The sequence below is a fragment of the Suncus etruscus genome, chromosome 11 (assembly GCF_024139225.1).
Source record: "Suncus etruscus isolate mSunEtr1 chromosome 11, mSunEtr1.pri.cur, whole genome shotgun sequence".
NCBI lineage: Eukaryota > Metazoa > Chordata > Mammalia > Eulipotyphla > Soricidae > Suncus > Suncus etruscus.
In genome coordinates, this window is record NC_064858.1 from 61,278,899 (window position 1) to 61,350,422 (window position 71,524).

General features: G+C 43.8%; 1 protein-coding gene and 1 non-coding gene across 2 annotated transcripts; one reads left to right on the forward strand and one right to left on the reverse strand.

Moving 5' to 3' along the window:
• Nucleotides 1–6,134: 6,134 nt before the first annotated feature.
• Nucleotides 6,135–42,489, forward strand: TXNRD1 (thioredoxin reductase 1). Its single transcript, XM_049783189.1, has 13 exons — nucleotides 6,135–6,251; nucleotides 9,283–9,355; nucleotides 10,861–10,980; nucleotides 12,975–13,117; nucleotides 14,316–14,431; nucleotides 18,482–18,707; nucleotides 22,184–22,276; nucleotides 23,367–23,443; nucleotides 25,834–25,990; nucleotides 31,448–31,555; nucleotides 34,705–34,800; nucleotides 36,171–36,305; nucleotides 41,543–42,489. Exons 1-13 carry the CDS (start codon nucleotides 6,165–6,167, stop codon nucleotides 41,603–41,605), a joined length of 1,494 nt encoding a protein of 497 aa, XP_049639146.1. The 5' UTR covers nucleotides 6,135–6,164; the 3' UTR covers nucleotides 41,606–42,489.
• On the reverse strand, nucleotides 6,556–6,660 carry LOC126023660 (U6 spliceosomal RNA). Its single transcript, XR_007500762.1, has one exon. It is a non-coding gene; the product is annotated as a U6 spliceosomal RNA (small nuclear RNA).
• Nucleotides 42,490–71,524: the final 29,035 nt, after the last annotated feature.

The following is a 71,524-nucleotide window of genomic DNA, read 5'->3' on the forward strand; positions in this document are numbered from 1 at the left end:
GGTTTTTTTGTGGTTTTGTTTTTGTTTTTGTTTTTTCAGGCCACATCCCGTTTGCTCAGGGGTTACTCCTGGCTAAGCTCTCAGAAATTGCCCCTGGCTTAGGGGGACCATATGGGACCCCGGGGGATCGAACCACAGTCCTTCCTTGGCTAGCGCTTGCAGGGCAGACACCTTACCTCTAGCGCCACCTCTCCGGCCCCTATTGAATCGTTTTGATTCAAAAATTACTATAGTCTGTTGAAACAAATGATCCATGAGGATTTTCTAATTATTTTCATGTGTCATGAGGTGTGAGGTACCTTATTCTTAAATCTTGCACTAAAAATGTAAAGTAACAGGCTACTGAGTCCGTGTGTGTTTCCCCTCTCCCATCTTTCATAGACTTGTGTTTATGCAAACGTGTAGGGGCTTACTCCTGGCTCTGCTCAGGGGTCACTTCTAGTGGGGCTTGGGAGACTAGATACTGGGGACCAGCTGTGGGTTGGCTGTGTGCAAGGCACACACTTACTATACTATCTACAGGCCTTGTGAAGATGTTCTTGCTGACATTTATGATGCAGAGATGAAAAGTTTTCTTTGCAGAGGTGTGGGATTGTAAAAAAAAAAAAAAAAGCTTCTGGCTTAAGGCAAGGGCCTGGGATGAATCACCAGTCTCAGTTCCTTGGACAGCTTTCTCTCGCTGTGGAGGATGTGGGAACTTGAGACTTTGGGGTATTAGTTAAAAACAAAAACAAAGAACGCCACTAAGCCATATTACTTTAGTTTGTATACTAAAGCACTAGAAGAGGATTGGCTGGCAAGAGAGCATTTCAGGTAAGGGTGGTGCCATGGTAGCAGAGCCATCAAACATTTTAACTGGGGGAGGTGGTAATGTAGGTCTGAATTTTACAAAATGAAAAATTATAAAGGATTAGGTAGGTGATCATTTTAAGTGACCAGCAGAGTCACTAGTATTTTATTGAACATGATGCAGTTTGTATGAGTTAGAGCTACAGCCACCAAATTCAGGCCCGTGTGCCCACTAATTCTTTAAGAATAATAGTAAGAATGGGCCGGGTAGGTGGCGCTGGAGGTAAGGTGTCTGCCTTGCAAGCGCTAGCCAAGGAAGGACCGCGGTTCGATCCCCCGGCGTCCCATATGGTCCCCCCAAGCCAGGGGCGATTTCTGAGCACATAGCCAGGAGTAACCCCTGAGCATCAAACGGGTGTGGCCCAAAAAAAAAAAAAAAAGAATAATAGTAAGAAAAAACCCTTAAGCTTCTGCCTTAAGGCTAGGAATAATATTAGTGGGTAGGAAATAGCTATCTTTATTGTTTATTCTACTTTTGTTTTTGGGCTTGAAGGCCACTCAGCAATTTGCTTAAGGGCTTATTCTTGACTATTCAGGGATTACTCCTGATGGCTTGGGGGGCCATATGGCAACCTGGGGTGAACCTGTCAGCTCTTTGCAAGGCAAGTGCCCACCTGCTGTATTATATCTCCAGCCACTATTCTTACTTTAATACTCTTGTTTATTTTTGAGTTCTACCCAGTAGTACTGAGCACTGGCTGTGTGCTCAGAGGACTGTTACCCAGTAGTACTGAGCACTGGCTGTGTGCTCAGAGGACTGTTCTGTGCCAGAAATCAAACTGAGGTAGCCAGTGTAAGACAAGCACCATAATCTCTCATTCTATTGGCCCCCAGTTATTCTAACTTTATTTACTTTTATTTTGTTTTTATTGGGGTCACACCCAGCAGTGCTGGGGGTTACTCATGGCTCTGTGCTCAGCAATCACCCCAGCTATGCTGGATTCGAACTGCTGTCAGTCCTGTGTTGGTTGCATGCAAGGCAAATACCTTACCACTGTGTTATCACAATGGCCCCTTTATTTACTTTTTTTCCCCTTTATTTACTTTTAATTTGGGGGCCACATGTGGCTGCTTAGGGTTTAACTCCTGGTTCTGTGCTCAGGGATCACTGGGATCTCAGGACTATATAGGTGCTAGAAAACAAACCTGGTTGGCCATTTGCAAGGCAGTGGGGGAGAGTACACACACATCGCATATGTTACCTAATTTCCATACAAGAAAGGTGAGCGAGCTATCTTTTTTTAGACAGACTGAAGAGAATTACAGTGTAGACAGTGCCCATCCCCATACTAAAATACTTTTAACAATATTTAGAAGCTATTCTCAAATTACAAATCACTAAAAATTAAAAAGTATTTGGACGGAAAAGAAACGAGTTTTTCATTTTAAATTCTTTTTTTCTGGGCCCGGAGAGATAGCACAGCGGCGTTTGCCTTGCAAGCAGCCGATCCAGGACCAAAGGTGGTTGGTTCAAATCCTGGTGTCCCATATGGTCCCCCGTGCCTGCCAGGAGCTATTTCTGAGCAGACAGCCAGGAGTAACCCCTGAACACCGACCGCTGGGTGTGGCCCAAAAACCAACCCCCCCCCCCCCAAATTCTTTTTTTCTTTGGCTTGCTCTTCAAGCCTGTGTGCTTTCGTGAACAGTTAACTTACTTGTTTCTGTTTCTTGGCTTGCCTTTTCCCCTCTGGAAGAAGCCTGTGTTCTCTCTTGAACACACTCCTCTCCCATCTTCTCTTCAATTTTTCTAAGGAATTCAATAAAAACTATCTTGTTTCAAAAATAGAAATTGTGCTTTCTAATATGCTAAATATAAGTAAGCCACACATAAACAGAAACTTAAGATTGTAAAGAAGTTTTGAGGGCCATTTTTCAGGAGATGGAGTATAGAAATTTTCATTAAGCATGTTTCTGGGGCCAGAGAGATAGCACAGCAGTAAGGTATTTGCCTTGCAAGGACCCAGGTTCGAATCCCGACCCTGCCAGGAGCGACTTCTGAGTGCAGAGCCAGGAGTCACCCCTGTGCGCTGCTGGGTGTGACCCAAAACAAAAATAAAAAAAAGAATATGTTTCTGGGGCCTGAGTGATAGCACAGCGATAGGGTATTAGCCTTTCATGCAGCAGATCCAGGACAAACCTGGTTCGATTCCCTATGTCCCATATGGTCCCCCTAGCCAGGAGGTATTTCTAAACGCATAGCCAGAATAACCCCTGAGCATCACCGAGTGTGGGCTCCCCCCCCAAAATATTTCTTAATCCATTGGTCTTTATTGTACACAGTTCACAATGTTCCAGTTTATTCAGAGCTTTTTTTGTTTGTTTTGGGTCACACCCGGCAGCGTTCAGGGGTTACTCCTGGCTCTACGCTCAGAAATCGCTCCTGGCAGGCTCAGGGGACCATATGGGGTGCTGGGATTCAAACCACCATCCTTCTGCATGAAAGGCAAAAATGCCTTACCTCCGTGCTATCTCTCCGACCCCCAGAGCTTTCTTTTTAAGTTCCTGTCAGGTCAATCTGTTTTCAGTTCAGACTTGAACCATGAAAATCCAGTTGGGTAGAGTAGGTTTTTAACATGGGGGTAGGGAATAAGCCACTTTGTAGAACACTTTTCTGTTCTAACTGGGGGATGTGTTTCCAAGAACTGGCAGTTTTCATTTAGACAAAGGATACTTATCTGGCACTTCAAGGCCATGTAAATAAACTTAGGCTGAGAATAGTAATGCTTAGGTTATTTTTTTGCGAAGGCCATGCCATCTAGTTTTTTTGTTTGTTTGTTTTTTTGGGTCACACCCGTTTGATGCTCAGGGGTTACTCCTGGCTCTATGAGCTCAGAAATCGCTTCTGGCTTGGGGGATCATATGGGACGCTGGGGGATCCAACCGTGGTCTGTCCTAGGCTAGCGCTTGCTTAACTCTAGCGCCACCTTCCTGGCCCCCATCTAGCTGTTTTTATTAACTCTTTCCAACCAGCAAGTTGGCTTTTCAGCTCTCTGAGGCCAACTGAGGCTTCGTACTTATTACCTGAAACCGTGTTGGTGCTTTGAATGTAATGGACTTGTTGCCTGTTATTTCCCCACAGTGCCTGACACTAGAGGAGGAGCTTCTGCCATCATGCCAGTTGATGAATTCTGGCTGTGCTTACCAGCCTCTCATGTCAGACCTTTTATGCAGATGGTCAGGGTGACGTGTTCTTACCCGCATTGTTTCTGCTTCCCAATGGTTCTCCCTTCTATCTCTAATCCATCCTGTGTACCCGCCATTTCAACATGGGACAGCCCCATCGCCCCACTTTCTCTTCCGTCTTCCTTCACTGCATCCCCCTTCGCATCACAAACATCCTCTTCCGCTGACCCTCCACTTCCACCCCCAGCATGTGATTGTAGGCAAGAAAAAATAGTACAGCCTGGGATGGTAAGTGTGGGTCTGTTTGATTAAGATGTGGCTGTTTGCAAACATTTTATTGTGTGTTACATTTCCACTCATTTCATGCCAGCACAAATTTTATTTAAATAAATATTATTAATGATTATATAATTCTATATTACATTATAATATAATATATATTATATAAATAATATATATTATTATACATATTACATTATAAAATAGGTCACATAGGCCAGTGCTTAGTGTAACAGAATTTTTGGAAAAGCAACTGGAATAAAATGCTTTTTGCTGTTTTACATTGAACATCCAACACTTTCATTATCAATAAATGCCAAGGATGCAGGAGACTAAAGAAATTATTAACTTAATAGTTATCCTTACTTAAATGTCTTGTCATTGCAGTACTTTCTACATTTTGTTTTCAAACAACTGTAGATGTCAATAATTTTGAATTACTAATTTGATTGAATTTGTTGCCTTAGCGGAACAATGTCTGAAAAATTCTAAATACTCAGTTACTGTTTTTAATTGCTGTATTCCTGTCTACTGTTACCCTGAGCCTTCAACCAACTGATTTTTTTTGTTTGTTTGTTTGTTTTTCCGGCCACACCCATAGGGTTTACTCCTGTCTAAGCTCTCAGAAATTGCCCCTGGCTTGGGGGAACCATATAGGACGCTGGTTTGTTTTCCTTGGCTAGCGCTTGCAAGGCAGAGACCTTACCTCTAGCGCCACCTTGCCGGCCCCCAATTGATTATTTTCTGTTTCGATGAGTGAACAGAGTGCTGATTGGATTGGAAAGGAGAGATGACAACTGGTGGAGTGTACACATGAATTACTTCCTCTGCCTGAGGACCTGGGTAGTTGGGATCTCCTTGGCACACATGCAACTCCTGAGGTTAATAAACTCGGCCTCATGCTTGCCCTGGGTTCTTCCTGAACTGCTCAGCCATCTTCTGAGCCCTATCTTGTTGGCGATCTCAAATAGCAGAACTATTAGGATCTCCTTAATCTGTGTGGGTAGCACTAGGATAACTTGTGGCCTTGTGCATGAACCATCTGAGCTCTTCATTTTTACCTCAGGATCACAAGACTGTTCTGATCACTTCTGCAGGCATAGTGGCACTGGATTAGATATCATTATCTTGTGCCTACCAGGCAGGTGCTTTTTAAATCTTTGAGCCATCATAAGGGCTCCCATTAGACTTTTTAAAATCCTAATTTAAAGCCTGATTAGAAAATTATGAGGAGGAAAGCATTGGTAATCAGACTTAATTTAGGCCTAAATTGATTGTGTAGAGGGCATCAGGTCCTACTTCTATAGGTTGAAAGTAGCTAGTTGTACAGTTCTACATTTGAAGGAAGGACAATCATTTGTGTATTAGCAACAAAAACACAACTCTTCCTTTGATGAGTTCTTTTGTTTTAAAAAAAGATTTGTTGGGGCTGGGCGCTAGAGGTAAGGTGCCTGCCTTGCCTGCGCTAGCCTTGGATGGACTGCGCAGTTCGATCCCCCGGCGTCCCATATGGTCCCCCAAGCCAGCCAGGAGTAACCCCTGAGCGTCACCGGGTGTGGCCCAAAAACAAAACAAAAAAAAAGAGAGAGAGAGAAAATATTTGTTGGGCTGGAGCAATAGTACAGCAAGTTAGGGTGTTTGCCTTGCATACAGCTAATCCAGGTTCTGTCCCCAGCACCTCATATTGTCCCATGAACCCCTCTGCCCTCACCCCAGGAGTGATTCTTGGGTGTAGAACAAGGAATAATGAGTATGTCAGAGCCATCGTTGTCAGACATATTCTCTTTATTATAGTGTATTTTTCAGAAAAGATTTCCCAGAACTTTCTAGACATTGCTGCTTTTCGAATTAAATTTTGTTTCCTTTTATTGATTCTTCAGGTTTATCAAGACGGCGTGCCTCAAAAGCTAACAATGAACGGCTCGGAGAATCTCCCCAATTCCTATGACTACGACCTCATCATCATCGGTGGGGGCTCGGGTGGACTGGCAGCAGCCAAGGCAAGGTCCCTTCGTGATCTGGGTTCTGCTTATGGGTCACCCTTTCTTAGGTCCTCCTGGGTCCTCTGGAATTTGGATGAGCCTCATTGATTTTTGGCACATTGAGCTGGGCGTGTTAGGTTCAGGGACTACTTTATAATCATGATAGTGGGTACAGGACCTAGTGTTTTAGGACACAGTTCATTGATTAGTCCTAAAGTTTGGCTGACTCTTCAAAAATAATAAGGGTATTAAATAGGAATAGTATGAATTTAAGTATATTACTTATTAATATTTTTTTCATTTTGTTAATTTATTACTTTTTTAAAATATGGAATGCTTTATGAATTTGCGTGTCATCCTTGCCCAAGGGCCATGCTAATCTTTGGTATCGTTTCAATTTTAGTATATGTGCTGCTGAAGCAAGCACAGTTTTTTTATTTTTATCTCTTCCTCCCAGTTGAAAGACAGAGAACAGATGGATTTTGGGGATTGGCATATCTAGCAATACCTCAGATTTTACTCCTGGCACTGGCACTGTACTCAGGATCCCTACTGATGGGAACAGAGTCCAGGAATTGTACCCAGATAAGGCACATAGCAAGGGAAATTTTTGCCCACTGTGCTCTATCTAGCCCCACAGTTGGAATTCTTAATAAAAAATTCATGGGTCTAAGAGAATGACTATAAAGGGCCGGAGTACATTCTTTATATGTGTATGTGGAAGCTCTGAGTTTGGCATGACCAAACTATAAGCCTAGTCCCGCATGGTCCCACAAAGAGTCCTAGAAAATTTCTGGTAGGCAGTGCATCTCTGTGTCCCTGAACCTGAGCATGGAACCCTCAGACCTGCTCTGTTCCAAGTCTGCTGGAGTGGCCCCAGGCCGATACTTGAGCGACTCCCAAACAAAAAGACTCCCAAACAAAAAAAGGCGCTATCATTTTCCCCCAGGGATTTTGAGCCATAGCTGGCAATGCTCAAGGGTTACTCCTGGCTCTGCACTCAAGAATTACTTCTGGTGGGGTTGGAGGACTATATGGGATGCTGGGGATTGAACCCAGGTCAGCCACATACAAGGCAAGTGCTCTACTATGCCTCCAGCCCCAACACTGTGTATTTTTTTTACTTTAATTTAGGAGAGTAACAATTAACTTTGAATTGGGTGTGATAGAATGAGGATGTATAAATAAGGAAGACTAGAAATGACTCTGAATTAAGCTCCATTTCCCATGTGTGAAGGGATACTTTGGTCTGTAATTTCCCAAGCATGTTCTTTTAAGAGAGAAATGGTTGGGCCTGGAGAGATAGCACAGCGGCATTTGCCTTTCAAGCAGCCGATTCAGGACCAAAGGTGGTTGGTTCGAATCCCGGTGTCCCATATGGTCCCCCGTGCCTGCCAGGAGCTATTTCTGAGCAGACAGCCAGGAGTAACCTCTGAGCAAAGCCGGGTGTGACCCAAAAACAAACAAAAAAAAAAAAACAGAGAGAGAGAGAGGGAGGGAGGGAGGGAGGGAGAGAGAGAGAGAGAGAGAGAGAGAGAGAGAGAGAGAGAGAGAGAGAGAGAGAGAGAGAGAGAGAGAGAGAGAGAGAGAGAGAAAGAAAGAAAGAGAAAGAAAGAAAGAAAGAAAGAGAAAGAAAGAAAGAAAGAAGGAAGGAAGGAAGGAAGGAAGGAAGGAAGGAAGGAAGGAAGGAAGGAAGGAAGGAAGGAAGAAATGGTTTTCTTTCCTGAAGATGTGACTTAAGGTGAGTCAGTAAAAGCTGATTCTAACGAAACACTCAAATGAGGACTAGACCAGCAGCTTAACTTGAGTTAAGTTACTCCAGTCTCTGAATGGTCACAGGAGTAACGTTGCATTTATTTTACTTGATATGTGTGAAAGACAGGCTCAGTTCTCTGAAATGCTTTTTTGAAACCTGATTATTAATACAAGTCTTTTTTTTTTTTTCTAAGAAAGATAAAAGAAATACTCTGCAATGTAAACTTGTGATTTGTTGTCACTTTCTAAAAATAAATTCAGGAATCTTGTTGACAGTCTTCAGCTTTTTAATGCCTCTTCACATAATATTTTAGGAAATTTGACAATGTCAGGAGAAATAAATTTTTTTTGAGAAATAAAATTTAATATTGTGCTTTGCATGCAAGAGGCCCAGGGTCAGTCCCTGGCACTTAAATTGAAATCACCAGGAGGAATGATTCTTGAATACCCATCAGCACGGCCCAAAACAGTCCCCATCCTCAGATATATACCATATGGAATATAAATTAAGAGTATATCAGTAAATTAATATTTCTTTTATATTTTTGGGCCACATGTGGCTCATGGTTGCTCCTGGTGCTCAGGAAACCACATGGATCATAAAGGGGATTGAACTGGGTTAACTGCGTTAGTTTGGTTGCATCATTGGTTACGATTTGGAAATATGCAGAAGGTTTAGGGTTACCAGCTGACTCCTGACAATATTAAAATTATTTGCTTTTCTATCAGGCTCCTATTATGATAGGAGTTTTATTTGGGGGGAGGGGGTTACACTCACTGAAGCTCAGAGCTTATTTCTGTCTCTACCCTGGGATCACTCTGGGATCCATATGGATGTTGGAGATTAAACTTCGTCTTACAGGGCAATGATTGCCGGTTGTACTTTCTTTTTAATTTTTTTGATTTTTGGGTCACACCCGGCTGCACTCAGAGATTACTCCTGGCTCTATGCTCAGAAATCGCTCCTGGCAGGCTTGGGGGACCATAAGGACCACCATTCTTCTGAGTCTAAGGCAAACGCCTTACTACTTTGCTATCTCTCCGGCCCCCATGCCTGTTCTACTTTCTATCCAGTCCTGTCACTTAAATTTTGTTTTGTTTTGGGGTCACCAAGTGGTGCTCAGGGGTTACTTCTGGCTGGCTCAGAGTACCCTATGAGGTGCCTCAGATTAAACTCTGATCTGCCATGTGTTATTGCCCTGGTCTATAGCTTTAAAAAGAATGGGAACTTAACAACCCTTTCTGGTCTTGTCAAATTAATATTTATAACTCATTTTGTTTTTTTATTTTTCAGGAGGCAGCCAAATATGACAAGAAAGTAATGGTTTTGGATTTTGTCACCCCAACTCCTCTTGGAACTAGATGGGGTAAGTTTTTAAAACATTTACAAGTGAAAATTATTGTTTTTGTCATTGTTGTGGGGGCTAGTCTCAGTGGGGCTCTGAATTCAGGGCCTTGCATGTGTATTCATGTTTCCTGAGCCACCTCCTTGGCCCCAGAAGACCTCCAAAGACCTAAAGCAGGTCAACATCCTCTGGCCATGGTATGGATGATGGCAGCTGCATGGAGCTGTATGAGGTTAGGGTGATAAGAAATAAAGGTGTCAGATAATACTGCCTTTTTTTTTTTTTTTTGACTAAGAGGAGAAACTTGGATCCAATCAAAAGATTGTGGGAAGGGTGTCTGCCTTGTGTGTGCTAGCCTAGGACGTACCATGGTTTGATCCCCCAGCATCCCATATGGTCCCCCAAGCCCAGAGTGATTTCTGAGCGCATAGCCAGGAGAAACCCCTGAGCGTCACCGAGTGTGCCCCCCTCCCTCCCAAAAATAAAGATTGTGGGAAACCTTGGAGGAAAGGAAGGATGGGGCACATAAGCATCAACATGAGTTTGCTTCTGGAATTAAAAGCTATAAGAACAAGGACAGCTGGCTAAGAAAAGCATTTGTTTTTACGCAGCCCATCCACTCAACCAAGATATATTAGTGTCAATTCTGTGTCATTCTTTGCTTACGTGTTGGCCTGTCATCTACTTGTGGAGTAGCACTTCTGTGTTCTCAGAGGTTGTGTTTCCACTGAGTTCACTGCTCTGCACTCTCATTCCTACTCCCTGCCCATCTAGGTTTCATTGTAAGGGAGATAAGCTTTCATTGTAGCTTTTTTTCCCCTAATAATATCTTTATTTAAGCACAATGGTTACAAACATGTTTGTAGTTGGGTTCAGTCATTAAAAAGTACATCCCTCAGGGCCAGAGAGAGAACACAGCAGCGTTTGCCTTGCAAGCAGCCAACCTAGGACCTAAGGTGGTTGGTTCGAATCCTGGCATCCCATATGGTTCCCCCGTGCCTGCCAGGAGCTATTTCTGAGCAGATAGCCAGGAGTAACCCCTGAGCACCACCGGGTGTGGCCCAAAAAAACAAAAACAAAAAACAAAATACAAAAACATCCCTCTTCACCAGTGCAACCTTCTTGCTACCAGTGCCCTCTATCACTTAGTTTTTAAGTTTAAAGCAAAAATATTAGACCTTTTCCATTTCCTGACATGATCCCTCTCTGCAAATCGTAGAAAACTGTAGAGCATCTTAAAGGGGCTGGGGATCTAGCTCATCAGGCCAAGCATATAATTGCATACAAGAGAACCAGTTCCAATCCCTGGCATTGCATGGTCCCCTGATTATGCTGGGATGAGCCCCCAGCACAAGATATGGCCCTGAACAAACAAAATAATAAAGCATGTGTGCTGAAAGGTGTATGAACACTACTGCCCACATGAAGCAAATTTCAGTGTCTGATTCAGTAATAGCTATTGACCCCCCCCCCCTTTTTTTTTTATAAGATGGGCCATTGACTGAATTTCTTAAATGTTACTGCAGGTCTCGGCGGTACATGTGTGAATGTGGGCTGCATCCCTAAAAAGCTGATGCACCAAGCTGCTTTGCTGGGACAAGCCCTTCAAGACTCTCGAAACTATGGCTGGAATATCCATGATGCAGGTATAAGAGAGCCTTTTGGGATTGGAGCTGCAGATAAAAAGCCAGCAGATAACCTAGGAAGTTGTTTTCAGTGGTTTTGTTTGTTTATGGATAAAATCTCTATTGTTGTTCTGAGTGAGATAGGTAGTTTATATGATGCTGCACTTGGGAAAATCTTTCCTGAACAGAAAAAAATACTTTCCAGTTCTCACATGCTGTTTCTTTATAAACTGTGCTAGAGATTTCTCTCCCAAGAAGTCTGTTTTACGATCTGATAATTTGGGAGTGGGAGGATTGTTGTGCAAGGGAGGGAGTAGTTAATCTTGATGGATTAAAAAATATTTAGCTGGGGCCGGATAGATAGCATGGAGGGTAAGGAGTTTGCCTTTCATGCAGAAGGTCATCGGTTGGAATCCCAGCGTCCCATATGGTCCCCCGAGCCTGCCAGGAGCGATTTCTGAGCACAGAGCGAGGAGTAACCCCTGAGCGGTGCCGGGTGTGACCCAAAAACCAAAAAAAAAAAAAAAGATTTAGCTTTCCCCTAACACTTGAAGAGGGACTTGTTGACTTTAAAGTCATAAATGCAGGCTTTGCAGTATTTTACTTCCATTCAGATTAGTCCAGCTTTCTTGTTGCTTTTACTTCCCAATTCTAATGAACTTCTTGGGGCTGGAATAAGCAGGGATGGCACTTGCCTTGCACGTGGTCCACCCAGGTTTGATTCCTGGTACTCCATATAGTCCCTGGAGCCCCACAGAATACTTTCTAGGTGCAGGGCCAGGAGTAATCCCTGAGTGCGTCATCAGGTGTGGCCACAAAACAAAACAAACAAAAAAAATAAAATCAACTTCTCCCTGAGTCTAGAGGCCTTAAATATCCCTTGCTTTGTTTGGGGGTATTGGGAATCTAAGCCTTGCCCACGCTAGCCTAGGACAGACCTCAGTTCGATTGCCCATCGTCCCATATGGTCCCCCAAGCCAGAAGTAACACCTGAGTGTCACCGGATGTGACAAAAAAAAGCGATCTTTAATTGTACTTGGGGCTCCTACTGCACCCCTTGATTGCTCACCACCTGTTGGGGTGATTTCACTTACTTGGGTGAAACTAATCTGGGAAAGAGGCCAGCAAACTTCCTCTGGATCCAAGAATGACTATTTTTGATTTTATGAATCATACAGCTACTCTGCACTAAAGCAGACCTAAATAAGTAATTGTGGCTATATATCAATCCTACTTTTTAATTAAATATTTTATTTTTATTAAATTAATTAATTTTTATTTTTATCAAAAATATTGTAATGGGCTGAGTTTGCCAGTGGGATCTTATGTGTCAGTCTTTGATATAGCAGTTTAAACTTCAAACCCAGGTACATCAGAACTCCTGGGACAGACTTAGAAACAGTCTCCTTGCCCTGATAGAAACCCCATTAATTTCTCCAGCAATTAGTATTATCTTTTATTAATAATTTTTATTGTGACCAAAAATGAATAACAAATCTTTCACAGTAATATTTAAAGCAATTGGTATTTTTAGTCCAAAGTGAAGCTTCTGCTCTCTAGATGAGACATAAAGCTTGTATATGATGATTTTAGTCTTAAGACATGCTAGGAGACCTGGCATTACATAAGCGCAGAGTAATTTTCTGATGGGATGAATATTTGAAGATGAAAAGGTTCTTTCGGGGCCGGGCGGTGGCGCTGGAGGTAAGGTGCCTGCCTTACTTGCGCTAGCCTAGGGCGGACCGCGGTTCGATCCCCCGGCGTCCCATATGGTCTCCCAAGAAGCCAGGAGCAACTTCTGAGCGCATAGCCAGGAGTAACCCCTGAGCGTCACAGGGTGTGGCCCAAAAACCAAAAAAAAAAAAAAAGAAAAAAAAGAAAAGGTTCTTTCAATAAAGGACTTGCCCTTTTAGATTAAAAGCTCTACCCTTTGACATCATGGAAATAGATTCTGAGAAGTGGTTTTGCCAGGCAGTTGAAGTGCTAAATGTCTTTTGTCTTGTTTTCTCATGCAGTCAAACATGATTGGGAAAAAATGACAGAAGCGGTGCAGAATCACATTGGCTCGCTCAACTGGGGCTACCGAGTAGCTCTTCGGGAGCGGAAGGTCACCTATGAGAACGCTTATGGGCAGTTTGTTGGTCCTCACACCATTAAGGTAATTAAGGCAGCCTAAACAGATTGGTTTGGTTTTGCAGTAAAATCTGATTCTGTGAGTCTATTGAGAAAGGATCCATAACACCTCCTGGTCTCCTAGTACAGCCTGGGGCACTGCTGGGTGTCTTCCACCTTCCCCTTGATAAGAAAACAAGAATGGCCCTTAGCTGAGAAAAGATAATCATTCACTGTGTGTCAGAAAGTCATCAAGTTCAACCTATGAAAAGCAATATGGAGATAACATCCAAAAAATCTGATTAGAACTTCCATATGACCCAGCAGTACTATTTCTTGTCATCTATTCTCAAATACAAAATATTACTTTAAAGGGAGGCACACTTGTGTTTATCATACTTAGTATAATAGCCAAAAAAGGAAAACAACTCTAATGTCCATCTATGGATGAATAAGACTGGAAGTTGTGGGGCTGGAGAGTTAACATGGAAGTAAGGCATTTGCCTTGCATGCAGAAGGATGGTGGTTCGAATCCCGGCATCCCATGTGGTCCCCTGAGCCCAGGAGTAACCCCTGAGCACTGTCGGGTGTGATCCAAAACCAAAAAAAAAAAAAAGACTGGAAGTTGTGGCATATACAGAATGCTGAATGAAGTTGAAAGAAAAGGAATAAATACAGAATAAGCTCTCATTTTTGGACTTTTAACAAAGTAGCAGTGGTAAAGGTCTGAAGGCACCACAATGGGAAAAATGATCCATACAACTTGAGTTTGGTCTGGGAGGAGGTAAAAGGGAGGGACATTGCCAGCGCGGTGACACTAATGGTAAGGTGTCTGCATTGCCAGCGCTAGCTTAGGACAGACTGCGGTTCAATCCCCGGTATCTTAATTCTGCAATCTTAATTGCAGAATCTCAATTTTAAAAAGTCTTTTAAAAATTTTAGTTGGGTTGTGAAGAAAATAATAACTTCTGTGATTGACCTCCACTGCTTTTTTGGGGGGTGATGGTGGGAAGGGGTTGCAGCTCATTCTTTAGGAGCTCTCTTCCATGCCAAGTGTCAGTACTGGATTTGAGACTTGAAGTCCTATTACATACTGACATGAACTCTGAGCAAGTCCTTTGCCTCAGAGTCTTCTATTACAGCATTGCTACACTTAATTGTAGTTGGACAGTATAGTTAACTAAATAACCTTAATTCTAAAGAATAATAGTTTGTTAAAAATTGATTTATTGGTTCCTTTGTAGGCAAGAAATAACAAAGGTCAAGAGAAAACTTATACAGCAGAGAGATTTCTCATTGCCACTGGTGAAAGGCCAAGATATTTGGGTATCCCAGGTGACAGAGAATACTGCATTAGCAGGTAAGAAAATGGGACAGCAAAAAAGAAGAAAATGGATAGCAAAAAGAAACCTTCATGGTGGTTTTGTGCTTCTCTTCTTCAAACCTATTTATTCTCTTCTCTGAAATTTTAGAGATATTTTTTCCTGACTATGAAGAGAATAGATTGAGAAGAAGAGAAAGAAAAACTGTTACTTGAGACTGAAAGGGGCTGGAAAGATAGCATAGTGGTAGGGCATTTGCCTTGCATGCAGCCAATCCAAGATGGACCGTGGTTCAAATCTTGGCATCCCATATGGTCCCTTGATCCTGCCAGGAGCAACTTCTGAGTACAGAGCCAGGACTAACCTGGGGGGGGGGGGAGGGGGAGAGAGAGAGAGAGAGAGAGGGAGAGGGAGAGGGAGAGGGAGAGGGAGAGGGAGAGGGGGGGAGGGAGGGAGGGAGGGAGGGAGGGGGAGGGGGAGAGGAGAGGAGAGGAGAGGAGAGGAGAGGACTGTGCCAGCCAGCAGCTTCAGTTTATTCATGGTCGTGGAAAGGGTCTGTACCTGAAAAGGAAATGGGTGGGAAAAAAGGGACCACCAAGGATTCTGATTATGGCATCAATTTATTTTTGAAATGCTGTGACTTACATAGTTTTTATACAAAGGGAGGAGGGGACAATGCAAACATTTGTCAAGCATGCATTTGTCATCATGCAGTTCAAAAGGTTTGGCATGTGCCTGTTAATTTAATACAAGTTTCCTGAGGAACATCCTATTATTACACCAAATGCTCTATAAGTCTGAGTTTCCTGAGCCAGAAGAGTGTGACCTTATGGTTCTTTTGATCTGCGTCAACTCATAGCCAGTTGGCACGTACACAATTCAACTAAAGGATAGGCCTGTTAGAAAATGGCAGTTTGCGGGCCCGGAGAGATAGCACAGCGGTGTTTGCCTTGCAAGCAGCCGATCCAGGACCAAAGGTGGTTGGTTCGAATCCTGTTGTCCCAATGGTCCCCCGTGCCTGCCAGGAGCTATTTCTGAGCAGACAGCCAGGAGTCACCCCTGAGCATCGCTGGGTGTGGCCCAAAAACCAAAAAAAAAAAAGTTTCTTTAAATATAGACAGCATGAGGAGATAGAATGGAAGTAGGTGTGGCCCCAAAACAAACAAACAAACAAAAAAAGAAAATGGCAGTTTGCTACAAGATGGCTGTGCTTATGCCAAGACTGTGAGGGAGAATCTGGCTCCCTACAAGAGACAGACTGTTTAAAAAAACTTATTTTTATTTATTTATTTATTTATTTATTTATTTATTTTTTGTTTTGAGTCACATCTGGCAGCACTCAGGGGTTACTCCTGGCTCTACACTCAGAAATCACTCTTGGCAGGCTCGGGAACCATATGGGATGCCAGGATTCGAACTACTGTCCTGCATGCAAGGCAAACTCCCTACTTCCATTCTATCTCCTCATGCTATCTATATTTAAAGAAACTTTTTTTTTTTTGGTTTTTGGGTCACACCCGGCGATGCTCAGCGGTTACTCCTGGCTGTCTGCTCAGAAATAGCTCCTGGCAGGCACGGGGGACCATATGGGACACCGGGATTCGAGCCAACCACCTTTGGTCCTGGATCAGCTGCTTGCAAGGCAAACACCACTGTGCTATCTCTCTGGGCCCTATTTAAAAAAACTTTTAAAAAGATTTTGGACCACAGACCTGGCAGGGGTTTGGGAGCCATAGTGGGTGCTTTGGATTGAACTTGGGTCAGCTCTATTGCAAGATAAGCTCTTTACTCTCTGTTGTATCTCTCAGTCCCTTAAAATGTTTTATTTATTTTGAAAATAATTATTATTTTGGTTTTTGGCCTACTTGCACACAGTGGAGCTCACGGCTTACTCCTGGCTTTGTGCTCAGAGATCACTCCTGACAGGCTCAGGGGATTGAACATAGGTCTGCCTCACACAAAGCAAATGCCCTACTATCACTCTAGTCCTCATTTAAAATTTATGAACTGTAAATTTTGTTTATTATCTAGAGTTGATATCACATCTGCTTTTAGGTTCATGCCTATATTACTAGTATTTGAAATAATATTTACATTTGTCTATGTTATGAATATAATCTCAGTTGAGGTCACTGCTTGCAAACAGTTTAATTTATTTTTAAAATAATATCTTTAAACACCATGATTACAAGCATGTTTATAGTTGGAATTGAGTTATAATATTTATTTTTAGTAATATATTTAAGCACCATGATTTAAGGCTGTTGGCAGTTTTATAGTAAGTGATACACATGTATCTGTGTCCTCTCTCCCCCAGCAAAAAGTATCTGTCAAGTTTTAATATTTGTAATATGGATACCAGATAGCTTATGCTTCCAAATGGTGGACATTTAAGCTTAACTGTCCTTGCTGTTGAGATGGCTACAGTGTCAGCGAGTAGGGACATTCTGAAACATTGTCAGGCAGGAAATTTTGCCCCATGACTGCCCATCAGATGATAATAATGGTGCTTACAGTTCAGAGGTTTCCAGATTATTGAAGGCATTCCAACTTTTTGTTTTTTGTTTTGTTTTTTGGGTCACTCCTGCTGACGCTCAGGGATTATTCCTGGCTATGCCCTCAGAAATCCCCCTGGTTTGGGTGACTATATGGGATGCCGGGGGATCATTCCTAGGTTAGCGCATGCAAGGCAAACGCCCTACCTCTTGCACCACCGCTCTGACCCCAGGGCATCCCAACTTTATAATAGATTATTTATAAACGTGTGCCTGGGTTTAAGCTTATGTTTGGTTATATTTCTTCTTTTCTGTCCCCTCTGGGGGCAGCTCTTCTAGCAGTTGTTGTCCTTGTGGTCCAGGACCATCTCCCTCCTCGTATATTAAAAACTCAGTCCCCATCAAGACTTTGCACTTCACAGGATCGTAAATATGGGACCTTAATTATACCAACAATAAAAAGATACTTCTAAAAAGCTCAGAAAACATGGGGCTGGAGAGATAGCACAGCAGTAGAGTGTTTGCCTTTCATGCAGCTGACCCAGGATGGACTGTGGTTCGGATCCCGGCATCCCATATGGTCCCCCGAGCCTGCTAGGAGTGATTTCTAAGCTCAGAGCCAGGAGAGCACTGCTGGGTGTGACCCAAAAACCAAAAAAAAAAAAAAAAAAAAGCTCAGAAAACAAATCCCATTCTTTTTATGACTTCCTGTGTCTTCTGTATTTATTTTTAGGATTAGAACAGCTTCTCAGGTTCTGCCCTTTTTTTTTTGTTTGTTTGTTTTTGTTTTGGGGCCACACCTGGTGATGATCAGGGATTACTCCTGGCTATGTGCTCAGAAATCGCTCCTGGCTTGGGGACCATATGGGATGCCAGGGTATTGAATCACAGTCCATCCTAGGCTGATGCCTTGCCACTTGCACCACTGCTCTGGCTCCAGTTCTGCTTTTTATAGTTGGCTTTTGTACATTAAAGATCGTTTTCTACTTTTTTCCCCATTTGATAATGGATGTGCAGATAAGGAGACATGATCGGTTTTTGATTTGTGAAAACAGCTGAGCCATGGAATAAGAGTGGGATTGGGCTGTCTGGTTTGCAGGTGTGGGAGCTTAAGCACACAGAGAATTATTGATAGCACACAGTTATAAATACATAGTATACAAGTGTTTTGTTTGATAGTTGGACCAATGTCAGAAGTTAAGCAGGGGGCTGGAGAGATAGCATGGAGGTAAGGTATTTGCCTTGCATGCAGAAGGATGGTGGTTCGAATCCAGGCATCCCATATGGTCCCCTGAGCCTGCCAGGAGCGATTTCTGAGCATAGAGCCAGGAGTAACTCCTGAGCACTGCCGTGGTGACCCAAAAATTCCAAAAAAGAAAAAAAAGTTAACCAGGATCACTTTGTCACTTTACTCAGCCATGCTGTCATGAGCTGTGTGGAAGGGCAAGTGTCCCAGCTTATAAAGACTTATGTAATAATGTGTGCCAGAATGCTTTTAATCTTGCCATATCTTGTGTTTTCGAGGTATAAATAATTGCTTAGCTTTTGTTGTTTACAGAACATTTAAATCTTACCCCCCTTTTTTCTTTTCAGTGATGATCTTTTCTCCTTACCTTACTGCCCTGGTAAGACTCTGGTGATCGGTGCGTCCTATGTTGCTTTGGAATGTGCTGGATTTCTTGCTGGCATTGGCTTAGATGTCACTGTTATGGTGCGGTCTATCCTTCTAAGAGGATTTGACCAGGACATGGCCAACAAAATCGGTGAACATATGGAAGAGCACGGTGTCAAGTTTATCAGAAAGTTTGTGCCAATACAGGTAAGTGGGGCTTGCCTGTCACTCTGTTGGTTTTTGTAAGGCGTGAGAGCTGAGCCAGGTGGTGGGCAAATAGTCTCTCAGCTTATTATACCTGACTGGACTTCAGCCTTGTTCCAGCACCACCCACCACCCTGTTATTATAAATTACTGTGACACACTATAAGGCAGGGGTCTCAAACTCAATTTACCTGGGGGCCGCAGGAGGCAAAGTCGGGGTGTTCCTTAGTGCAAAGTCAGTAGTAAGCCTTGAACATTGGGAGGTGTGACCCAAACAACTAAAACAAAACAAAAAAAAAAAGATTCCTCTAGGGCAGGGCCACAAAATGTTGTACGGAGGGCCACAAACGGCCTGTGGGCCGTGAGTTTGAGACCCCTGCTAAGGGATGCTCTTAATTCCTCAGTCATGCTATTGAAATGTGGACCTGTCTGCTGCCTAAATAGCTTGGAATTTAAGTGCTAGTCACTTTATTTCTTTTTCTTCTGAACTTTCTTTTTTCTTTCTTTCTTTCTTTTTTTTTTTTTTTTTTTGTTTTTTTTTTTTTTTGGGGGGCCACACCTGTTTGATGCTCAGGGGTTACTCCTGGCTAAGCGCTCAGAAATTGCCCCTGGCTTGGGAGGACCATATGGGACGCCGGGGGATTGAACCGCGGTCCTGATCCTTGGCTAGCTCTTGCAAGGCTGACACCTTACCTCTAGTGCCACCTCGCCGGCCCTGAACTTTCTTTTCTTGAGTTCTCTCTTAACAGTGATTTAAGTAAGAGTTTAAGGTAAAGTGAATTCTTTTTTTCCTACTAGAGCATTTCTCATTGGTGTACTTAGATAAGTTGGTCACCAGATGTTTCTCACTTCCCTGGAAACAGTAGTCTAAGTTTGTGATGTGAAATGGACCCGGCAGCACTCAGGGGTCTGGCTCTATGCTCAGAAATCGCTCCTGGCAGGCTCGGGACCATATGGGATGCTGGGATTCGAACCACCACCCTTCTGCATGAAAGACAAACGCCTTACCTCCATGCTATCTCTCCGCCCCCCCTTTTATTTATTTTTTAAATATCACTTAACTTTTCTTTCTACTCATTAAAATATTTTGAGAAGTACAGAAAATATGCTGTTTTATTAGGACTTGTTAGCTAGGTCACAAACAAGAGCCACAAAAACCAATCAGTGCATATTTCAAACAAAAAGCTCTCTAAAGGGGCTGGAGCAATAGATAGCACGGTAGTTGGGAGTTTGCCTAGCACTCGGCGGACCAAGGACAGACCCAGGTTCAGTTCTCGACATCTCATGTGTTCTCCTGAGCCTGCTGGGAGTGATTTTGAGTGCAGAGCCAGGAGTAACCCCGGAGCACTGCCAGGTGTGATCTAAAAACAAAACAAAACAAAAAGCTCTCTAAGACATTCAAGGTTGTGTAGGCCTATTATGTTCACTAACTTTTTTTTTTTTTTTTTGGATCTCATCAGTGGCTCAAGTAGCTAAAGTTCTTTGTGGGCTACTAATCTCAGTGCTACTAATGAATGGCCCGGGTTAAAGTTTTGTCCTGCCAGTTTCTTTTAGAAGATTTTGTATGAATTATTTAACTTTTCTGAAACAACTTTTTGTTTTGGGTTTTTTTGTTTGTTTTTTTGGGGACTCACCTGGAGGTGGGTGTTCAGGTATTAGGGTTTACTATATATATTTTAAGGTCTACTATATTATTATTACTTTAGCCCTTGACTATTTTATAAAATGAAGATGATTATAGCATCTATCTCGGAGATTTCTCTGAAGATTTCATTAACATCTACTTAGAAGGAATGGAGTAAACCTAAACTGAGTATTTTATTATACTATTCTCAGAAATAGGTAGGAGTTTCCCTCTAAATTATTGGGACTTGACTGTTCACTGTTTTTTTCTCGAGACAGCATATGTGCTATTTGTGTGTGAAAACTATGATTAGCAAACTATAGCTCTATGTGTGTGCTAAACTGGAGGATAACTAGTGAAAGAAACTCATTTCTGTTGCAGAAATTTGCTGTGCTTCCTGCATATTGGTTATTCTTATGACAAGTAGAGTTACCTGCTATACATGGACGAGATAGGAAAAGCCTCTGCAGAGAATGTAGCAGAGGGAGGAGAGCACTTACTGTTCTCCCTTCCCTGGCGGATGGTGGCTGTGGTCATACCAGAATCACAGTGTTTGTCAGAAGCTATACCCTTGGTTGCAGCATCTACTTAGACTGGGCCCAGTACTGAGCTGATGTGTTCCCCTGATTCTGGAATCAACTATCTAGGGGTCATTCTGGGACTGAAGCCACCTGTCTGCCAGGTGAGGCCCCAGGACCCACCTAGCCCCAGACACAGACTACCCAAAGGTATTTGGGCAAAGAATTTAGTCTGTGAAGTGCTGTCGGGTGTAAAGTTACTTTAGATGTATAGAAATAGTTTCATATCAATGCAAAGGAGGAAAGGCATTGGCATGTTTGGAGGCCGTATTTTTTTTTAACATGACCAAATTGAACTCTTCAGATCAGAGCCCTTTAATATAGATTGAATTGGAGAGATGTTTTCTGATATGGGGGCCCGGAAGAGCTCTTTATTGATGTTGGAAATGAAAGTTTCTTGAACAGATTTTTAAAGGTAGAATGGAGATTGCTGGTGGGTTTCTGGGGTCTCTAGGAAAACAGTGGCAGGAACTCATGTTGGACTCTTCCAGGTATGATCGAGTGCTCACACCGCTACAGTCTGGTTAACAGCGTTGTGAGTGTCAGAGATGAACGAGTTCAGTCTCACTTCCCACAGCACACAGTCTATGGCTTACCTATTTCGGTGTCCCTAATAGCTAAGGACACCCTAGTTAGGATAAACTCCCACATCTTGCATGCTGTGACTTTTAGGATCTTTATGTCCTGTGTTATTAGCAGCCTACTTCCAGCTCTGATCTTTGTTGACAGTATTGCAAATCGTACTGCAGATCTTGAGAAGAAGATTGCTCAATTCTTGGTACCGGAAGAAGCCCAGGGCCGCCTTCACATGTTTCCCTGCTGTGCCAACTGCCTGGTTCTGAGAGTGACTAACTAGCAGTGACTGCTGGGGGCATTAGTGGTTCTGGTCATTCTACCAGGTGCCTGGGAAGGGCACTATGTAATTTCTCTCACTTTAGGATTTACTGTTGTCTTTTGACCAGCTCTCTTTCCTACTATTTTCTCTGAATTTTATTCTCTCTGAGAACTATCTTCTGTAGTAGACATGAAGCAGGAAGGAAGGAAGGAAGGAAGGAAGGAAGGAAGGAAGGAAGGAAGGAAGGAAGGAAGGAAGGAAGGAAGGAAATAAATCACAAATCATTTTAACATTAATGTTTCAGTGAGGGAGATGGGACAGGTGTAAAAGACTTTTTGTCAGATTTGGGGTTCTCTTTGGGCTAACTGAGATTGAGGAAAAGAGTTACCCACCTTTGAGGCATGGTTTCATCGTGGAACAAAACTTGGTGTTACTTTTACAGATTGAACAGATTGAAGCTGGAACACCAGGCCGACTCAAGGTGGTGGCAAAGTCCACGGAGAGTGCCGAGACCATTGAGGGAGAGTATAACACGGTAAGGGCAGGCAAATGCTGTGCTGGACAGGTAGATGCTATGTGCTAGAATAGCAGTTAGTTATTTTCAAAGCCCTGTTCTCTTTCTATTTATAGACTTCCTAGTTGTGAAGTTGTTATTTGTTTGGGTATAGGGATAGATGGCTTCACATTATTCTTATCAACTTCTTATCAACTTAAAAACTACCAATTGGCTGTTACCTGAAAAGTGTTTATTTGGGGCCACACATAAGGGATGCCCTTGGCTCAGTGCTTAGTGGTTGCTCCAGGCAGAGCTTGGAATCATATGTCTGTACCCTGAATTGATTTTGAGTAGAAAGCTTACTCTCCATCTTATGAGCTGCACTTTTGGCCCAGAATTTTTTAATGAGGGATCATCTGTCCCTTTTTCTTTGTTTTGAGCTTCCCCCTTTTACATTTTCAAAACTCAGTTTTAGGCTAGGCTACTAACTTCTCTAAATTTGACTAGGTTTATTAGACAGCTGTTAGTTCCTGCCCTTTCCCCTCCATTTTTGTTTAGGAGGTGGTTTTGTATTGTGCCTGGTAATTTTCAAGTCTTCTTCCTGGCTCTGGACACTCAGGTCACTCCCTTGCTCAAGGGCCTGTCGTTGGGTTGAGGATGGTTCCTTGGAAGCAAGCACTGTAAACCCTGTGATTTCTCTCCAGTCCCTTCTCTCTTTCCTTTGTATATATTTTGGGAGGTTTTCTAAGCAGTGCTCCAATATCTCACTGGTACACCAAGGGTGTTTCAGTGCAAAGACCCAAGATGTGGAACTGTTCGGGACCTTGTAGTGCTGGGGATACCCAAGTCACCTCTATGGTGCTCGTGGCCTCTAGGACTCACCTGGTGGTGCTGGAAGTTTAACTCCTTTATTTTTTTATGAACAATAACAATTGATTATAAATCTGTATTATGTTTAAGGGATTTTAAAAAATATATTGTTGAAATCTAGCATTGTATTCTCCATTGAATATTTCCTGTGCTGGTAAAGAAAATTGGGTTGGTTTAATAAGCAGAGAAAAAATATTAAAAATGTGTGTAAAAACTTCTTTTAAGGTTAGTAGTCACTAATACATTAATACTTTTTTAGGTCTTGCTGGCAATAGGAAGAGATGCGTGCACAAGAAATATTGGCTTAGAAAATGTGGGTGTAAAGATAAATGAAAAGTAAGAAAACTACTTAATGTCTTACTAAAGATGATCTATTGTATGCAGTAGGCTGATCAATAGTAGGTTTTAGATTCCTATTTCTCCTTTACTGTAGTTAAAGCCTCCCCCCCCCTTAAGACTTTTCAGTGATACTCATTAATATTTCCTTTTTATTTCCCCTCCTCTTTAAATTTCAAGATCTATGCTGGCTGGCATTTTGTTTCTTTAATGTGTACATGTATACAGATAAAGAGTCTAACCTCTCTGCAAATTGCAAATGGATGCTCTGAGCTTCATTGAGCTTCATTTTAAACATAGATTAGAGCCGTGTGTGTATAAAATGGTACAGTATGTTTTTGCCCTTTTTTGGGCAACAGGCACTTCTCTCAGTGCTAGGGCCCAGAGCCACACCTGAGGTTCTGTGGCCTCCTGTGGCCTCCCCCACACACAACCTGTCCTCATCTGAGCCACAGTCTTGGCCCCCAGAGTTGCCAACTTTCAGGAGCTGCTAGTAAGAAAGCTGACTTAGTGAAAGATTCTTAAAGTGAGGCTGGCCTGGGTCAGTGAGGATTGGGACCTGCAGTGTGGGAACTGTCTGGCATTGCCTGTCCTACCTTCCTCACAGCCAGAGAGAAGCCCTGGGGTTGGTTGTCCCTTGCCGCCCCCCCCCCCCCCCCCAGACAGTGATCTTGGAGAAGAGTGTCCTAATTTTGGGGGGAGTTTGGTACTTGCTGTGAACCACAGACTTTGTGCTACACAGTTTCTGTACATTTTCATTCAGTATTCACAACTTCATTGACGTAGATAATCTTATTCTTACTGTTGCTCCTACTCTGATCATTCTCATTTCCTGATGGGTAAATGAGGTTTAGAGATACTAAGTAGCACTGCCAAGATACAGAACTAACTGACCTATTTGTTTTTATTTATTTCTCATTTTTGACCACTCTGTTCTAGATTTTTCACTACAGGGTTTTGTAGGTTTTCTTGTTCTACTGCCTCCTTTCTTTCTTTCTTTCTTTCTTTCTTTCTTTCTTTCTTTCTTTCTTTCTTTCTTTCTTTCTTTCTTTCTTTCTTTCTTTCTTTCTTTCTTTCTTTCTTTCTTTCTTTCTTTCTTTCTTTCTTTCTTCCTTCCTTCCTTCCTTCCTTCCTTCCTTCCTTCCTTCCTTCCTTCCTTCCTTCCTTCCTTCCTTCCTTCCTTCCTTCCTTCCTTCCTTCCTTCCTTCCTTCCTTCCTTCCTTTCCTTCTTTCCTTCTTTCCTTCTTTCCTTCTTTCCTTCTTTCCTTCTTTCCTTCTTTCCTTCTTTCCTTCTTTCCTTCTTTCCTTCTTTCCTTCTTTCCTTCTTTCCTTCTTTCCTTCTTTCTTTCTTTCTTTCCTTTCTTTCCTTTCTTTCCTTTCTTTCCTTTCTTTCCTTTCTTTCCTTCCTTCTTTCCTTCCTTCTTTCCTTCCTTCTTTCCTTCCTTCTTTCCTTCTTTCTTTCTTTCTTTCTTTCTTTCTTTCTTTCTTTCTTTCTTTCTTTCTTTCTTTCTTTCTTTCTTTCTTTCTTTCTTTCTTTCTTTCTTTCTTTCTTTCTTTCTTTCTTTCTTTCTTTCTTTCTTTCTTTCTTTCTCTCTCTCTCTCTCCCCCTCCCTCCCTCCCTCCCTCCCTCTCTCTCCCTCCCTCCCTCTCTCTCTTTCTCTCTTTCTCTTTCTCTCTTTCTTTCTCTCTCTCTCTCTCTCTCTCTCTTTCTTTCTTTCTTTCTTTCTTTCTTTCTTTCTTTCTTTCTTTCTTTCTTTCTTTCTTTCTTTCTTTCTTTCTTTCTTTCTTTCTTTCTTTCTTTCTTTCTTTCTTTCTTTCTTTCTTTCTTTCTCTTTCTCTCTCTCTGTTTATTTTTGTCAGAATAACAGCCACTGTTCCTAACACTGACCTTTTTTTTTTTTTTTTTTTTTTTTTTTGGTTTTTTGGTTTTTTGGTTTTTGGATCACACCCGGCAGTGCTACTCCTGACTCTACGCTCAGAAATCGCTCCTGGCAGGCTTGGGGACCATTTGGGATGCCGGGATTCAAACTACCGTCTTTCTGCATGCAAGGCAAATGCCTTAACTCCATGCTATCTCTCCAGCTCCTGAACTTTTAGGGAGTGGGATCACACCCAGCAGAGCTCAGAGGTTACTCCTGGCTCTATGCTCAGAAATCACTCCTGCCAGGCTCGGAGGACCATATAGGATGCCAGGATTCGAACCACCGTCCCTTCTGCATGCAAGGCAAATCCTATACCTCCATACCTCCATGCTATCTCTTCGGCCCCTGATCTTTTTTTTTTAAGTGCATTTAGAACACTTGGTTTTCAACTGTGGTCACAATTTGTATTTCTTTTGAGAGAATGGAGGTTTTGTTTGTACTTGATGGTGTTTGGTGGTGAATTTGCAGGACTGGAAAAATACCTGTCACAGATGAAGAACAGACCAATGTGCCTTACATCTATGCCATTGGCGACATCCTGGAAGGGAAGCTGGAGCTCACCCCTGTAGCCATCCAAGCAGGAAGACTGCTGGCCCAGAGGCTTTATGCTGGCTCCCCAGTGAAGGTGAGAGCTTCAGGAGACACTTTGGATCCACTGTTTATAATAAAATCACAGTTTTCTTCCTATGGCATGGTGGGTCTCGGTTTTGAATATTTGAGTTGATGAAAGCATCAACATTAAACATAGAGTTTTCATCAAGAATGGGTGTTGAACCTAATCAAATGCTTTTTCTGCGTCTATTGAAATGACCATGTGATTTTTATTTTTCTTGTTTATGTTGTGTATTATGTTGATAATTTACGGATGTTAAACCATCCTTGCATTCCTGGGATGTGTATTATGTTGATAATTTACGGATGTTAAACCATCCTTGCATTCCTGGGATGAAACCTACTTAATCAAAGTGAATGATCTTCTTTTTTTTGGTTTTTGGGTCACACCCGGCGGTGCTCAGGGGTTACTCCTGGCTGTCTGCTCAGAAATAGCTCCTGGCAGGCACGGGGGACCGATCATATGGGACACCGGGATTCGAACCAACCACCTTTGGTCCTGAATCGGCTGCTTGCAAGGCAAATGCCGCTGTGCTATCTCTCTGGGCCAGAATGATCTTCTTGATGAGGCACTAGATCCTGTTAGCCAGGATTTTGTTGAGGATCTTTGCATCTGTGTTCATCAGGGATATTGGTCTGTAATTTCCTTTTTTGGCAGCATCTCTATCTGGTTTTGGCAGTAACGTGATATTAGCTTCATAAAAGCTATTTGGAAGTGTTCCTGTTTTTTCGATTTCATAAAAGAGCCTGGGCAGGATTGGAAGTAGTTCCTCTCTAAAGGTTTGAAAGAATTCATTCGTGAATCCATCAGAGCCTGGGCTTTTGTTTTTGGGCAACTTTTTGATTACGGTTTTAATTTCCTCAATAGTGATGGGAGTGTTTAGATATGCTACATCTTCTTTATTCAACCGTGGAAGGTTATGTGAGTTAAAAAATTTATCCATTTCGTCCAGGTTCTCACATTTGGTGGCATAGAGTTTCTCAAAGTATTCTCTGAATACCCTTTGAATCTCTGCAGTATCTGTAGTGATCTCTCCCTTTTCATTTCTAATACGCATTATCAAGTTTCTCTCTCTTTTGCACTGTGAGTTTTGCCAATGGCCTATCAATCTTGTTTATTTTTTCAGAGAACCAACTTCTGCTTTCGTTGATCTTTTGAATTGTTTTTTAGGTTTCCATTTCATTGATTTCTGCTCTCAGCTTTGTTATTTCCTTCTGTCTCCCTATTTTTAGTTTCTTTTGTTGATCATTTTCTAATTCTATAAGCTGCGTCATTAAGCTATTCATGTATGCTCTTTCTTCCTTCCTGATGTGTGCTTGCAAAGCTATAAATTTTCCTCTCAGTACCGCTTTTGCTGTATCCCATAGGTTCTGATAGTTTGTGTTTTCATTGTCGTTTGTTTCCAGGAAATTTTTGATTTCTTCTTTGATTTCATCTCGGACCCACTGGTTGTTCAGTAGTAGACTGTTTAATTTCCAGGTGTTAAAATTTTTCTTCTGTGTCCCTTTGTAGTTCACATCTAACTTCAGAGCCTTGTGGTCAGCAAAGGTAGCCTGCAAAATTTCTATCTTCTTGATTTTATGGAGGTATGTTTTATGTGCCAGCATGTGGTCTATCCTGGAGAATGACCCGTGTACGTTGGAAAAGAATGTGTATCCAGGTTTCTGAGGATGGAGTGTCCTATATATATCTACTAGGCCTCTTTCTTCCATTTCTCTTTTCAGGTCTAGTATATTTTTGTTGGGTTTCCATTTGGTTGACCTATCAAGTGTTGACAAGCCTGTGTTGAGGTCTCCCACAATTATTGTGTTATTATTGATATCCTTCTTCAGATTTGTCAACAATTGTATTAAATACTTTGCTGGTCCCTCGTTGGGTGCATATATGTTTAGGAGAGTGATTTCTTCCTGCTGTACATATCCCTTGATTAGTACATAATATCCATCTTTGTCCCTTATAACTTTTCTGAGTATAAAATTGTGTCATCTGATATTAGTATGGCCATCCCCGCTTTTTTAAGGGTGTTGTTTGCTTGAATGATTTTCCTCCAGCCTTTGATTTTGAGTCTATGTTTATTCTTGTAGGCAGCAGAAGGTTGGCTTCAGTTTTTTGATCCATTTCACCACTCTGTGCCTGTTAACGGGTGCATTTAGTAATTTAGTACATTGACATTGAGAGAAATAATTGTCATGGGATTTATTGCCATCTTTGTAGAAGTTTGGTGTGTTTTTTGTTCTCTTGTCTTTAGAATAGATCTTTCAGTTTTTCTTTTTCTGTGAAGTTTTTGAGCTGTTGTTTATCTGTGAAGCCATGTATACTTCCTTCCAACCTGAAAGTGAGTTTTGCTGGGTGCAGTATTCTTGGTGAAGCATTTATTTCATTGAGTTTTGTCACTATATCCCACCACTGCCTTCTGGCCTTGAGTGTTTCTGGTGACAGGTCTGCTATAAATTTCAAGGATGCTCCCTGGAATGTAATTTCCCTTTTCTATCTTGCTGCTTGCAGTATTCTATCATTGTGACTAGGATGTGTCTTGGGGTGTTTCTCCTGGGGTCTTTTTTAGCTGATACTCTTCGGGCATGCAGGATTTGGTCACGTGTTTTCTTTAGCTCTGGTAGTTTCTCTGTGATGTTATTCTTGACTGTTGATTCTTCCTGGAGATTTTCTTCTTGGGTCTCTGGGACTCCAATGATTCTAAAGTTGTTTCTGTTGAGCTTATCAAAGACTTCTATTTTCATCTGCTCATATTCTTTGAGTAATTTTTCCATTGTCTGATCATTTGATTTAAGGCTTTTTTCCAATCTCTTCTGCTGTGTAAAGTTGTTATGCATCGCATCTTCTAGCGCACTAATTCTATCCTCAGCTGCTTTTAACGTGTTGGAAAGCTCATCCATTATGTTCTTCAATTCGTCTACTGAGTTTTTCAGACCTGTTATTTGACCTGATATTTCAGTTTGGAGTTTTCTGATTTCTATCTTCATAGTCTCTTGATTTTTATTAGTGTTCTAATCTATACTTTCTTTGAGTTCTGTGAGCATCCTCCATATTTCTTCTCTAAACTCCATTTCTGAAAGACTGCTTAGGTGGTTGGCCATTGTTGGGTCATCAGACTTTCCATCTTCATTCTCTATGGCTGAAGTTGGTCTGCGTAGTTTCCCCATTGTCACGCTTATGCTGTGGGTTTTTCTATGTCTTGTGGTGTTATTCATTGGCGAGGTGGAGTGCGCGGCCGCGAAGTGAAGCAGAGCTCCTCTGCTTCGACCCCTTATAGGTGGGCTTAAGGGGGCCAGCAGAGTCAGCTTTATTCACAACTCTGGCCCAGAAAGACTCACCTCAGCCGAGGGAAGCCGTCACGGGATGAATGCCAGAGAAGATCAAAGTTCCCAGGGGAAGCTCCAAAATGTCTGCCGAGCTTAAGGGGCCCAACAGAGTCTGTCTTATCCTCTAAATCTTTTTTATGGGACCTGTTTCAACTCTAAAAGGACTAAGGCAGGGTCTCAAATTCGTGGCCCGTGGGCGTTTTGTGGCCCTGCCCTAGAGAAATCTTTCTCTGTTTTGTTTTGTTTTAGTTGTTTGGGTCACACCCCCAATGTTCAAGGCTTACTACTGACTTTGCACTCAAGGATCACCTCGACTTTGCCTCCTGCGCACCCCCCCCCCCCGTAAATTGAGTTTGAGACCCCTGGACTAAGGGATCAAAGGCAAATATTTAAATAGTTTAAATATTTAGACTTTAATCTCTCCAAAAGTACATTATTCAGAGTCATTGTAGTGATTTGAATTTGTATGATTGATTTCATCAAACTAAATGGCATGAGAATATGTTCTAAGACTTTTTAAAGAGTATTTTTAGATTCACAGCAAAATTAAGAAAGGTGAAAAGATTGTTTTTTAAGCTTTCTACTCCAGAGTATACATAACTTTCCTTTATTATCAGCATTCTCTCCCTAAAGTTTTGCTTATTTGTTTGGTTTTGGGGCAATACCCAGCAGCATTAAGGGGATTACTCATGGCTCTGTGTTTAGAAATTATTTCTGGACAATATTGGTCGTGGAAATGTCCCTGATTCAATGTCACTAGGTATCTAAAATATTACTGTGCAAGATTTGTAATCCACTTTGATCAAAATAAAAATTATTATATATATAAAAAGAAATTACTCCTGGCAGACTTGGTGGGAACCATGTGGGATGCTGAGGATTGAACTCAGCCGGCCACATTCAAGGCAGACAGACTGTACCACCATGCTATTGCTCCAGTTCCCAAATTTAATGTTTTTAACAATTTCACTAATGGTTAAAGAATGTAGTCCCTGTTCATTTTCTTAGCATGTATAAATCATCTTGGATTTATATCCTTTGTTAATGCTGCTTGTAAAATTTATGATAGTCTTTGAATACATATGGGATTATTGTGGATTATAGCATGTAGAATTTTTTGGTTATAGCTTTTCAGTGAATTTTATTTCCTTTTATATTATTAGCTGAGGCTTCCTGGTTAAAATAGGGTTAAAGCTTGGGATATTGATGTACAAACTTACTGTGCCCCAAAGCCTCCCACCCCAGTAAAGTACCCAGGCCTTTTGCCCCATGTCCCTTCTATTCTGCTGCTTCTCCACCCTTACCCCTTCACTACTTGCTTGCTTAAATTACTTTTGTTACCTCCCAAAGACCCCTCCCACAAATGGGCAGGTCTTATTATCAGGTAAGGTTCCATAGGAAGGGTAAGGTTCCATAGGAAGGTGGGGGTGGGGTGACAACTTCTTTCTTTGTTAATCTGCTGTAGGGCATTTAGGTGGTTTCCTTATCCTGGCAATTGTACTAAGCACTAAATGTGTCTGCATATATCCTTTTGAATCAATCCTTTATATGCTAGTGGTAACCACAAAGTAGAATTGCTGGTCCTTAGAATTACTCTGAGGAATTGCCACCCTCTGTCATAAGAGCTGAACAAATGACCTTGCCTCCAGCAGTGAAGGAGGAACCCTTTTCTAGCACATACTTCCTGTATTAAGTGTTTCCAGCTTTATTGATAAACGTCATTTTCTCTGGTATGAAGTGATATTTTGTGTCACTTCGATTAGCATTTCCATAATAAATCAGTGTCAATGAATATTTTTTGGAGTATTGTCAGGGCTGCCTCCTTGGTTTGCACTTATGAGTCAAGGGACCATATGGGCTGCCAGGAATCAAACTTGGAGTCAACTGCATGCAGGGTAAGCACCCTACTCTTTGCACTGTTGCCCTAACCTCCATATTAACATTTAGAGTAAGCTTAAATTGCATGTTGGCGACCAATTTTTTCTGTCTCCAGGTGTCTATAACAAACGGTTTTCAGTTAGTTCATGTCTAGAACTGGGACCTGCCAGGCTCAGGGAGAATCCATGTGTTTGCTTCTCACTCTTGGTAACCTTTTTGAAATCTATCCCTTTTGAGTTACAATTTTTATCTCATAACTCTTCATTTTCAGTGTGACTATGAAAATGTTCCAACAACTGTGTTTACTCCATTGGAATATGGTGCTTGTGGTCTTTCTGAAGAGAAAGCAGTAGAGAAATTTGGGGAAGAAAATATTGAGGTAATTGTTGCACTCTTTATTTCTCTGTTGAGTATTTATATTTTCAAGATGTAATTTTAAATATACAGAAAAAATTATAGTGTAGAGAGCTGAAATTTTATATGTTCATTCTTCAGAATTCTATCCGAATGTTTTGCTTGTAAAAATGGTTCCTCTGCTTCATTATTTCCTCTGAGCAAAGTTAATTTTTTAAAGATAGTCACTTTTTTTGTTTGTTTGTTTTTGGCCACACTCTGGGTTACTCCTGGCTCTGTGCTCAGAAATTGCTTTTGGCAGGCGGGGTAGGGGGGGCTCATATGGGATGCAGGGATCGAATCCCAGTCCATCCCAGGTTGGCCGCATGCAAGGCCAACACCCTACTTGCTGTGCTGCTCTAGCCCAAGATAGTCACTTTTTAGAATTTTATTTGTTTCTTGTTTTTGTTTGTTTTGTTTTGTTTCATTTTGTTTTGTTTTTGGATCACACTGGGCAGTGCTCAGGGGTTACTCCTGGCTCAGAAGTTGCTCTTTGCAGGCTCGGGGACCATATGAGATGCTGGGATTCAAACCACCATTCATCCTAGATTGGCTGTGTGCAAGGCAAACACCCTACCATTGTGCTATCTTTTTCTCTGGCCCCATTTTTTTTTTTTAGAAGTTTAATATGGATAATACTTTCAAAAAATTTTCTAATTTTTATCGTGTGACCGAATAACACTGCCTTCTATTTTTTGAAAATAAACACAGAGCACACAGGACACAGTGCTGAGAAATCTCTCATACCACTTTCCATGACTCTTAATTATACTGGAAATTAGGCTTAATGCTGTTAAACATTCTGGCAGGCGCTCTAAATATTTACAGCCTTGACTGCCCTAGAGAGAAGTTTTTGTTTGAAATATGCTGTGACCAATTAATTTTTGTGACTCTTACTTGTGGCCATGTTAAGTCCTAAATAAGTCTTCTACTTTTATTTATTTTTTGGTTTTTGGGTCACACCCGGCATTGCTCAGGGGTTACTCCTGGCTCTATGCTCAGAAATTGCCCGTGGAAGGCTCAGGGGACCCTATGGGATGGCCGAGATTGGAACCACCGACCTTCTGCATGCAAGGCAAATGCCTTATCTCCATGCTATCTCTGGCCCCAAGGTCTTCTACTTTATTAGTGTCATTGAAAATAGGAAAAGTATAGGGAAATATAAAGAAAATTAAAACTTAGCTACATTTCTTTTTATTTTTTTTATTTTTTAACTACATTTCTACTACTATACTAGCCATACATTTCCACCCCTAACTAACTTTACTAACTTTCCTCTTAGTTTTTTTGTTGTTTTTTGTTTGTTTTTGTTTGTTTTTGTTTGTTTGTTTTGGGCTCACACCCGGCAGCGTTCATGGATTACTTCTGGCTCTAACCTCAGAAATTGCTCCTGGCAGGCACAGGGGACCATATGGAAATGCAGGGATTCGAACCACCGTCTGTCCTGGGTCAGCTGTGTAAAAAGCAAACGCCCACCGCTGTGCTATCTCTCCAGTCCCTTCTTTTAGTTTTAGTATTTTAACATAAGATAAATGAATGCTATATTATACCTATTATACCTTTATGTCTGTTTTTGAACCACACAAAGTGAAATTGGGGCTTACTCCTAGTTCTTCTGCACTTATAGATCACTCCTGGTGGGGTGGATGGACTATGTGTGGTTCGGGGAATGGAACCTGAATCAGCTATGTGCAGTTTATGCACCTTACCACTGCACTATTGCTCCAGCCTGCTCTGTTTTATTTTTGTAGTACTGGGGATCAAGCCCATGTTTGCATTTGCCTGCTGAACTATAGATGGACCCTATCTGCTTTTGGGTTAGGGACACTGAGATGACCTTCAGGTCCCGAGGGTTACTGCAAATAACATTTGACACAGCTCTGCTCACAGATGCTTCTTGAGCTCAACAGACAGTGCTTTCTTGCACCCAAGTGGTGTTAGGGCCAGCAGGGTCACCATAGCAATGCTTGGGGACCCATGTGGCGGGATTGAATTTGGGGTGTCATACTTAAACCAGGTATATACTCTAGCTCTTTAAGCTCACTTCCTTCAGGGCACCATGTGCTACCATTCCCATCCCTCTGCATTTTAACTATTTTCATGTATGCAGAAAGGGACTGTTTTGAAGTAATTTTAGGTGGAAATTCCAATAAATATTAGATTTGTGAATCAGAAATATATGATTATAAAAGGTTATGTGATTTTAAAAGAACATAAAAGTGTCTTGGTGTGGGTGGGGTCTGAATTCTGGGGCCATATCTGAGAGTACTCAGAGGCGTTTCCTGGCTCTATGCTCACGAGATTCCTGGAGGTTCTCAGGGGACTCTACATGGTGTAGGCCGGGATTCAGACCATTGTCGGCAACATGGGAAGCAAACACTCCGACCTTTTTTTAGTGTGTGATTCAGACCATAATTGCTTCTCTTGCTTTGACATTATTGTTAGTCGATATTTTTTCCCCAAAACTAATACTTTAGTTTTTAAAACTTCTTTTTTAAGTTTTTGAACCACACTTGGTGATGCTTGGGGTGGCTGCACTTTCAGGAAGTACTCTTGGTGATGATTGGGGAAACATAGGGGATTCTGAGAATAGAGCCCAGATCAGCTTGTGTGTAGGGCAAGAACCCTACCCACTGTTTAAAGATGAGGACTCTGGTCCTCATCTTTGACATTTTAAACAAAAGGATAGTTGAGGGACTGGAGAGATAGCACAGCGGTGTTTGCCTTGCAAGCAGCCAATCCAGGACTCAAGATGATTGGTTCGAATCCCGGTGTCCCATATGGTCCCCCTTGCCGGCCAGGAGCTATTTCTGAGCAGATAGCCAGGTGTGGCCCAAAAACCAAAAAAAAAAAAAAAAAAAAAAAAATAGTTGATTATAGTAATTTATCCTTTCCCTAATGCAGTTTTATTTATTTATTTTCTTTCATTTGCCTATGCTTTGTTTTTATTATTAAACTTTCCTTTTAAGTGGTTGAGCTATATGTATGGCTCAGTAAGGACTTTGAAATCACCCACCTTCTGCCCAATTCTTCTGTAGTTCAGAAATGCTGCTGTTAATTAAAATTTGAGGGGTGTCTTTGACTTCCCACTGCTCCTACTGCATCTTCATATTTACTTATTTTTCCATCTTCTAGGTTTATCACAGCTACTTTTGGCCCTTGGAATGGACGATTCCATCAAGAGATAACAACAAATGTTATGCAAAAGTAGTCTGTCATATCAAAGACAATGTAAGTGCAATCCTCATCTTACCCTCTGCCAATTTTATCTTTAAAAGGTCACAGACATCCACATTACCTTCTTTTCACACTTTACTGACAGGTTTGTTAACCCTCCAGGATGTGCTCATTTAGCTATTTAGCTATTGTGACTCTGCTGAAAGTTAAGCATCCAAGTTGAGGGCAGAGCTAGATTCTGTACCAGGCTGCCTGGCTGGTTTCATGATTATTTCTTGATACTCTATGTATTATTTTGTATTTCTCTTTGATCCTATACTCTTACTTTTTCCCAATCCCAGTGGCAGGTGACCTAAATGGACCATCTCATTTTATGTGTTTGTTTCCTTCCTAATTTGTATTGCCATTGTCCAGTCTAGTTTAATAGAGTCTAGCCTCTTTAAATAGAAGTTTCTAATTTTTTTTTTTTTTTTTTTTTGGTTTTTGGTTTTTGGGTCACACCCGGCAGTGCTCAGTGCTCAGGGGTTACTCCTGGCTGTCTGCTCAGAAATAGCTCCCGGCAGGCACGGGGGACCATATGGGACACCGGGATTTGAACCAACCACCTTTGGTCCTGGATCGGCTGTTTGCAGGCAAACGCCGCTGTGCTATCTCTCCGGGCCCGGAAGTTTCTAATTTTTTAAGGATCTCATCTTGAGATCTAGTCACATTACTTTGCCAGCCCAGCATATTTTATTAAAGGGTTTGTATGTGTTGTATTTTATCTGCCCGTTTGCTAGGCTCCTGGTAGTCAGGGTAACTAGTGTAAGACTCCAGCATCTTAATCGGATTGTAAAAGTCCTAAGTGTAATTGTGCTGCCTTGCCCCCCGCCCCCCCCCCCCCAAAAAAAACTTTAATTACAGTGATTTTTTTTTTTTTTTTTTGGTTTTTGGGCCACACCCGGTGACGCTCAGGGGTTACTCCTGGCTATGCACTCAGAAGTCGCTCCTGGCTTGGGGGACCATATGGGATGCCGGGGAATCGAACCTCGGACCGTCCTAGGCTAGCGCTGGCAAGGCAGACACCTTAGCTCTAGCACCATCGCACCAGCCCCGAATTTCTTATTTCTCTTAAAATTATTTATTTATCTTGTTTTTTTTTTTTTTTTTTTTGGCCACATCTTGTTGTTGCTCAGAGATCAGACTTACACAAAGCTTGTACTGCAGTCTTTGGGGTATCTCCCTAGCTCCATCATTTTCTAAACTTAAATGTTATTGCTAGGCTGTCATAAAGTTTATAGTGCTGAGAAAACCAAGTTGAGGGAATGAGGGCACAAGGGAATAAATTTTACATTGGGTGAAGGAAATACTTCAGGCTGTATATGGGGGCAGAGGAGGGAGTAAGGAAAATCAGTGTAACCGTATGACTTTATTTTGCCTCTTAGGAGCGTGTTGTGGGCTTCCATGTACTGGGTCCAAATGCTGGAGAAGTAACACAGGGCTTTGCAGCTGCTCTCAAATGTGGGCTGACCAAGGCACAGCTGGACAGCACCATTGGGATCCACCCTGTCTGTGCAGAGGTGAGTCCCACGCCCACATATGCTTTATAGTGTTCTCTTGTGCTGGGTCAGGCCATGGACCAAAGACCCTAGTGTACTTTCTTTTCTACTCAGGCTGTTTCTCTTCCACCTTATTCTTGCCTTTTTGTGGTGGGGAGCCCTAATTAGCCCAACATTTCCCTAGAGAAATAAGTCTTGCTCTTTTTATCAGTTGGTATCAAAGAACAGAAGGAGACTCAGAGGTGATGATGCATGAAACGGACCAATGTGGGCCTCAGGGAGTCTGTTTCTTCACGTAGGCCTGTACTTCTTTGATGGTACCCCAAGAGGTGCCTGCGCTGGAAAACATGTACACTGGGAGGCACAGAAATGAGTCCTCAGTGGCACTACATACCTAGCTGTGGCACTCAGCTCTTTAGAGATTGGTTTCCACATATAGGAAAATACTGGGGTCATAGCTAATGTTGTAGCAAGGCTCAGTGGAATGTAATCGTGCCTGTTTTTCCCAGAGTTGTCAGACATTGAAGGCTGTGTGTGTGTGTGGCTGTGTGTGTTTATATACAGTGGTGTTGGGGATCAAACTTTGGGCCTCATACTTACAAGGCAAGTAAATGCTCTATCTCTGAACAATGGGGACATATATTTGAAAAAACCTTCTTTGGTGAAATGTTTTTCAAACCCCTGGATTAACTACCTGTGCTTCTGGCTGCCTGGTTAGGGCGCTGCTTGTGTTTCAATGGAGGGAATGTTGCGACCCCAGTTAGGAAGGGATATTTGGACACCCCACACCCCGCTATAAGGCCAGTTTCTTGTAAGGACAGTTGCCATGTTTATGACTGTCTGTACACCGTGTTCTCACCACTAGCCTGTGCTGTAAAGTGAGGTTTTCAACCCTTTGAAGCCTGCCTGCCAAGGTGGTCCTTGGTTTCCTGGATTCTCCTTCTGATGGCATATGAAGAAGGATAATGGTAACTGATCTAATTTTTTTTAATGCACTCATTTAACATGGCCTTTAAAGCTTCATTTTCCAAATCATTTTTTGGATGGATTAGAAACAACATGAGGGTATAGTGGTGTAGGGCTTTAACCTTGTGCACGGCTGACCCAGGACAAACCTGGTCTGATCCCCGGTGTCCCATATGGCCCCCCTACAGGAGCAATTTCTGAACACATAGCCAGGAGTTACCCCTGAGCATCACTGGGTGTGGCCCAAAAGTATAAAAAGAAAGAAAAACAGCTTGAAAGCTGGGCCCTTGAACATGGTTATTTCACAAGTTCAGAGCTAGCTGCTGCCCCAAGGCCAGCAGTTGGTGGGTGCTTTGTGGAATGAATGAATCATGGGCTACTCTTTCCCCTCTGCTTTGGTAAAATAGTGTTACAACTGTCTGAACCCCTTTTGTTTTTAAGAGGTAATTGTTTAGAAAAGTTGGCAAGATTCCTCAGTTGAGAAATACCCCAAGGTCTCCTGAAATTGTTCTGGAGGAGGAAAATTTGGCTCATTTCCCCTTATGGCCTGACAGGCAGGAATGCATTAGCATTATTTATCTCGAAGCTCCTGGTGATAATGGATTCTGGACATCTAAGCAGCAGTAGGAGTGATTACACCTCATTTGGAGTAGTAATTTCAACTAAGCAACTTTAGTTGTTGGGAAAATGATAACTCCAGAGGAAAAAAATTAGAAATTTGCTGTGAAATGTCTTTCAATGAGTTTTGGTGTCACAAAATGTTTTAATCACTGGTGGTATCATTACACAGATGAGGGCTGAAGAGAGAGTTCTGGGGTCAGATATGAAGGAGGTTCACACCCACAGCAATGTTGCCCTCTGGTTAAGTGGGTTTGGATATAAAGGCAGGATGGGGTAGGCCCTTGCTTAGCTGTTAAAAAATATGTTTTTAGAGGCAGGAGACAAAGGACAGTGAATAGTGGGGAGGAGGGTGCTTACCTTGCACATAGCCCACTTGGTGTTTGATCCCTGGCACCCATATAGTCCCCTGAACACTACCAGGAGTAATTCCACTTGGAGTAATTTCTGACCACCATTGGGTATGACCCCTTAAAAAAAAAAAAGCCGGGGCCTGAGAGATAGCACAGCAGTGTTTGCTTTGCGAGCAGCGGATCCAGGACCCAAGGTGGTTGGTTTGAATACCGGCGTCCCATATGGTCCCCCGTGCCTGCCAGGAGCTATTTCTGAGCAGATAAGCCAGGAGTAACCCCTGAGCAATGTCGGGTATGGCCCAAAATCCAAAAAAAAAAAAAAAAAAGGCCAAAGTTTCATGAAAATTCTAAAGAGCCAGTAACTAAAATCGTTGTGAAAAATGGTCCCCACATGACGATTCATTGAAATTGAAATTCATCTTCCTGTGTTCCCCACACCCACACTGTCTCTTCTAACATCCCTGTTGGTTAGGTGCTGACAATGTTGAAGAGACTTATTGTTTCTAGATTCCTGAGATCTTGAAGCCTGCCAGTTCAGAACCCTAAAGTTTGTTTTAATGTTGTCTTTCCCTCTTTCACTCCTTCATGATAGTTGGACAGTGGGTGTTTCAAATTGCTCGTGATATTCTTCTTAGCCCAGCCAAAGCTTTCATTGTCCTTCTGTTCTCTTCTATAACCATGCTTTTTAAAACTTCTTTTTCTCACCACACTTTTTTAAACAAAGGAATTTCATTGCTTTTCAGTTGAGCTGTATTAGTTTACAGTGTCACCAGCACTGCATGTAAAAGTGCTAATGAGACTCTTGAAAAATTCAGTGTAAATCTGTTTTTCTTCAGTTAACTATAAAAGAAGTAACTAGGATTTTTGCCAACAAGGATGAAACTTTTTTTCTTTTTTTTATTTTTTCATATGAATTACTGGTGTCTTCGCTGGGTACATGTTTAAATATTTTAAGATACTGGCCTGTTTTTCCTTGGGTCTGGATATTTTTAGGTGCTAATGACATTCAAGAGCAAAAGAAACTTTGTAGCTGTTTTCATGGTCAAGTTCTACCTTTTACAGGAAAAGTATTTTCTCCTTTTTTGGAAATGAATGTTTGATTCTGATTCCTGACTGAATTTCTTGTCCTTTTTTCCTTGTATGAAAATTCGGGAAAGTACTCATTTTTTCTTTTTTGTTTTATTATTATTATTATTATTATTATTAATCTCCTAGCTCTGTGATCAGGAATCACCTGGTGGTGCTCAGGGGACCATATGGAATGCCAGGGATTAAAGCTGGATCATATATATGCAAGGCAAATGCCCTCCCCACAGTAGAGGCAGCTGGTCCAACAGCTCCTGGTTCAATTAGACCAATAAGCACCTTCTACTGCCACTGCTCCCCAGTTTGTCCACTACCTGTCTCCCTACTTTTGGAAATACTGATCTAACCTCCTCAATCTTGCTGTCATTGCTAGTTATTCCTTATAAGCCATGGCTCATGGTTCCCCCTGCCCCCAGACACATTTTTTGGGGGTGGGGCCCACAGCCAGATATTCCGGGATAAAACTCCATGGCCCCCAGCAAGACCTCATTGCTTCAGAGGCTTGATTCACAAAGTTGGACTTGAAGGAGCTCTTGGGTTTTTGCTTCTAAAGCAAAGGTTTCGTTAGAGATAGCACAGGAGTTAAGGCAGTTGCCTTGCCTGGTGCTGACCCTTGGGATGGAGTGTGCCCAGTATCACGGGTGTAGGTGGGAAGTTCCACAGGAAAGGCCTCCCCACAGGCTTGGGCACAGGCACAATCAGATTCAGAAATGGGCTCTCCCAACTCATAGATCTTCGGGTTGGTGTAAGCATGGCCAGAAGTGACAGAATCGAAGCAGGAGGAGGGGCAGTTCAGGCCTGATGCCCTTGTTGGTAGTGGAGAGAGAATAAAGGATTGGTAGTTGGTGGTGTGACTCACAGAGAAGCTGGACGAGGGGCAGGGGTGGGCAGGGCAACAAAGACTATCACGTTCAGGGAAATACAAGGGCTGTAAAGATGATGGGATTCTTCTCTCTGAGAGGAGGGAGGAGGGGCTGGACTGAGAGCATTGTGCTCCTCATTGTCTGAGGGTAGAAAAGAGCTGAGACGAGCTGAGACGGACGGAGCCTTTCTGTCTTGATGTTGGTTTTCTGTTTGTGGAACAACTAAGAGAAGCTGCTCTTGATAGCTGACAGTGCAGTAGGCACTGCAGGAACCCACAATGCAGTGTTGACACTTGTTGCATGAAAATCTCTTCTGGGACCCAGAGCCCATCATCATTAGGATGAATCACTTGAGACTCTCACTGGACTAAAGACTCCTCGGCCATCCCTGGATCAGCTGATTGAAAGTCACTAATGATGCCTGTGTGTGGTTATTCCCACAAAGATGCTTGTTTGCTGACAGTTGAGAGAGTATCTGGCAACCTTGAGCAAGAGCAGGCAGAGCTCCTGCAGGCTCTCAGCTCCATGCTGTGTCTGTGAACATGGAATCTCATTTCTGAGTGTGTGGACAGCAGTTGGTGCAGGTAACTCGCCTGTCTGCCAAGTCCCTGTAGTACCTCCAGCCCTGGGGCAGGAGCTGCCCTGGCAAGTCACCAGCTCTTGACCTATGCCTGTTGGCAGTGAGTTGGAGAGCCTGGAAAGGTGCCGAGACAGGCACCAGGGAAAGCATTCAACACATGAATGATGGCATTGTGTGTACGTTGTGGGACAGTGAGAGCTACATGCGTGCGTGCTTGTGTGTGTGTGTGTGTGTGTGTGTGTGTGTGTGTGTGTGTGTGTGTGTGTGTGTGTGTGTGTGTGTGTGTGTGTGTGTGTGTAAGCTTAAAGATGCCACAGAAATAACAGTCCTGAGCTGAAAAAGTAGTAGCAGCCGTGTGACCTCGACATTCCCTTAAAGTCAGGGGAGGGGCACTCCTGGCTCTTCTCAAGTCCCTGAGCTGGGGCTATATGTGCGTGTATGTGTGTTTACCTTTTACCTCTGCCTGGAGTCTTCCCTGGGCTCCCGCCCTTTCTTTGTTGTCAGGTAATGGGTGTTACATTAGGGCCAGCATGAGCTCCTGGCCCCCTGGGATATCCATCCTCTCTGTGCTAGCATCTTCTTCAATAAATGGGACCCAGTACTGGGTTTCTCTCTTAGATTGGCTTTAAATGGTTTTCCCCTTTGATCCACTTGGGAAATGGAGAGTCCTTGGCCCTGTGAGTGCCATTTTGGTGGTCTGAGCAGGCAGGTGCCCATTATTCTCGTTATTCAGGGGTTTCAATGCCACATCTCACCCCAGTGCCTAAACATCTTCTGCTTTCTCACCTGCAGGTCTTCACAACTCTGTCAGTAACCAAGCGCTCTGGCGGCAACATCCTGCAGGCGGGCTGCTGAGGTTAAGCCCCGGTGCGGATGCTGCCAGCTATACACGCACCACTGCTTTTCTCCCGGATTCAAGGCGAAGATCTCAGGAAAATTCTTGAGCTTCTCTCCCAGGAGTCCTGTACGCACACCCAGGGCCTCCTGGGTTTCCGTCAGGGATGGAAGTGATGGGTGGAAGGTGGGCAGCATTGCACTGGGGTTTCTCAAGACCAGCTGTGCCGGGCGCTCAGCGGGCACCACAGGGTGCGTCTATGAAGTCACAAGCCTCAAACCCGCGGGTGGGCAGTGATGGAACCACTGTTGAGCATCTGGCCTCTCTCCTCTCTGTTTCTTCCTCTTGTCCATTTCTCTTTCTCATTTTTTTTTCCTGAGGTGTTAATGGTCCTAGATAAGAAAAGGTTAGCAGTTGTCTTTGGTTAGAGCCTGGTTGGCACCCTTGCCCCATGAAGGAGAGCTTCAGACCCAACTAACCTATTGAGCTGCCCTGTCCTGTTTACCAGTGTCTCCTGATAGTCTATTTCCAAACCAAGCACATTCGAGGCTGACTCTGATCCAGGGTTGTCTTCTAGGCTACATGTGGGTGTGGGTATGTATCTTTTATCTTTGGGCTAAAAACACAAACTGTCCCAGCTTTGTTTTCCATGTATGTTAGTACTTCTCCGTCATTAGTGTTTTTCTAGTCACCCTATTCTTACAGAACTGATTAATATCCTAAGTTATTCTTGAACACAGGTGGATGTGAAGGATTTTTGTAAACAAAAAAGTGGTTTTGTGGTAATACAAAGAGATAGTACAGGGATTAAAATGCATAACCTTGCATGCAGACAATCCCAGTTCAATCCCTGGCACCACATTTGGTCCCCAAAGCTCTGCCAGGTGTTGCCCCAGAACAAAACAGTAAATAAAACAAGCCCAGGTGTTGACTTCCCTGTCTCTTGGAGGTTTGGCAGGCGTTGCTTTTCCACCAGCACCATCACCAGTGGCCATTTAGACTTTGTGGTCTGGACAAACGGACACTTGGGTTCAGCAGGCCTTGCCCATCCCCTCTCCTGCAGCCCATCTCGGTGGCCACCCTGAACGGCCCTGAAAAGTGCTTTTGTTTTTTGTTTTTTTTTTTTTGGTCATCTCAGGAACTCACATGTCTGCTTGGCACTCAACATAGCACACAGTCCTATGTACCGAGTCCTCATGTTCTCATCCCATCTGCCACATGAAGAAAAATAGGGGAGGGAAAGAAGTGGAGATGGAGGTGCTGGACTGTGTTCATTTATTTATTTTAATTTTATGTCCTCCCCCCGCCCCACGAGTCTGCCAGTCTCTGTGATGGAAACTATATGCAGGGCGACATGCTCATGTCTAATCATGTTGTGGTTCCCTTCTAGTGGATGGATGGGCTGGAGACTTTAGAGACGGGTCCTGTTTAGCTGTTGTCATTTGCCCAGTATATGGACACACAGAATTTCATGTATTTTTGTTGTAAGTCTCCTGAGAAAAGCAATGTGAAACATTAAAAGTATTAATACCCAGCCAGTGTGCTTCTCCTCCTTGTGCGGTGTGTAGCCTGTGTGTGCGGGGGCTGCTGGCAGTGGGGGTGCCAGGCACTGAGTTGGCTGCAGTGAAGTGACAGGCACTTGCAGCCTGACCAGGAGCGGCTAAGGGGTCTGTCTGCCACTGACTTCTGGTTTGTTGAGCTTGTTTACAGTCCAGTTTATTGTTGTTTTGGTTTTTGGGCCACACCCGTGGTGCTCAGGGGTTACTCCTGGCTGTCTGCTCAGAAATAGCTCCTGGCAGGCACGGGGGACCATATGGGACGCTGGGATTCGAACCAACCACCTTTGGTCCTGGATCGGCTGTTTGCAAGGCAAACGCCGCTGTGCTATCTCTCCGGGCCCTATAGTCTAGTTTTTCAACCCATCAGTTTGGGTACCTCAAATGGCTGACTATCTGCTCTATCCCAGACCCTCAGTACTGTAGCACACAGATCCCTGCTGTGGTGCCCTGTAAAGTAAGGGGGTGACAGATGTGCAGTTGCCAGAAGCCTTGGGGAGACACTGGTGCTCAGTGCGTGTTACATTGGGCATCTTAGTTTCTCTTTAAGCCAAAACTTCAGTTTCCTGTCATTCCTGACTCAGCATTTCCAAAGTATCTTTAGATTCTGTCCAGAGAAGATACAGCAACCACAGCTAGCACACCAAATGTGGTACCACAGGCACCAGGCATGTGGGCACCACCATGCACATTACCAGCTTCCTTTAACAGCTCTCAGGAACTTGCCCCCTTGGGGATGGGGCCCAGGCTGCAGCAGGAATACTGATCCTGGTTGCACAAGTTTCAAACAGAACTGTAGCTTCTCAGCTCCTGGCCTTGAGCTTCAGGAATGAGGGGAAATGGATCTGCCTGAAAGGGCAAGTAGAGGGACACAGTCTCCACTCATAAGACTCAACCAAAGGGGCTGCATCGATAGTACAGCAGGTAGGGGTCTTATTTTGGCACAGGGCCTATCTGGCCTAGTTCAATCCTCAGCATTCCATATCATTCCCTGAGCACTATCAATAATTCCTGAGTGCAGAGCAGGAATAATAGAACATCACTGAGTATGGCCTTAAAACTCGTCAGAGCTGGCTGATATGTGACCCCTGGGGGATGGGCTTGAACACAGCTGTGCCCAAGGCTGAAGCTGAGCCCCCAGGTCCCTCAAGGGCACCTCACCTCTAGGTGCTGGCTGGTCCTAGTCCCTAAGATCAGCCCTTCTTGTTGGGATACAAACCGCACTGGTTCATCTTGGACCACCCTGTCTGTGGACATATGCAGGGACTTACAAAGCAATGAGGATTCGCTCCCAGTCACGAGTGTTCGACATCCTGACAAGAACTCTGCCAACTCACCTTCCTCAGGGCTCTGCCGTCTGCCTGCTGCCACCCTGTGCTGCATGTGCTTTGTCCTTTCCTCTACATCCCTGATGCCTCTCCTTAGCAACCCAAAATTCCCTCTCCCTCCCCTTTCTAGAATCTCCAAATAAAGCCTGTTTTATCACCCTAATACCCACAATGACTTAAGGACCCTATGGTATGACCATTTTTACAAATGTTCTTTTACTCAAGTATTTGTCAATAGGGGCCGGGCGGTGGCACTAAAGGTAAGGTGCCTGCCTTGCCTGCGCTTGCCTTGGACGGACCGCGGTTCGATCCCCCGGTGTCCCATATGGTCCCCCAAGCCAGGAGCAACTTCTGAGCGCATAGCCAGGAGTAACTCCTGAGCGTTACTGGGTGTGGCCCAAAAACCAAAATAAATAAATAAATAAATAAAAATTAAATTAAAAAAAATCTTTGGGGCCGGAGAGATAGCATGGAGGTAAGGCGTTTGCCTTTCATGCAGGAGTTCATCAGTTCGAATCCCGGTGCCCCATATGGTCCCCCGTGCCTGCCAGGAGCAATTTCTGAGCCTGGAGCCAGGAATAACCCCTGAGCACTGCCGGGTGTGATCCAAAAAACTAAAAAAAAAAAAAAAAAAAGTATTTGTCAATAATTTCATTAACCATTTAATTGGAGCAAGCAATATAAAATTATTTTGTGCCTAAGGGGGACAGGCTTGGAGGTGGGTGAGGAATGGGACAATGGTGTAGAGAAGGTCACACCTGTGGTGGGACTGGAGTTGGAACATTGAATGCCTGAAACAACTGTATTATGAGCAACTATATAATCCACAGTATTTAAATTGGACAAATAAAATACCCACACAATGTGATTTCAACCAGCAAGCCCCATAATTAAGAAACCTGGTATTTTAGGGGCTGGAGAGATAGCACAGCGGTAGGGCGTTTGCCTTGCCAAGCGGCTGACCCACGACTGATGGTGGTTTCGAATCCTGACGTCCCATGTGGTCCCCCATGCCTGCCAGCTGCAATTTCTGAGCACAGAGTCAGGAGTAACCCCTGAGCACTGCCGGGTGTGACCCAAAAACGAAAAACCTGGTGTTTTAGCTGGTGTGTGTGTGTGTGTGTGTGTGTGTGTGTGTGTGTGTGTGTGTGTGTGTTCGCACGCGCGTGCAGTGGGCAGGGAGCTTTCCTTGCATGAGGCAGCCTGGGCTCAGTCCTTAGCACCCAATCTGGTGCCCTGAGCCTGCCAGGAGTGATCCTTGCGGCCTGCCAGGAGTGATCCTTGCGTGCAGAGCGAGGAATAAGCCCTGAGCATCACCAGTTGTAGCACAAAAACACAAAAAAGAACATGTCCTTTACATTTAGTGGCTTAATTCATCTCTAAGAACCTTAGACCAGTTGGACCCATCTTCCAGGTGAGAAAAATGAGGCCCAGTATCATCCTCTCATTTGTTTCATTGGCAGAACTTGAGAAGTAGCACAAAGAGGAAGTAGTGCCCCCTAGTGTTCGAATTGACAAACAGCACCTGCTGCCTTGCCAACCAAGGCAACCAAGACCGATGCCTCAGAGATCTTTTGGAGGGGATTGACGTTAGGGAGGGTTTAATTTAAGGCACTTGCCTTACAAGCAACCAGTCTCTGGAATTACATATGGTCCCCTGATCCCCACCAGTGTTGCCTACGTGCAGAGCCAAGAGTAAGTCCTGAGCACTGCCAGAGGAGAGCCAAAAACAAACAAAAAAAAGGTAAGCCCCTATAATATGGCGTGCAGCCTCTTTTGCATAGAGGTTGTTTGGTGGTGGTGGGGCACCCAAGCTTTGCTCAGGATGCCTGAGGGCCTCTCCCAGTGATTCTTCGCAAACTGATTGTGGATCATTAGGAAGGGACAAGGGCTCCTTGGGCCCTTGGTGCTGGGGACAACAGGGTCACCCCAGTTGTCCTCAGGGCACCTCCATGGCTGCAACTGGCAATGCCCAGAGAACCTGTGGTGCCTGGGATGGAACCAGTGTTAACTGTATGCATGGTCTGCCTTAACCCCTACACTGTCTCCCACCTTGATGCAAAGTTTTTAGGGGGTAGAGGTTGAAGGTGGTCCAAACTCAGTGGTATCTGGTGCTATTCTTGGCTGTGTGCTCAGGGGCAACTTCTGGTGCTTGGGGGACCATAGGTGGTGCTAGAGATTGAACCACTGATGACTACATTCAAAAGAATCACCTTAGCTTCTGAGAACGTACTGGCTTTCAGCCTGTCTTTTCTTTTCTTTTCTTTTCTTTTTTTTTTGTTTTTTTTGTTTTTTGGGCCACACCCGGTGGTGCTCAGGGGTTCCTCCTGGCTATCTGCTCAGAAATGGCTCCTGGCAGGCACGGGGACCACATGGGACGCCGGGATTCGAACCAACCACGTTAGGTCCTGGATCGGCTGCTTGCAAGGCAAACACCACTGTGCTATTTCTCTGGCCCCAGCCTGTCTTTTCTTAAGGTGACTATAATTCTGAAGATCCATTCAGAGCCTCACACACATTAGGCATGTGCTCTGCCACTCAAGCAGACACCGTGTTTAGGTCCTCACAGAAACCCAGACTCACCTGCTTGCACACACATGAGCTGCTTGTCTGGACGGGCCCTCAGAAGACACAGCTCCACTCCAGGGCCAGTATGGTCAGGGCCACTCCCGGGGTTGGGGGTGGCAGGCTGTATGTTTTCACAGAGCCTTTTCCTATTACAACACTTCGAACACACAAGAGTTTGGGAGTTTGGGGACAGGGAGCATGCATTAAAATTCAATTCCCATCTTCTGAAGTGCTGTGAGGAACTGGGGGAGAGAAAAAGCAGATGGCCTTCCACTGAGCCGCTTTGATGGAAACAGGGCGGAACTGTCAGGCTGCCCTTCCCACGCTGTCAACCAGTAAACCAAGCTTCCTTCTCTGTGGGGCAGGGTTCAGGTCTCTGTGCCCTAGCCCTGATGTGGCCAATGTGGTCCAAGAACAACATATGATCCAGCCAAACACAACCTTAGGGACCTGCTACTTAATGTGCTGAACCTATTCTGCACCCTCAGAGGGACCCCATGATCCCACCCCACAAACTTAATTTCAAATTGTCTGTCCATGAGCATTATCTAAGGAAATGTCTGCATCAGGTCAGCCCTGGGACATCCTCACTCTCTGCTCTTTCCCCTTCTTCATATTACAATGACAGGAAGGGTCACAGCCACTGGGTGTCAGAGACAGCACACTTTGTGGTATCTCCTGGAACTGTGCATGACCAAGCCGCCAGTCACACATGGGCTCTTGACCTCCTGACTTCCCTTCATGGGTCCTGTGTAGTCTGGGTCTTCTCAGAAACATTGCCCTGGAACTAAAGAAACAGTCCAGCAGGTAGGGCACCTGCCTTGCATGTGACTGACCAGGTTGATTCCCCGGCATCCCATATGGTTCTTCTGAGCCTGCCCAGGAGTGAGCCCTGAGCACAAAGTCAGGAGTAAGCTCTGAGAACTGCCAGCTTTGCTCTAAAAATAAGTGTAGAGTTAAGTTACACAGCAGAAAATCCCCAAATCTTTAGAGGTCAAGGTGTCTGAGAGAAGGTACAGATAGTAAACTAAAGGGCTCTTAACGCAAATTATCAAAATGAGACACCCACCCAGGGCCCTGTATAAAGTTTCCTATTTGTCACCTTTCCCTGGAGGAAGACAACTTTCAGAGACTATACCTAAAATCTCCTCATTCCTCGTAAGGGAATGAGCTTGTAAACCCCTTTAGCTTTAGTTGGCATTAATTGAGAATCTGTTTGTTATCTACCCTTCTATGACTGATTATTGCTGGACAATCAGCCCCCTTACTCCATGCATTCTCTTTAATGTCTGTTTTCTTAATCCTCACTGTGAGATGACCCTGCTTCAAGCCTGTTCACTTGGAGCTGGACGCAACAGGCTGAAGAGATGTGCAATGGGGAGTTTGCCTTGCATGTGGCAGACCAAGGTTTGATCCCCTGAGTCCAGAGCCAGGAGTAAGACCTGAGAACCCCTTGGTGTGTCTCCAAAAACAAAACAAAGGAGGGCCAGAGAGATAGCATGGAGGTAGGGTGTTTGCCTTGCATGCAAAAGGATGGTGGTTCTAATCCCAGCATCCTATATGGTACCCCAAGCCTGCCAGGAGTGATTTCTGAGCATAGAGCCAGAAGGAACCCCTGAGCGCTGCCGGGTGTGACCCAAAAATTAAAGAAAGAAAGAAAGAAAGAAAGAAAGAAAGAAAGAAAGAAAGAAAGAAAGAAAGAAAGAAAGAAAGAAAGAAAGAAAGAAAGAAAGAAAGAAAGAAGAAAGAAAGAAAGAAAGAAAGAAAGAAAGAAAGAAAGAAAGAAAGAAAGAAAGAAAGAAAGAAAGAAAGAAAGAAAGAAAGGAAATTTGCTGTCCCCAGTGCTCTTGTATAGAAGCCGAGTCTGAAGTTTGAACAAAATGTCCCTAGGGGGGCCGGGAAGGTGGCGCTAGAGGTAAGGTGTCTGCCTTGCAAGCGCTAGCATAGGACGGACCGTGGTTCGATCCCCCAGCGTCCCATATGGTCTCCCCAAGCCAGGGGCGATTTCTGAGTGCATAGCCAGGAGTAACTCCTGAGCGTCAAATGGGTGTGGCCCAAAAACCAAAAAAATAAAAAATGTCCCTAGGAACGAATGTCCTGTTTCACCCGGGAAGCCTGGGGCCCTCTCAAACTTGGCATCAGGGAACTCTGAAGAGGAGTCCCTGGGGTCTGGGAGCTGGAGAAGAACCCACAAAGCATTTGGGTCTGACCCTGCCAGAGCAGGTAATGGTCCCCAGCCTCTGCCCCCAAAAAGGGGTACAGGCAGCCTGACAGATTCAGGGTGTTGACAGCTCAAGATGGAGGAAAGTCACAGAGGTCGTTACTGAGTAGGATGAGAAGGAGGATTCCCCCAGGCCTGAGAGATGGACAGCAGCACCCCCAACGTACCCCCTCTAGTCATCGCCTCCTTGCCGCATGCTGGTCAGAGGGTTCAAGACCACCAGGGAGGTAATTTAAGGGGCCCCAAAGGCAAGACGCCTGGGCTTGATCCCCAAAACACTATGGTCCCCTGGAGCATCTCCTGGTATGGCCTAAAACAGGATTCAAGGTGGAGAGGACATCAGGCCAAATTTTTTTCATGCTTAGGGGACCGTGAGGTGCCAAGGATCCAAACCAGCACTCCTGCACACAAAGCAAATGCTTCATGTGTGCTTTTCTGAGGGAGCGGAAATGAGGGTTGGGTGATCTCTCCAGCAAAGCTCACCCCAAACCAAGATTGGACAGTCTGTACTGGCACCCCATGATGCGATTCTTTTCTAACCCAGCAGTGTTGTGACCCATCAGGGTTCCTGTATGTGCTGGGAATCAACTCAGGTAAGGGCCTGAGTCTTGACCCCCAAGCCAGAGATCCTTGGCTCCTTTCTATTCTTTTGAATTTGGTTTTCACGATAGAAAAACACCTCAGCTCATGCTCTCTGAATGAGCAAAGGGACTGTGAGCAAGACTGTCTCTAGCCTGACTTTCCTTGTCTGCATAAGGGAGACAATTAAGCCCGAGTGTATTGTTTGTTTGTTTGGCTGGTTGCTTGGTTGTATTTTGGGCTATACCAGATAATGCACAGGGCTTACATCTGACTCTGAACTAGAGAATCATGCCTGTCGGTGCTTAGTGGATCATAGAAACTGGGTCAGCCACATGCAAGGCAAATGCCTCACTAATTACGTCCTACTGTTCCTGCCCCCAGTTTGTACAGTTTAGAAACTTGGGGGGTTGCACATCCAGCAATGCTCAAGAATCTGCACTCAGGGATCCCTCCTGGCAGGGTTCCTTGCATCCAATGAGTGTACCAGTGATTAAACTCTTGTTGGCTGTGTGTAAAGCAAACACCCTGCCTACTGCATGTACTATAGCTCTTTTTTTGGCAAAAAAAAAAAAAGTAACAAATACCCATGAATAGGGGCTAAGAACCCACATGTCTGTCTTTGTCCCTTAGGGGGAAATAACACAGCATGTGGTTTCCACTGTTACAGCCAGTTTAGCCACATAAGCGTCTGGCTGCTTCTTTGCAAGTCACTTGCTCTTTTCTCATGGTAACAAGATGGCTGTGACTGTTCCTGGCATCAAGTCTGCATTCAAGGCAATCATTTTAGAGAGGAAACATTAGGGACATCTTTCTTCTCATATATATATATATATATATATATATATATATATATATATATATATATATATATATATATATATATATATATATATATATGCTTCTTCTCACCTCTCTTCCACCATAGGTCTTTGCCATGTCCTTCAATCTTAACACTTTGTGTAGAATGTTGAACCAGGTCCAGTTACAGATCAAGATATGATGGGGAATGAGGGGAGCAAATGGCAGATCCTCTGGAAACACTCTGGGCTCTGATCATGCCCAGAAACTCCTTTCCCCTTGGCAGAGCTCGCATCAGGCCCTGTGAAAAACCCTGGTGGAGGAGGATTGTCTCAGCTGGGTTTGAGGAACAAACAACGTTTCCAGGGCTCCATCCAGTAGGCCCAATGGGATAGCTGCAGATAGAACTCCCTCCTATGCCCATGCTCTTTGTTTTTGTTTGGGGACCACACCCAACAGTGCTCAGGGGTTACTCCTGGCTCTGTACACAGTGCTCAGGGGATCATATGAGATGTTGAGGATTGAATCTGGGCCAGCCATATGCATGCCGTATGCATGTAAGTGCCATATCTGCTGTACTACTGCTCCAGCCCCAAAGTTATTAACTTAACTCCCAAACCTGTAAGGATTTAAATCATTATGGGGTTTGGGATTGGGGGTAGGAGCATATAGGGGAGGGAATCCACCATCTTCTCAGGCTCTTAGTCCCTGAACTTTTTATCTTGCTTCAACTCCAGTCTCTTGAGGTTTGGCCTTGAAACAACAGAACCCAGATTTGGTTCAGCAATGACTGTTTATATGGTAGTGTGATTTTTCTCCACCAACTTGTTCAAATGAAAGAGTCTGCTGATTTTCAACAATTGAGTCAGTCTTGCATCCCTAAAATATTCCACTTGTTCTTGGAATAGAGTTTTTAAATATTTATAGCTAAATTTTGCTTGCTAGTAGTAGTTTCTTGGGAAGAACATTTATCTGTAGTTTTTCTCTTCTAGCATTTTTTCTGGTTTTGATATTGGATAGACACCATCTTCCTGCTTCTATTTTCTGGCAGGGCATGAATAGAGATAGGGTTGCCTCTTCAATAAAGGTATGAAAGAATTCTCCTGTGCAACCATCTGGGTCTGGAGATTTCTTTCTTGGAGACTTTTAAAATTACAAATTCAATTTCCCAAGCAGTCGTGGGCTTTTCAAATAATCTAGTCTACACTGAGTGAGCTATGATCATTTTTTATGATACAAGCTGTAATTTTATTTCAATAAATTTTTTAATTTATATTTGTCTAATAATGCCTGTTTTCAATGGCTTTTTAAATTCCTTTCTGGGGTCAGAGTGATAGGTTAGTAGGTAGGGCATTTGTAGCCAATCTGGGTTCAAAACCCAGTATCCCACATGGCCTCTGAGTGCAGGGTGAGAAGTCAACCCTGAGTACTGCCCATTATGGCTCCAAACCAAAATAATAATAATAAAATGATATATAATAATTATATTGTTATTATTATATTTTTATTTTGCCCTCTTCTTCCCTTGCTTATCATGTCACAGAGCACACGAAAAACATTTTTTCTGAATCTCAACACACACCCTATATCCTGGATTTGCAGGCAGGGTCTGGAAAGGGGCAGCTCCATCGAAACATGCAGCATCTTAGAGACAGACTCTTCTTGGCTTCTCTAAAGTGCCTTTGAGCCCTGAGACCCTCATCACTTAGGCCTCCCGGGAGAAAACTCAAAGGAGCCTTTTCCTGCGGATCACGTTTGTGGAGAAACCTCAGGGGCACAGGTCACCACTAGATGACGCGCTACGCACGCACAATTGCTCCCAGTGCCCGATTTGGCACCGAGAAGCTCGACCATCTGGGGGATTTTTTTGCTCTTTCTTTACGTAAAGATTTTGTGGGGCTGGCCTGTTGCAACAATTTCTCAGAATTTTAAGACTTGTGAAGGTCACGCTGGCCCGAGGAACCTACCAGATGTCAGCACCAAAGAGCAGCTGGTTATGTGGATCCGCTGACCCTGACACAAAGATGCACCTACCTGGAGCCTGGGTGTGGTTAAAGGAAGCAGCGAGCCTCCAAGAGTCACCCTGGAGCCCCGGCTGGCTCAGTGGCCAAACGCTGCCATTTAAGCCCTAGACTCTGGTCCTGCCATCCCCTGTATGATTCAGCACTGCTCGTGCACCAAGCGTAGTTCCTGTTCCAGTACTGTGAAATATTAATCTAGGACAGGCAGCACAGACTAAGTAAGCATTTGGTGGCCATAGACATATTTTCTTTTTTTAATAGCAAGAAATTCTAATCATCCCATGATAACATGTTTTCATTTTGACGTAATTTTACCCAACTGCCTTTTCACCTAGCTACTACTATGCACATCAAAATATTTCCAAATTTGAAGCTAGTTTTAACACTTTTGAATGATGACTGTTATTTGGCATTTTTCAGAGGAAATTTAAATTTTTAGATTTCATCCTATGAAATGACTTGATTAAAAAATAAAGAAATCGGGGGCCGGAGAGATAGCATGGAGGTAAGAGCGTTTGCCTTACATCCAGAAGGACGGTGGTTTGACTCCCAGCACCCCATATGGTCCCCCGTGCCTGCCAGGGGTGATTTCTGAGGCTAGGCCAGGAGTAAGTAACCCATGAGTGATGACGGGTGTGACCCCCCCCCAAAAAAAAACCCCATAAAAATAAAGAAATCACCACTACATGAGTTACAGTCATGATAGAAAAAAACAAAAAGGATCTAAAGTATCTATAGAGTCATCAAGTTATTTGATTACCTGATAGGACAATAGAATTAGTACTACTAGCACTAATAAGAGTAATGGATTCCAGGGTACAACAAGGCTTGGCGTTTTTTTTTCTGAAAACTCTATTTTTTTTTTTTTTGTGCTGCTGGGGATCAAATCCAAGGCCTCACACATAAAGATGAGCACTGCACCTCTGAGTTACAGCCCCTTTTTGAAGCTTAAAGTCACAGTATTATTCTATATAACAAGTCTTCTCTAAAAAAAATTGCAGTATTGGTAAGTACAAAAATGATTATAACTAGTAAGTGCTATTCTACACAATTAAGATAAAATAATTTTTTATTAAAGGAGATTTAAATGTTACAATTTTTTGTTTGTTTGTTTTGTGTTTGGGCCACATGCAATCGCTGTCAGGACTTACTCTTGGCTCAGTGCTCAGGGATCACTCCTGGAAGGTCTTGGGAGACTGTATGCAATGTCAGGGGTCTAACCTGAGTCAATTGGATGCAAGACAAGCATTCTGCTCACTGGACTATCTCCCTGGTGCAACATTTATTTGAAGCACCATGATTTAAGTGCTATGCATTTATTTACATATGATGAAGCAAACAAAATATTGTTTGGGAGGAAATAAAAAACATTAGGGTAAGTTATGCAATAGAAGACTTTTAATTGTTATTTTAATGTTTTTAAGTCTGTTTGATAAAAATTTAAGCATTGTAAAAGTTGACCAAAAATTCAGACCGAGGGGCCGGAGAGATAGCACAGGGGCGTTTGCCTAGCAAGCAGCCGACCCAGGACCTAAGGTGGTTGGTTTAAATCCCGGCGTCCCATATGGTCCCCCGTACCTGCCAGGAGCTATTTCTGAGCAGATAGCCAGGAGCAACCCCTGAGTGCAGCCGGGTGTGGCCCAAAAACCATAAAAAAAAAAAAAAAATTCAGACAGAAAAAGATTTCTTTTCTATTATTTTTGTTTGTTTTGTTTTTGTGGTTTTTTTGGGGGGGTCACACCCAGCAGCGCTCAGGAGTTACTCCTGGCTCTATGCTCAGAAATTGCTCCTGGCAGGCTCAGAGGACCATATGGGATGCTGGGATTTGAACCACCATCCTTCTGCATGCAAGGCAAACCTTACCTCCATGCTATCTCTCCAGCCCCTTCTTTTTAATTCTAATCTCAAACATTTAAATGTGTCTAAGTATGTCCCTAATTTTTATAAAAATAATAAAATATTTATTCTATAGGGGTTTGTTTTGTTTTGTTTTTTGGGTTTTTTGTTTTGTTTTGGACCACACCCGGTGACACTTAGAGGTTACTCCTGGCTATGTGCTCAGATATCGCTACTGGCTGCTTTCTGGCTTGTTGGGGATTGAACCGAGGTTCATCCTGGGTCAGCTGCATGCAAGGTAAATGCCCTACTGCTGCACTACCGCTCTGGCCCCTTACTTAACTACATTTTAAAAGATTATCTTTATGTTTCTGTTTATGTGCCTATAGCTATAACTATTTATTCCTTTTTATAGCTGTCCAGTGTTCCATTTTATGAATACATCCTAATATTTTATACATTTTAATGATAATTACTAGTATCTCAAAGGCTAAGACTAGAAAAATGCAGATGATAAGACATATTTGATAATTAATATTATTTGTTTTGAGGAAGCCAGAAATGATTCTGTTCTAAGAAGTAAACACTAATGATAAAGATACAATTAATATATCTGGTGGCTTTTGGGCTGGAGATATAGCACAGCAGTAAGGCATTTGCCTTGCATGCAAAAGGGCAGTGATTCGAATCTCGACATGCCATATGGTCCCCTGAGCCTGTTGGGGCGATTTCTGAGTGTAGAACTAGGAGTAATTCCTGAGTGTTGCCGAGTGTGACCCAAAAACGAAAAAAAAAAAATCTGATGGATTTTAAGCTTCAGCATATTTTCACCTCTGACAGGTCAGTTCTGAATTTTAAAAATTGTACTAAACACCATGATTTTCAAAGTTGCTCATAATACAGTTATTTTAGGTACTCAAGTGTTCTAAAAGTATGAAATTGCCATCATTGTACTTTCCCTCCACAATTGCCCCCAGGTTTACAGCTACCCTCAGGCCTGTCCCCTTAGCAAACACAAAATTATTTACTTTATATTTCTTGTTACAACATAAATCTCACAAAGGGTTATTAAAGTCTGTCTGAGGATTTACTGAGTTATTTAGTGCTTAATGGAGCCTTTTGTGTTCCTTTTTGTTCTCTCGATGATCTTTGTGGGCTTTGACTCAACTTTCCTATCTAATAAAATTTGCTGTTAATATTATGAGGCTGTCAGTGGAAATTTGGTGGAAATTGGAGCTGCCCCAAGGCTGCATAAATGGCCATATACCCCAGGAGCTGTGGAATTGGAATGATTCTGCATTTTGACCTCTCTTGAATTTCCTCATGAAATTGTGGCTTTTCGTATGCAGTAGTAGGTCTGGTGTGGTTGGGGTGGTGGGCCTTTCAGCAGGGTTGACCTACTCTCACTCCAAGAAGCCTTACCTGGAGACTGAGCTTACCTGGGATGACTCAGTTGTGGGGAAATTAGTAGTTCTGAATTTTTACATTCTTAATTTTCTTTGCCCAGAATGGGACCACATGGAAGATCATTAAGGTCATTTTCCTTCACTATATATTTATATTTAAGTGGTACACAAGAATGGGTTCAGGAAATCCAGTGCTCAAGCAAGGAATTCAGCCACCCAAGCTTTCTGCTCTTAAGATGGAACACAGCGGCCCGGAGAGATAGCACAGCGGCGTTTGCCTTGCAAGCAGCTGATCAGGACCATAGGTGGTTGGTTCGAATCCCGATGTCCCATATGGTCCCCCGTGCCTGCCAGGAGCTATTTCTGAGCAGACAGCCAGGAGTAACCCCCGAGCATCACCGGGTGTGGCCCAAAATCCAAAAAAAAAAAGATGAAACATGGCTCAGTGGAACACTGAAGAATGAGTCTCTGCCTTCCTCAGATCCCTGCTTTTATTGACACTCCCTAGGGTGGGAGAGGAATATCAAGTAGGAAATAATCCAAGGTTCCAGAAAAGGTTCTCCTCAAACACAGTTTGAGCCTCCATTGTATATTTCCTTTTTACTTTTCTTTTTTCTTTTTTTTTTTGGTATTTGGGGCACACCCATTGACATTCAGGGGTTACTCCTGGCTATGCACTCAGAAATCCCTCCTGGCTAGGGGGACCATATGGGATGCCTCGGGATCGAGCCATGGTCTGTCCTAGGTCAGCCACATGCAGGCAAATGCCCTACCACTGCGCCACAGCTCCAGCCCCACCACTGTATATTTTCTTATCAGTTCACAAGCTTTAGAGTGGCAAATGACTGAAGCCAGTGATGAAGAAATCATAGTGTTTTGTGTATTTGCAGTAACTGTCAACAGCTTTCTACAGGACAGTTGCTTCCTTTAAGGTCAAAACCGTCATGAATCTTCACATGCTAACTCAATGCATCAGAGAATCCTTGTGAGAAGCTGGTGGATTTTTCTGAAGCTGCCTAACTTTCCAAAGGATTTTCCTTCAGTTGAAGAGAATTGTTTATACCCTCAATCCTTTTTTTTTTTTCTTTCAGTTGTTAGGCTATTGCAATATTTTCTTGCTGGATTTTGTTTCTTTTTCTCTGTTTCCCCTGGCCTCAATCTTGGCCAGTCTCCAGATCTGTGAAGCACTTGCTGGAAACAATGGGACAAAGGCCACACCAACTGTTGTAAGAAATCAGGCAAGTTCTCTGAATCCCCTGCAGACTCTTTCCCTCACACTCTCCTCTCCCAGACATTTGTGCCTGGTCCCATGCTTGAGCTATGCTCTTTTTTCACTTAGTCCTGGAATGATCAGGAGAGAGGCCACTGCAGTTTTACAATGCCCTCCTTCTGAGGCACCTTCCCTCCCAACATCATCTCCTCTTTCTAATTCTCCTTTTTACCTTTGTCCTTTCCCCTCCTGCTCAGATGTTCCAGGATGATTTTCCCATCTCAAGTTCCAACGCATGTGACTTGAGCTATGGAATGTGCCTTATTCAAAGGTTTGAGAGATTAGGATCAGGATATCTTCGGGAAATTATGATTTAGACTATCAAAGTGGAAAAGCATAATTATTTGTGGACCACATCCAGCAACACTCAGAAGTTACTCCTGGTTCTGTAGTCAGGGACCATATGGGATGTTGGGGAGCGAATCTGTGTCTGCTACAGGCAAGGTAAGCACCCTACGTATTGTACTATCTCTCTCCAGTCCCTATATTGCTCTTTATATCCCTGGAAGCTTAGCAATTGGTATTTTGGCATTGAAGGTGCTGAATGAATAAATGAACACCATAACGAATGAATGACTGTGAGTATGGCAGACATTACTGCTGTCATTGTTCTTCTTTTTTCTCATCCAGTGAGCAAAAGGCCTAGAGAGATAGTACGGCAGGTAGAGTACTTGCTTTGTATGCAATTATCCTGGGTTTAATCCCCAGTACCCTATATGGTCCCCTGAGCCCCATTGGAAGTAATCCCTGAGTGCAGAACCAGGATCAATACCTGAGCACCAACAGGGTGAGGTCCAAAAAACAAAGAAAAAGAAAAGTGAACAGAAGTGACATGCAGGCCCGCCAGACTGAGTTAGTAGCTCCAGGCACTGTCCATGCATCCATCTTTTTTTTTTTCCCTCCACAATAGCTATTGGATCTCTTAGAAGACAGGGTTGCCCTGGACTGTCACCTGCTTCTGTGAGCAAGGAAATGATGGTGGCTGTGTTGGGTCTGATATGGGGCCTGCTTGTCAAGGTAGCATACTTGGTCTATCCTAGCTAAAACAATTAGCTCATGGAATTGTTCTATTTTCAAACCCAAATCTGTTTAATATTTCTAGGGTGAGGTAGGCTTGAGTCACATCCAGCAGTTCTGGGAAGAGAGAATCATGTGGTACTGGGGATAGAATTTGGGTTGACTACGTGCAAGACAAACACTTTAAGCCCTGTCCAATCTCTCTAGTCCTCTAACACATCAACACCTGTGCTGTCATTTACATCCATTAAACCATACCAAATGTAAACACCCTTGATATGCACCAATATCAACATGCTTGGGTCCAAATTAGAACTAAGCTATGCATAGAGAAACAATGCATAGAACATGCCTAATCAGTGCTTCTTTTACTCATCTGTAAAATCAGAGACTAACAACACTGATATCAGAGAGTTGTTAAGGAGAGTAAATGTGTAAGTCATTCCAAGGCCCTGCTATGTGGTCACTTGGGAAATATGTTTCTAGCAGCAGCAGCAGCTTTAGGAAAAGACAGTGGAGAAGGAAGAAGTATTGTCCTCCACATCTGTGTGCAAAGGCCACCAAACATCTGATCAAATTTAATTAACTTGAATGCTAAGAATACTATCTTATATTGTCAACTTTAATGCAAGTGATAGAAATTAATTTAGGGGCTGGGTGCTTGCCTTCCATGAGGTCAACTCAGGTTTGATACCTGGCACCCAATATAGTCCCCTGAGCACCACTACAAGTGAATAAACAAACAATAAAAAAATAATTTAGAAGGTCTTACATTACTATCACGGTTGCATCTTCCTCTGGGAACAGATTAGTGGTATTTATTCCTCCCCCATTCCATCCTTACTGTATTTGTGGCATATAAGAGCTCTTTCTGGGCTCAGAGAGATAGTACAGAGGATAAGGTGCCTGCTTTGCATGTTCAACTCTAGCCACATCACAGCCTCCTCCAGGTGTGCCCTTCCCCAAAGCGTTCTTTCTGGAGTAAGGCAAAGCATTCAGAAGAGATATCTATATAATTAATGTAGATTAATAAGTTCCTTGGGTCAGTGCTCATTATACATTTTTAGTCATTGACAGCCACAAAGAGTGTGTTACGTGTTAACAAGGTTACAGCTTCAAAATGCTGAGATCCTCTGTTGCTCTCCCGGTCTTGCTTAGTGGTGCAGGGCTGTCTTGCCTAATACAGCCTTCATTCACCCAATAACGATTGAGCGCCAGCCCAGCTGTGGCGCAGGATTGGCTGTCGAGGCTGCTTCCTGCCCCCTTCCTGTGACTGATTCAGAAGGAAACAAGTGACCAGTCTAAGGAGCACTCAAGGGCCCTCCAGGGAAACTTCAGCAAAATCCAAAAGAGATCATCAGTTTAAAAGTTAGGTGTGCTGCCATATGCAAAAGATTTTCATCGCAGCATTAACTGTAAGAGTGAACAACTGGAAGTAATCATTAGTGTGGGTACTTGAGACGGGTTGGGTGTGTCAATAGAAAGCAAAGCTGTGAGCCATAGCCACAGGGTACTTGCCTTGCACATGTTTGATCTGGATTCCATTCTTGTCATGTCATATGGCTACCTGAGCCTCATCAGGAGTGATCTCGGAACACAGAGCTGGGAGTAAGCTGTTAGGATGACACAAGACAGCAGGAGAGATAATAGGGCAGGGAGCTTGCCTTGAATGTGGCCCAACTCAGATGAGATCCCTGGCACCACATAAGCACTACCAGGAGTGATCCCTGAACACAGAGCCAGGAGTAAACTCTGAGCTTTGTTACGTGTAGGTACCCACTCCCCAAAAAGGCAATGCTGTGTTGTTACTGAAAATGATATGGTGACTAGGGTTAGGGCTATAGTAGTGCTTGCCTATATAGTGTGCTTGCCCTGCATGCAGCCAGTTTGATCCCCAGATCCTCAGAGGCCCCACCCCAAAGTTTGCCAGGAGCATTCCCTGAGCACAGCTGGGTGTGACCCTCTCAAAAAATTCTAGGAGATTAGGAGATAACTATGTAAATATGATATTTAAGTATAATTATGTAAATAACACATGGGCTTTAATAATTAAAATTAGAAGACAATTAGTTAACAAGTGAAAATGATTAGTAATTTGTAAGTCGGTTGGGATTATGAGTAGGAAAATATATCCTTTACACTATTCTACAGTGGACTTTAGATTTTTATTTCTTCTGAGTAATTCCTGTCGACCAGGAAGATTAGAAAGGTGGTTCAGAATATGACACGCATATAGTCGCAAACTCAAGTCCCTAGTGCCCCACATGTGCTGAGCCTGATCCTGGCCAGGTATTATCTGTGATCCTTGGAGTGTGACTTGATTTTCAGCTATATGACAGCCTTGGAGTGTGAGTTGATTTTCAGCTATATGACAGCCTCATGTGTGTATAAGCAACATAAAGATATGTTCCCGGTGCCGGAGTGGTGGCGCAAGTGATAAGGTGTCTGCCTTGCCCGAGCTAGCCTAGAACGGACTGCGGTTCAATCCCCCAGCATCCCATATGGTCCCTCAAGCCAGGAGCAATTTCTGAGCTCATAGCCAGGAGTAACCCCTGAGCATCACCGGGTGTGGCCCAAAAACAAAAACAAAAAAACAACAACAAAGGTATGTCTGTCGCCCCCCCCCAACCCTCATGAACACCACCACTAAAGAGATATGTGAAAGCCCAGGCCTACACCGGTGGTTCTTCACTAGGAATGTGCTCTCCGAGAACACCCATGCAGGCACCACAACCAAAGACCTCTAAGCACTACAGCACCTCCACCAACCATAAGAGGAAGGGAAAGGAAGCGAATGAAGAATTACACAGACATTCCTATATGGGAGAGCCAGTTGGCTGCCACAGTCCCTGGGTAAGTTCATTTTACCCAAGGTTCCAGGCCTCCACCTGCTCTGCTCTCAGCTGGGTGCTGAGCATGTCACGAAAAGGTCCTTCAGGCCCTGGAGAGCAGCTGAGCGACACTTGCCTCTCCCCACATTACTCCACACATCTGCCCTGCGGTCTTCAGCTGAGGCAGATGCATCAACCCCAGCCTCCTACAGCTTCTGCACACTGTTTGCCCCATGTTAATAGTTTTATAAACTCACTAGAACACCTTTAAAAAGCTCTCTAAGGGCCGGAGAGATAGCACATAGCAGATCAAGACGGATGATGGTTCCCGGCATCCCATATGGTGCCCTGTGCCTGCCAGGAGCAATTTCTGAGTGCAGAGCCAGGAATAACCCTTGAGCGCTGCCAGATATGACCCCTTCTAACCCCCCCCCCAAAAAAAGGCTCTTAGAAAAGAGCCACTTTTTGAGGCCATGTTCCATATAAATGGCCTTAATTGCCATTCCCCTCCCTGTTCACCATGTCCTGATCCCCTCTTCAGTCCATTTCCCCCCTACCACTTACATTTCTGAAACTGTAACCCCAAGAGTTTGGTTTCATGATGAAATGATGGGGGAGGGGTCTAAGTGTTTGGGGTCTCCTTCTCAGACCCTGCTCCATTCCTGCTCCCCACTGGGACCTGAAGTTGCTCTGTTGGCTCTCTAGAGAATGGCTATAGCATAGGGATTGAGGCTCATGTGCCAGCTAATTTAGGGAGTGCAACCTGTTCCCATGGGCTGAATGCAGAAGGATCAAGAAAAGAGATGTTTGGAATAGTGTAGCACAGGCATTATGATGCATATCTCCTTCAAAAGCAGTCAAGGGGGCTGGAGCAAGAAGTAAGGCGTTGTGTGCGCTAGCCTAAGATGGACCATGGTTAGATCCTCCAAGCCAGGAGTGCTTTCTGAGTGCATAGCCAGGAGTAACCCCTGAATGTCACTGGGTGTGACCGAAAAACAAAACAAAACAAAACAAAACAAAAGCACAGTCAAGGAGCTGGAGAGATGGAATAGCACATAGGGCACTTGCTTCACATGCGGCCAACCTGGTTTTATCCTGGCCATCCCATATGGTCTGTGGTAGGAAAGTGATTCCTGAGTTCGAGCCAGGAGTAATCTCTGAGCATTGCCAGGTGTGGCCCCCAAACAAACAAAACAACCAAAATTAGAATTAAGTTCATAAAATCAACCAGGTGTTTCCTTTGAGAACTATATTTCTCATCTCTGCCCTACATATATCCCCCCCCATTCCTTTTTGGCAAGCTTTGTACCAGGGACCAGTCCTCCTGGCTCTCATCTCTATTGTCTTTAGATATTATCACCATACTATCTTAGGTTTTTTTTTATATTCCACAAATGAGTGCAATCATTCCATGTATATTCCTTTCCCTCTGAATCACTTCACTCAACATAATATCTTCATACCGACCCATTTATAAGTGAATTTCATGACTTTATTTTCCCTAATAACTGTGTAGTATCCCATTGTGTAGATGTACCACAGTTTCTTCAATCATCTGTTCTCAGACACTTGAATTTCCAGATTCTGGCTATGATAATGATAATTGGAGATGATCAATCTGGACAAGAACTAGGTGCTGAAAGTAGGTAAAGTGCTATGCATGATACCCCTTCAGTAATAATATTGCAAACCACATGCCTAAAAGAAAAATAGTAGAAGGGGGAATGTCTGCCACAGAGGCAAGTGGGGTAGGGAGGGAGGGCAAGAGGGAAACTGGGGACATTGGTTGGAGAAAATGTGCACTGGTGAAAGAATGGTTGTTGGATATGTATGACTAGAAACTCAATCATGAACAACTTTGTTTTTTGTTTTGGGGCCACACCCAGTAACGTTCAGGGGTCACTCCTGGCTATGCACTCAGAAATAGCTCCTGGCTTGGGGGACCATATGGGACACTAGGGGATCAAACTGCAGTCCATCCTAGGTTAGCGCATGCAAAGCAGACGCCCTACTGCTTGTGCCACCACTTCCGCCCCCAATCATGAACAACTTTGTAACTGTATCTTATGGTGATCCAATCACACACACACACACACACACACACACACACACACACACACACACACACACACACACACAAGAATAAGGAGAACCTCCTTGGAGAAACTTTGTCTTGACCTGACCGAAATGAATCTGATGGAAATGAGACTGAAGCTGTCAAACTGAAGTGCATGCCCTAGTGAAATGATATAAGAAATTTGCTCCCAAAGATGCCTTTTCATAGATGGCCAAGATCCTGGCAAGGCTGAGTCCTTTACAATGAGAAGTGATGGATTTGATCATGTCAGGACACCATGCTGCACAGTCTGTAAGGAGCCAGTACCTTGGTCAGTTGCATCCATTGATTTTCCAATGCGGGTTTTGCACTTGGGATGTGTGATTGATCCTATGATCAATGTCCTTCCTTATTGTTGCTGACAAAAGGTTATGTCATGCCTGTCAGATCCTGATTGGGCCTTTGTGGGAAGAATTGCTTCTTTATTAGGCCATGTCTGGTCTAGTACTGACTTTGGTTTGACACTAGGCATATGGACAAAATGGAGTTGAAAATCAACTAATGGAAATTTGGACTCTGAAAAAGGTTTTATTATAACCTGATTTTGTTTCCTTCCTTTTTTAGTGTGTTTTAGAGATTTTGTGTTATCAGGATCCAAAGAAATAGTACAACAGATACTTGAATATCCTGTGGCTGATCCAGATTCGACTTCTGGCACCCCATATGGTCCCCCGAGCCCCACCTACTGGCTGTGGCTCAGCAAATAAATACTTTTTACCTCTTTTTTGGTGGTGGTGGTGGTGGTGGTGGTAGTGGTAGGGTGTCATATCTAGTGGTGCTCAGGCCTACTTTTTTTTGGGGGGGGTCACACCCAGCAGCACTCAGGGGTTACTTCTGGCTCTCTGCTCAGAAACAGTTCCTGGCAGGCATGGGGGACCATATGGGATGCCAGGATTTGAACCACTGTTGGTCCTGAGTCAGCCACTTGGAAGGCAAACGTCCTACCACTGTGCTATCTCTCCAGCCCCACAGGGCTACTTTTCACTCTGTGCTCATGGCAGTGCGCAGGGATCCTATGTGGTGCCAGTTCAAACTAGGGTTGACCCCATGCAAGACAAAGGTCTTACCCTCTGCACTATCTCTCTGGCTCCAGCACTTGGATTCTTGTCAGATGTGAAATAATGAGGCTTCTTAACTGAATGTCCTGTTAGATAGGAGGAAAGCAAGAACATCTCATAGACATGGGGCTACCAGGCATGCATAGACTCTCTTGGCAGAGCTGCATATCCAACCTTCACTTTTATAAGGAAACTGAGTCACCTGGGTAATGAAGTCACAGAGCCAGTCTCTGGAAGAGCTGTGTGGGACCTTATCAACTCTGAGGTCAGGTTCCCTGAGAAATGAGCTCACATGCAGTCCCATGAGAACCTGCTTATCTTTCTGGAGCAGAGTGTTGAGATGGGAAATTTGCAGACATAGAGTTCAGACAAGGCCAGATCTGAGCCAGGAAGTGGCCTTGTAGGGGGCTTTTTAAAATTTATTTTTTAAGTTTTGGTTTTTGGGCCAAGTTACTTGGGCCTGATTTATTTCTAATTCCATGCTTGAGGGACTTAGGGGACCATACAAGGGCCCCTTGGATTGAATTTACATTGTCTGCATGCAGGGCAAGTGTCTTCCCCACTCTATCAGCTGCCAGCATTTGATCCAGGAGACCCTCTGAACAGAAAGTTTCTTGTTGCCTTTGACTGCATTTAATGATGCAGTTAAAGCAGCAGAACAAACACTGTGTCCCACAGTTTCTACTCAAGCCAGTTATGTCTACCAGCCCTGTTGTGCTGACGTCCAAAGGCGAGGTGCCACAGTTCTGGACTGAAATCTTCTTAGGAGGTATCTGTGGTTGTTAATATAGAAAGGACATGAATTCAGCATTTGAACTAAACCTAAAACCTATTCCCAGGTTTTGGGTCAGGGAGCCTACACATGAGAGCAGGGTCTAAGGAACAGAGCTATTGTACAGTGAGAGGTGCTTGCATTGCATATGGTCAACCTGGTTTTGATTTCTGAAACTCCACATGGTCTTCCAAAGCCTCCAGGAGTGATCACTGAGCACAGAGCAAAGAAAAAGCTCTAAAGACCATTAGGTGTGCCCTTCCAAGTGGGGGACGAGAGAGAGAGAGAGAGAGAGAGAGAGAGAGAGAGAGAGAGAGAGAGAGGAGAGAGAGAGAGGAGAGAGAGAGGAGAGAGAGAAAGAGGAGAGAGAGAGGAGAGAGAGAAGGAGAGAGAGAGTAGAGAGAGAGAGAGGAGAGAGAGGGGAGAGAGAGAGAGGAGAGAGAGAGTAGAGAGAGAGAGGAGAGAGAGGGGAGAGAGAGAGGAGAGAGAGGAGAGAGAGAGGAGAGAGAGCGAGCTTAAAGAGCTGGAGCACATGCTGGAGCTGTGGATTTGTCCCTGGCATCACTTGGACCCCATAGACAGAGTGCTGACTTCCCAGGTTTATGTAGCAGCAGGTTTTTTTTTTTTTTTTTGCCTTTAAATCACACCCGACAGCGCTCAGGGGTTACCCCTGGCTTCACGCTCAGAAATTGCCCCCAGCAGACTCGGGGACCACATGGGATGCCAGGATTCGAACCATTGTCCTTCTGCATGCAAGGTAAATGCCCTACCTCCATGTATATAGCAGATTTTTTTTTTGTTTTGGGGCCACACCCGGCAGTGCTCAGGGGTTACTCCTGGCTATCTGCTCAGAAATAGCTCCTGGCAGGCATCGAGGACCATATGGAACGCCGGGATTCGAACCAACCACCTTAGGTCCTGGATCAGCTGCTTGCAAGGCAAATGCTGCTATGCTATCTCTCTGGCCCCATATAGCAGATTTTTTTTTTTAAGAAGACTCAATCAACGCACTTTCTGCCATATTTCTAAGCATAATTGTCAAGAGTTTTTATGCCAAATGTTTTTTTTTGTGTGTGTGTGAATGTCATAAAGTGGGTATGTGACCCTTATCTGAAGCTTAAAAATAAAAAGACTAGGGGCCGGAGAAGTGGCGCAAGCGGTAGGGCATTTGCTTTGCACACACTGACCTACGACAGATTGTGGTTTGTTCCCAAGCCAGAAGCGATTTCTGAGTGCATAGCCAGGAGTGACTCCTGAGCATCACTGGTGTGACCCAAAAACAAAAACAAAAAAGACTATAAGCTAATTTGGGGACTGAAAAAAAAATACTGCATGACTCATACGACAGTAATAATTAAAAGGTGAAATTTGTCATTTTCCCTTCCTGCCTTCTTTGCTCAGGCAAGATTGATAGGATGATAAGAAGCCATGGAGTTGATTGTGGACTGGGAACTGTTGGAGACTCAGTTCCTTACAGTAGGTGGGAATTCATGTTACTTGGAAAGACAGAAGAATCCAGCCTCTTTGTATATGAAAATTTCCTTTAAACCTCTTCCCAATACAAAAAAATAAAGACACTGGACTTCAAAGGCCCTAACCATGTACCATACATACCAGCTTCCTGCTGAGAGAGGAAGTTTAGAGGATGGAGCAGATAAGGAGATATTGACCAGAAAGACTAGCAGTCTCTGCTCACACCCATCATCTTTCCAGCAGGAAAAAAGGCCAGTTCCTCCACCAAGCTCCAAAAGAAAATAATGGTTGTCAATACTTCTCAGTTAATCTGGTCTGGGTTGATACTTCTGGGGCCTTCTCAGAATGGGTGGGGGACAAGTTCCCCTTTCTTCATGAGCAACAGAAGCCCAATGCCACAACCTCCAGAAGTGACCCAGCTCTATGACTTAATCTAATCAAACTGCCAACCACCAAATTTGTTTCAGAGCTATCAATCCTCAAAATGTTCTAGTAGTGTCAGCCCAGTAATAAGTATCACAAGAAATCTGATGGTAAAGTTACATAAATATCTACCAACCTCAGTTAGCCTAAACAGTAACCCAGAAGACTCAACTTAAGCACCAATGACAACCCAGTAAATCCTTGGACACTGGCTTCAGTAACACCATAGATAGAACAATTTTTTTTTTTGGTTTTTCGGGCCACACCCATTTGATGCTCAGGGGTTACTCCTGGCTAAGTGCTCAGAAATTGCCCCTGGCTTGGGGGGACCCTATGGGACACCGGGGGATCGAACCGCTGTCCTTCCTTGGCTAGTGCTTGCAAGGCAGACACCTTACCTCTAGCGCCACCTCGCCGGCCCCCAGAACAATTATTTTTTAAATTTATCTTGTCGATCTAAGTTTTGATCATTTTATTTGCCTTTGTATAACACAAAGAATGTATAACAACATGAAGTAATATGTCTGCAAGAAAGCCGGCTTGGCTGCTGGGTGGAAAGTCAGGGTCACTGGTGAAGTGAAGGTCACACTACTAGTGGGATTAGTGTTGGAATATTTCATGTCTGAAATGACTATAAATCATGGTGTTATTTTAAAAATAAGGATTGGAGAGACAATACAACAGGCAGGGCATATACCTTGTATTCGGTCAACCTGGTTCAATCCCTGACATCCCATATGGTTCCCCAGGTCTGCCAGAAGTGATTCCTGAGTGCAGAATCTGAGAACTGCTGAGTATAGCCCCCAAACCAAAATAAATAATTTTTTAAAAGGAGGAAATGCACAGAAACAAGAATCTTTACAGAAACCTGACACCAACAACAGCTAATGTGTGGAAAAACTTTCACCAGGACCAAAAAGAATGACTCAGGGGTTGGACAACCTTGTATGCCTGAAGATCAGAGTTGGTTTTATGCCAGGAACTTCAGGGGTAAGGTCTCCTTGTATTTAGGTCAAGGCTTTTTTTTTTCCCATTTTCCCCATATTTTGCTGGGCCTATGCAAATAACAATTGCCACTCTCATACCGTTATTACTGTATTTTTCTATTTCTGTATTTTTAACTCTTATCCTTTTAAAAAGAGAAGAGCTTACTAAACTTTCTACTAGTGCTTTAATGAGTTCATTAGTGATTCAATAATTTTTTTTGTTTGTTTTTGTTTTTTTTGGGCCACACCCGTTAGATGCTCAGGGGTTACTCCTGGCTACGCGCTCAGAAATTGCCCCTGGCTTGGGGGGACCATATGGGACACCGGGGGATCGAACCGTGGTCCTTTCCTTGGCTAGCGCTTGTAAGGCAGACACCTTACCTCTAGCGCCACCTCGCCGGCCCCGTGATTCAATAATTTTCAAAAATATACTTGCTACTGTATTTTTTCTTCTTTCCTTTCTCTTCCATCTCTTTAGATTTTCTTTCAATTTTCTATTTTTTAAAATCATGTTGCTTTTGATCTTCTTAAAACAAATATATTATGATCAGTTATGTCAACTATGTGATGCATTTTCTTTAAATAAATTAAGAATAAAAAAAAGGAGGTGGGGCCGGCGTGGTGGCGCTAGAGGTAAGGTGTCTGCCTTGCAAGAGCGCTAGCCTAGGACGGACCGCGGTTCGATTCCCCTGGCATCCCATATGGTCCCCAAGCCAGGAGCGACTTCTGAGCTCATAGCCAGTAGTAACCCCTGAGCGTCACCGGGTGTGGCCCAAAAACCAAAAAAAAAAAAAAAAAAGAAAAAGGAAAAGAAAAAAAGGAGGTGTCAGTTTTACCCCTGGCACTAATTGCCCCCACTTTTCCTTTGCTACTCCAAATATATGCATCTCCAAGTCTTGAAATACACTTGACCTTGGACTGATCCTGCTAACTGGGACACAGTTTCTGCCAGTAAAACTCCTTGTGTTAGAGTCTGCCTGGTTTTAGCATGCCCAGCACCCTGGATTCAACCTGGCCACCATGTGTTTGGTGGAGTCCTGAAGCCCCCACTCAGAAGCACTGAAGGACCCAGTGCTCTGCCAGCCCTTGTTTGGGATTCACTGAACTATGAAGGAAAACTGGCTCCTGAAGCTCCTCACGCATTCTCCTCCTTTTTTTTTTTTTTTTTTTTAAACCATACCTAGCAGTGCTCAGGGCTTACTCCTGGCTCTATGCTTGAGGACAACTCCTGAAAAGGCTCAGGGAAATATATGGGATACCAGGACTAAGACCTGGGTCAGCCATGTGCAAGGCCAATTCCTTTACTGTAGTATTATCATTCTGGCCCCTCAACACCAATTTTTCTGCAACCTACAGATTCACTGATCCAAAGCAAAGTCAAAAATTTAGGATGTGTTAATAAGCCCTATAAAGACATTGTAATCTGCCTCTAGTAACCACAGCTGTATTAGGTGAAATAGAAGTATATTTTAAAGAGATAGTTAAAAATAGCAAACACATTTCTGGCTTCCTGGTCAGCTTTAGACTGACACTACCCCCTACCCCAGGCCCTCATGGCTGTGTAAGTGAGAGAGGAGAGAGGGGGGAGAAAGAGGAGGGGGGGGAGAAGGGTGAGGGGGAGGTGAGAGAGAGAGAGGAGAGAGAGAAGAGAGAGAGGTGAGAGAGGAGAGAGAGGAGAGAGAGGAGAGAGAGGAGAGGAGAGGAGAGAGAGAGAGAGAGAGAGAGAGAGAGAGAGAGAGAGAGAGAGAGAGAGAGAGAGAGAGAGAGGAGAGAGAGAGAGAGAGAGGAGAGAGAGAGAGAGGAGAGAGAGAGAGAGAGAGAGAGAGAGAGAGAGAGAGAGAGAGAGAGAGAGAGAGAGAGAGAGAGAGAGAGAGAGAGAGAGAGAGAGAGAGAGAGAGAGAGAGAGAGAGAGAGAGAGAGAGTTGTGGAAAACTTTGAAAATCTCTCCTTAACAAAGAGTCCCTTGAGCCTCATGGCTGCTGGCGATTATGCAGGAGACAGCCAGTTCCCTCTGTCCTGGGCTGCCTTCCACCTTGTATATCCGGGACCAAGGCCTGCCTTTCACCAAGGGGGAGGGGGTGGGCCTTTCGGGGCAAGGCTCCTGCGGTGGAATGTTCCCTGGAGTTCTAGTCCCTGGAGGTTCAGGAGTGTGGTTTCAAGGCTAAATTAGAGACCACCCTAGAATTCTTCCAACGCAATGGACCTCTTTCAGGACTCTGCTCAGTCCCTATGGGGCTTGGTGGGCTGGAGGTGGGGCACTCCAGGAGGAGCTCGTTGAGACAAGAAAGAGCACTTTTAAGAAGTAAACAAGATTCATTCAAGAGGAGTGGAGAACAGAATTTGTGCAAATCTTTGAGTAAGGCGTTGCTTCTCTTGTCAGGCAGGTAAAAAGAGAGAAAACAAAAAACCACCCACATTTTTATTCATTCAAACCACAATGCTTTAGAGTTATTCAATAAATGGGCAATGCAGAACTTGCACCCTCCACCCCACCCCACCCTCCCGCACAAGAAATAAAGATCCAGGTCTTTGGGTTTGGGGGTTTTTTTTGGGGGGGGGGAGGGTCACACCCTGCAGCGCTCAGGGGTTACTCCTGGCTCTATGCTCAGAAATCGCCCCTGGCAAGCACAGGGGACCATATGGGATGCTGGGATTCAAACCACCAGCCTTCTGCATGCAAGGTAAATGCTTTACCTCCATGCTTTCTCTCTGGCTCCTAGATCCAGGTCTTTGGAGCTGGAGAGTCAGTACAGAGTCACTACAGAGAGTAGAGCTTTGGCTAGGTTGAGACAGAATGCCAGCCCTGATTCAATCCCGGGCATCACATATAATAATAATCAGGGGCCACTCCTTTATACAGAACTAGGAATTAGTGCTGAGTATCCACAGATGTGACCCAAAAGCCCAGCTATTCTCCCCCAAAAGGTCGTGGTCTACGGAGAGGGAGATGGTTCAAAGGGCTGGAGTACAGCATCCCCATGGCACCCTGAACCCTTTAGGGCATGTCCCTCAAAAGGGAAATGGAAAAAGAGCCTATCTGATGGGGTCTATGACTCAGGCTCGGAATGAGCTCATCCCTTCCTTCTGTCCTCTTTGCTGTTGCTGTGAGGCCTGTTCTGGGCAGGGTTTTTGCTGGTTTGGGCTCTCCAGCACTTGGTTTTGGTGCTGGTTTGGGGGTTGGATGCGGATGTGCTGGAGGGAGTACACTGCTGTACTTCCTGTACACTGGTCACACAGAGGGTCCCACAAGATGGTACTGCCAGGATCACGTGTGTATGGCTGGTGCTTGAGATCCAACTTACAGCCTCAAGCTTGCATGGCTGCTGCTCTAACACTGAGCCAAAGCATTGTGATTTACAAAGTTATTCATAGTTGGGTTTTAGACATACAGTGTTTTATAGCCAATCTCACCACCAATGTCCACCTATCTCTACTAATGTTCCAGAATCCATCCCATGCTGCCACCACCACCCGCCCTAGTCTGCCAGGCACCTTTCTAGGCTCTTTGAAGTGGTGATTTAAACATTCAGGGTTCTGAGCAGGTTCACTGAGCATGGGGCAGTCTCTCTGGTCCCTGCCAGTTGATGAACAGTGGACCTGTAATCTATCCACATGGAGAAACTCTGTACTTCCCAAGGGTGTCCCTGTCAGCAGGACCCACAGTCTAACAAGCTGGG

Coding starts and splice junctions, on each gene's coding strand:
- TXNRD1 (XM_049783189.1), top strand. CDS start 6,165: ATGAACGGCTCGGAGAATCTCCCCAATTCCTATGACTACGACCTCATC. Junction 22,277..23,366: donor TTGAGGGAGAGTATAACACG/GTAAGGGCAGGC, acceptor ATACTTTTTTAG/GTCTTGCTGGCAATAGGAAG. Junction 34,801..36,170: donor TCTGTCATATCAAAGACAAT/GTAAGTGCAATC, acceptor TTTGCCTCTTAG/GAGCGTGTTGTGGGCTTCCA.